Source organism: Juglans microcarpa x Juglans regia, chromosome 4D, assembly GCF_004785595.1.
Source record: "Juglans microcarpa x Juglans regia isolate MS1-56 chromosome 4D, Jm3101_v1.0, whole genome shotgun sequence".
Taxonomy (NCBI): Eukaryota; Viridiplantae; Streptophyta; class Magnoliopsida; order Fagales; family Juglandaceae; genus Juglans; species Juglans microcarpa x Juglans regia.
The window spans coordinates 30,637,189-30,705,650 of NC_054600.1; the positions used below are offsets into that span (position 1 = coordinate 30,637,189).

General features: G+C 35.4%; 11 protein-coding genes across 15 annotated transcripts in view; 8 read left to right on the forward strand and 3 right to left on the reverse strand.

The window, feature by feature from the left end:
• Positions 1–2,589: 2,589 nt before the first annotated feature.
• LOC121261600 (uncharacterized protein At1g28695-like) lies at positions 2,590–5,809 on the forward strand. Its single transcript, XM_041164046.1, has 3 exons — positions 2,590–2,899; positions 3,092–3,496; positions 5,181–5,809. Exons 1-3 carry the CDS (start codon positions 2,747–2,749, stop codon positions 5,685–5,687), a joined length of 1,065 nt encoding a protein of 354 aa, XP_041019980.1. The 5' UTR covers positions 2,590–2,746; the 3' UTR covers positions 5,688–5,809.
• A 957-nt stretch (positions 5,810–6,766) lies between these two features.
• On the forward strand, positions 6,767–8,722 carry LOC121260609 (putative pectinesterase 63). The gene is made up of 4 exons (XM_041162546.1): positions 6,767–7,392; positions 7,512–7,718; positions 7,879–8,117; positions 8,211–8,722. The coding sequence occupies exons 1-4, from the start codon at positions 6,895–6,897 to the stop codon at positions 8,374–8,376; spliced, it is 1,110 nt and encodes a 369-aa protein (XP_041018480.1). The 5' UTR covers positions 6,767–6,894; the 3' UTR covers positions 8,377–8,722.
• A 576-nt stretch (positions 8,723–9,298) lies between these two features.
• LOC121259012 (cell division cycle 20.2, cofactor of APC complex-like) lies at positions 9,299–12,605 on the reverse strand. Its single transcript, XM_041160482.1, has 8 exons — positions 12,389–12,605; positions 12,197–12,298; positions 11,623–11,814; positions 10,994–11,260; positions 10,772–10,874; positions 10,371–10,687; positions 9,980–10,141; positions 9,299–9,651 (listed from the first exon to the last, which is right to left on the reverse strand). Exons 1-8 carry the CDS (start codon positions 12,461–12,463, stop codon positions 9,508–9,510), a joined length of 1,362 nt encoding a protein of 453 aa, XP_041016416.1. The 5' UTR covers positions 12,464–12,605; the 3' UTR covers positions 9,299–9,507.
• Positions 12,606–18,604: 5,999 nt separating this feature from the next.
• Positions 18,605–23,091, forward strand: LOC121260778 (polyadenylate-binding protein 1-like). Of its 2 annotated transcripts, XM_041162793.1 has the most exons (6): positions 18,605–18,902; positions 18,996–19,098; positions 20,354–20,424; positions 21,685–21,876; positions 21,954–22,075; positions 22,755–23,091. In XM_041162793.1, the coding sequence occupies exons 1-6, from the start codon at positions 18,771–18,773 to the stop codon at positions 22,798–22,800; spliced, it is 666 nt and encodes a 221-aa protein (XP_041018727.1). In that variant the 5' UTR covers positions 18,605–18,770; the 3' UTR covers positions 22,801–23,091. The 2 variants fall into 2 exon arrangements, with proteins under 2 accessions (XP_041018727.1, XP_041018728.1); XM_041162794.1 differs by lacking the exons at positions 18,605–18,902; positions 18,996–19,098; positions 20,354–20,424 and adding an exon at positions 21,217–21,620 and having other exon boundaries at positions 21,655–21,876.
• Positions 23,092–23,903: 812 nt separating this feature from the next.
• On the forward strand, positions 23,904–27,159 carry LOC121261556 (mediator of RNA polymerase II transcription subunit 31). The gene is made up of 7 exons (XM_041163981.1): positions 23,904–23,990; positions 24,101–24,164; positions 24,619–24,716; positions 26,012–26,108; positions 26,252–26,330; positions 26,460–26,731; positions 26,897–27,159. Coding segments are annotated over exons 1-7 (624 nt in total). The 5' UTR covers positions 23,904–23,989; the 3' UTR covers positions 26,910–27,159.
• A 3,988-nt stretch (positions 27,160–31,147) lies between these two features.
• On the forward strand, positions 31,148–34,629 carry LOC121258976 (glutamate dehydrogenase A). Its single transcript, XM_041160436.1, has 9 exons — positions 31,148–31,545; positions 31,638–31,751; positions 32,261–32,482; positions 32,564–32,638; positions 32,738–32,854; positions 32,971–33,221; positions 33,867–33,942; positions 34,023–34,109; positions 34,230–34,629. The coding sequence occupies exons 1-9, from the start codon at positions 31,438–31,440 to the stop codon at positions 34,413–34,415; spliced, it is 1,236 nt and encodes a 411-aa protein (XP_041016370.1). The 5' UTR covers positions 31,148–31,437; the 3' UTR covers positions 34,416–34,629.
• A 591-nt stretch (positions 34,630–35,220) lies between these two features.
• LOC121260289 (light-harvesting complex-like protein 3 isotype 1, chloroplastic) lies at positions 35,221–36,386 on the forward strand. Its single transcript, XM_041162115.1, has 3 exons — positions 35,221–35,572; positions 35,881–36,018; positions 36,115–36,386. Exons 1-3 carry the CDS (start codon positions 35,221–35,223, stop codon positions 36,384–36,386), a joined length of 762 nt encoding a protein of 253 aa, XP_041018049.1.
• Positions 36,387–41,689: 5,303 nt separating this feature from the next.
• Positions 41,690–46,690, forward strand: LOC121260367. The gene is made up of 8 exons (XM_041162211.1): positions 41,690–42,174; positions 42,585–42,724; positions 42,861–42,960; positions 43,110–43,208; positions 44,223–44,570; positions 45,654–45,746; positions 45,831–46,037; positions 46,160–46,690. The coding sequence occupies exons 1-8, from the start codon at positions 41,836–41,838 to the stop codon at positions 46,421–46,423; spliced, it is 1,590 nt and encodes a 529-aa protein (XP_041018145.1). The 5' UTR covers positions 41,690–41,835; the 3' UTR covers positions 46,424–46,690.
• A 611-nt stretch (positions 46,691–47,301) lies between these two features.
• LOC121260558 (ATP-dependent DNA helicase SRS2-like protein At4g25120) lies at positions 47,302–63,913 on the reverse strand. 3 transcript variants are annotated; one of them, XM_041162489.1, is made up of 29 exons: positions 63,621–63,909; positions 62,683–63,358; positions 62,514–62,555; positions 62,183–62,346; positions 61,516–61,714; positions 60,691–60,747; positions 60,504–60,609; positions 60,276–60,409; positions 60,063–60,137; positions 59,575–59,700; positions 59,341–59,472; positions 59,167–59,250; positions 57,781–57,894; positions 57,495–57,595; positions 56,214–56,280; positions 55,769–55,819; positions 55,087–55,164; positions 54,780–54,989; positions 54,639–54,677; positions 54,403–54,474; positions 54,223–54,309; positions 53,888–53,944; positions 53,312–53,508; positions 52,967–53,060; positions 50,367–50,417; positions 49,289–49,351; positions 49,037–49,096; positions 48,133–48,195; positions 47,302–47,552 (listed from the first exon to the last, which is right to left on the reverse strand). In XM_041162489.1, the coding sequence occupies exons 1-29, from the start codon at positions 63,791–63,793 to the stop codon at positions 47,463–47,465; spliced, it is 3,462 nt and encodes a 1,153-aa protein (XP_041018423.1). In that variant the 5' UTR covers positions 63,794–63,909; the 3' UTR covers positions 47,302–47,462. The 3 variants fall into 3 exon arrangements, 2 of the variants coding, with proteins under 2 accessions (XP_041018423.1, XP_041018424.1); XM_041162490.1 differs by lacking the exon at positions 50,367–50,417 and having other exon boundaries at positions 63,621–63,911; XR_005939742.1 differs by lacking the exons at positions 47,302–47,552; positions 48,133–48,195; positions 49,037–49,096; positions 49,289–49,351 and having other exon boundaries at positions 52,967–53,233; positions 63,621–63,913.
• Positions 63,914–64,042: 129 nt separating this feature from the next.
• On the forward strand, positions 64,043–66,578 carry LOC121260560 (U6 snRNA phosphodiesterase). The gene is made up of 6 exons (XM_041162491.1): positions 64,043–64,271; positions 64,510–64,602; positions 65,142–65,391; positions 65,487–65,583; positions 65,908–65,973; positions 66,361–66,578. The coding sequence occupies exons 1-6, from the start codon at positions 64,112–64,114 to the stop codon at positions 66,556–66,558; spliced, it is 864 nt and encodes a 287-aa protein (XP_041018425.1). The 5' UTR covers positions 64,043–64,111; the 3' UTR covers positions 66,559–66,578.
• Positions 66,579–67,486: 908 nt separating this feature from the next.
• LOC121260902 (protein ORANGE, chloroplastic-like) overlaps positions 67,487–68,462 on the reverse strand; it is a 6,102-nt gene continuing 5,126 nt past the window's right edge. For both annotated transcript variants that reach the window (XM_041162977.1, XM_041162976.1), the window contains 2 exons: positions 68,294–68,430; positions 67,487–67,911 (listed from right to left, as the gene is read on the reverse strand). In XM_041162977.1, coding sequence (XP_041018911.1) covers positions 67,834–67,911; positions 68,294–68,430 — 215 coding nt within the window. In that variant the 3' untranslated portion in view covers positions 67,487–67,833. The remainder of the gene's footprint in view (positions 67,912–68,293; positions 68,431–68,462) is intronic.

Here is a 68,462-nt window from a genome sequence, read left to right on the forward strand (position 1 = left end):
ACACCCCTAGTACTATATACATGTACAATATTATGCATGTATTAGCTAGGCCCCCCTAAAATAAGAAAGAATAAACAAAAATCTCATGCCTTTTTAGGTAGTGCTAAATCTTTTGCGTAAAGAGCTGGACTACAATGGCAATTGCATAGGGATCCATGCATGCAATCCGCGTATATATTTATGTAATTGTTTAATCAACAATTTGTATGCACTTTAATTAGCATGTGCCACCTTTAGCCTAATGCTACTTCCCAAATCTAGGTTTTAATGGATCGCATTCTTCGACGTCGCTAAAAAATTTTGTTATTAGGTATTCACTTCTGCAATCGATGCTAGCCGTACCGTCAAATGGCATGCACTCAACGAAAAGATCATATGATCAACCATCGAAACGACCAAGCCATTACATCACAACCATTTGTTTTTAGGCAAATGCTAAGAAGTGGTTTTGTTTGGTCAACTCATCTCAATTCATCTCAACTCATCATTATAATTTTTTTAAATTTTAATATAAAATATAATAAATAATTTAATTTTTTCAAATCTTAAAATAATAATAATATTAAAAAATAATATTATAACAATATTTTATTATCTCAACTCAACTCAATTTAACTCAGTTCAACATCTAAACGCAACCTAAAATTACTTTAGTACGTATTAAAGGTAAGTGGATCATTTCCACTGAAAACCTAAAATCGGAGAATGCAACCCATTTTACCAAATCATATGTACTAGAATTTGCATTACCCGATTAAAGTATTCCGTTTTGTGTAGTACTCTTTGAGAATATTAATGACTATGATCTTTGTGGTGATGGGTACGGATTTACAATCGCTTAATGATGCTTGGGGAATGAAATGAGATAAGATTAGAGAGTTGTAAATAGTTGTATTGAAATTGTTTAAGTTATGATGTTGATTTTAGAAAAAGAGAGAAAAATTCGAATAAAAAGATTATAAATTTAAAATATTGTTAAAATATAAATTATAAACTTAGTCATTATCCGCGTGATAAAATATAGGGTACTACTTGAAAGAATGCAATTAATGACCCGCGATATTTTTTTGTGTTTTCTCACGTGGATAATTACTACTTAATTTTGTAAATATCGGGTACTACTTCTCTTCATTAAAGTTGAACTTAAATTAATTTTACATCCTGGCCTCCCCCCACCCAAAATAAAGAAGCTAGGAATCCATTGATGACATGTATCATGTAGTCCATCGTCTATATATTATTCATGAAATTAATATATCGAGTTCTTGATGTTAAAAATCCTCATTCAAAGACAATATTTAATCGGTTCGTTGACTCCAATGATCCAATTTCGAACCAAATTAAATAGAGATCATCAAATGGGTACGTTCCTCGTTTGAGTCTTACCACAATTAGTTAATTTTAATAATTATTAGCCCACATGCATGAGGCATATGTTAACTTTATCCCACAAAGAATGAATATTTGATATATAGCTCTTAATAATATTTTTAATTATCATGATTTATTGGAAAGCCCATGCAGGCTTTGATCATGAACATATCGATCAATCCCCGCCGCTTCCATCCATGGCTCATCGATCTTCATGTTGGTCACACGTACAGATTGCGATATCTGAATGACCCAACTGTCCAGCGTCTAGTTAATTAAGTCATGGTGGATGACAAACCCACGAGATCGAGGCAGCCCACCCCTCACAAAAAAAGAAAAAAAGAAAAAAAAAGAATTATTTAAATGTTTTATTAATATCATTATTTGGCTTGAATCAACAAGCATATATATATATCATGATGTAAGGAATCATTTTTAGTCTATATTTTCAGTCCAGCGCGCCTTGACCAGAGATGAGATACCGATCATCACTTAATTATAATTAGATGACTCTAATTAATCTTAACCTGGCCAACAACTTCGATCGATTTTACAGATCTTACCAGAATGATCAGCTTGATATTAATATTATTTATATGAATATAATTGATCAATGCTTGCTGGCTATATCTAAGTATACCATGCGGTAAACGCCAATTATATATGCTTTTAATTATGAGCTAGCTACATTAAAACGCACGTACGTAGTAGACCAAAGATTTTAGTTTCACATGGTTAATCTAAATCCCATACGCAACAGTACGCAGTACTCTTGATCATAGTTCTAAACTTGGTTTAATTTCTACTTAAGTAAGCAGTTTACATATCAATTGTTAGCAATGACCTTGGCATGACGATTATTGGCCGTCACAGGGCGGCCTGAGGCGGCATGACCGTTCACGGGCAACTATTTTTGAGCCGAGCCGTGATGCAAGGCTAGAGTACGTGGTTGGCCGCTCATGGGTGGCCCAATCTGGGCCATCTATCAGATAATTTGAACTTTCTGTTTTTATTTTAAATAATAATATTTAATTTTAAACTATATATAATATTTAAACAATATTATTTATTTTTATTATTCATTAAATATCTGAAAATCTGATTTTAAAACCTAATTTCAAACTCATCTTACAGTAATTCACAAAACATTTTTTTTTTACAGATTTCTCTGATCTCATCTTACGTCCAAACGTACCTTAGGTGGCTTGCTATAACAAGATAATTAAGAACTGTCTCGCGTGAGGAGATACGGATGATTTCCCACAAAACTCTACAAACGTAAACCCTTGCTTCACTACCACACAAGACCCTGTAGATTTCGGCCAGAGATCATCACTATCAAACCACATCTCTTGATCAGCAACAAGTATATCACATGGATAACTTCAACGATCGACTCTTCCGTACGGTCATATTCTGCCTTTTGTTAATCGGTTTACTCAATATTGTATTCATCGACACCCCCACCGGCTCAAAGCCAGTACTCTTTTCGTTACGATATCGCCTACGTCAACCCTCTCATGAGATAGTGAGCATCATCCTTTTAATTCCTTTGTGTCCCTTTTCTTTTTATAAATTCTTTTCCGAGAACAGCTACCAACATGGTTAATTTCTTTTTTTCATTTATAGATATATATATATATATATATATATATATATAATATGGATTAATTGTAAAGTTAACTTTGTGCGTGGTCTTATATACTTTATACGATGTAAGTGTTACAGTAGGAGTACCAGCCACAGAGATGAACTTGAAGCAGCTTTGTCTAAGGCTTCCATGGGGAAGAAGAGTACTACTGTAATAATCGCAATTGTCAACAAGGGTTACATAGATCAGGGCGAAAAGCCAATGCTTGACATGTTTTTGGATAGCTTTTGGGTCGGGGAAGGCACCAGGGAATTGATAAATCGTCTTTTGCTAGTTGCGGTTGATGAGAGGTCCTTTGAAAGGTGCAAGTTTCTTCGGCTTCATTGCTACAAGCTTGAATTAATATTGGACGAGGGCGCCATGGATTCTAATGGTGAGAAGCTGTACATGTCTAATGATTTTATCAAGATGATGTGGAGGAGAACCCTCTTTCTGGGAGACGTACTCAAGCGGGGTTACAGCTTCATATTCACAGTACGTACGTTAAACTTGATTCTCAAATTTCTTTTCACATTAATTTAATTAGCAATTTACTTCTCTTTCTTTTTTGTTTTTCTAAGCTGCATTAGCGGTACTTTTCGATCCTTATTTGGGTTTAAAGAAATATAACCTTGAACATGAGCTGTACGCTCGTTTGTACATGCGAGAATATGACTTTTTTGTATAGGACATTATGGCCAATAATAATAATAATAATTATTGAAGTTGTATTATTGAGCTATCCTCCACTGCTGCCAACAAAGCTGCTCCTGCCAATGACTCCTCCACCTCAGCTGATTCAAGAAGGACCACCACCACGTCAGATTCTTCACAAACAAATCCTTCTAGAATCACCTAGTGTAGGTTGGTGCCTACCCTCTTGGTATGGTTGCTAATCAGTGTACAGTGTTGTATTGTGGCCAACAACTTTTGTAACAAACTCTGCATTGTATTAATTTGTGTAGTGCACATCAGATGCTCGAGAATATTCCTAGGCAAGTTTACAGAGATAGGGGATGATTTGTGCACGCCAGAGTAGGTAGTTATTGGAACCAAGCTTTACAGAGACAATGTGAGAGAAATTACTAGGTATTTGGAAAGGATTGGGACTGGATATTTCTTTTTCAGAAAGTGGAGTTTCGATAGTCATTTGAGAGGATCAGTAAGGAGAAGAGAGGAGGAAAAAAAAAAAAGGGAAGACGATGCAAGTCAATTTCTTGGCTCTGATACCATGTAGAGAAATGGAGAAGGCAAAGAGAAATTTGAATATATTCACCGTTAATGAAAACCTGAGTACAAGTGTGTATATATATACAAGGCAATCCTAACAAACTTGCCTAGGAATATTCTCGAGCATCTGTTGTGCACTACACAAATGAATACAATGCAGAGTTTGTTACAAAAGTTGTCGGCCACAATACAACACTGTACACTGAATCAGCAGCCATACCTAGAAGGTAGGCACCAACCTACACTAGGTGATTCCAGAAGGATCTGTTTGTGAAGAATCTGACGTGGTGGTGGTCCTTCTTGAATCAGCTGAGGTGGAGGAGTCATTGGCAGGAGCAGCTTTGTTGGCAGCAGTGGAGGATAGCTCAATATGTATTATGTGAAATCACCATTTGCATGTCTCAAAAATTTAAATTGATGATAAAAAATAGATTTTATTATTTATTTTATATCTTAACAATGTCAATCCCTAGTTATCTACTAATTTATTCAAAGAAATGTTATTTTTTAATTTAAATATTATCATTTTCGATCATATTTAATTTAACATATATATCACTTAAATTTTTTATTTTAAAATTAATCTTTGAAGATTGCTTAAAAGATGCCACTCTTGCATGTCAATTAATATGATTAAGATCATAAAATATCGTTATTATGATATTATCTGCGCATCCTACTTCACATGAACCTCTCGGCCCTCTCCGGCCCGTCTTTCTAACTCTTCTAAACGAGGAGTGAATGACCTATCAACCGAACTAAAACAGGAGATAATCAGCTAAAGTACTGAGGGATGCATGACCCGAAAGTAGGGGTAATGCGGTACTATATATATATATATATGTTGGAATTTGACTTTTATTTCGACCCTAATTCATATGCATGCACTAAGTACGTACGTACGATTTCAAATGGCCAAATTAACTGAAAAGAAATTATTTTATTACAGGACACTGATGTAATGTGGCTAAGGAACCCATTTCCAAGGCTGAGCCAAAACGAAAGTATAGATCTTCAAATCAGCACCGATCGATTCAACGGAGATGAACAGTCGGAAGCCAACCAACAAATCAACACTGGCTTCTACATGATCAGATCCAACAACAAGACCATCTCTTTATTTGATGCATGGTACGCCAGGAAAAATAGCTCTGAGGGATTAAAAGAGCAAGATGTTTTATTAAACATGATGCGTGCCGGCGTCTTCAGAGAGCTCGGCCTTGAATTAAGGTTCTTGGACACCAACTATTTCAGTGGGTTCTGTGAAGATAGCAAGGACTTCCGAGCCGTTACCACCGTTCATGCCAATTGCTGCCGTACCATTGTTGCCAAGGTGGCAGATCTGATGGCTGTTGTTCATGATTGGAAAATGTTCAAGAGGTCATCATCTACCAATCAGACTTCGACACCTAGATCATGGACGAATCACAAAGCTTGTAGAGATTCGTGGAAATAAGAGGCAGTACCACTTGCTTGTCATCTCCACATATGTATGTATGTATGTATGGGTGTGTAGGGTTATTTTATATCAGAGAAATGTTATAGTTATAAAGAAAATTATAATGACAAAATTATAAATCAACGTGATTTCACGTATTACATGAAACCACAAACTAATATGGTTATTTTGTAAGTTTGTATATGTTAGATTTACCAAACAATAAAAATAAATTTTTATAATCTAACATAATATATTAAATCACATTAATAATTTGTGAGTTCACTTTTATAAAATCACTAATGATGTGGCTAAAGAATTTCTTTTCATATTAATTTAGAAAGGATTAGAGAAATTATAAAACGGTTATAATTATACTTTAGAACGTATACAGGCCATATATATTGGCTTATAAAATACAAAATTATCCAGCTAAAATAGTAGTAATTATTAAGTTCAAGATCATGCATATATGATGCTCATGATCGATAATTAATGTGAAGAATATTGTTCTGATATGTAAAATGACTTATATTTTACTCTTGAATACCATTAATTAGATATGAAAAAAGACAGCTTAATTTTGGGTTGATCATACTAATTAAGAGATCAGGTGTTGGATAATCTTGCAATTGAATAGGAGGTCTGTGCTTCAAAAAGGTTAAATGATCAGCAGCTTCCTGCTAGATCTACGTACGTGAATTTCCATTCTCTTTTAATTTGCTTGCGGGAACGTGTGTATATATATATATATATATATATATATATGCTAGCTAGCTTCTTGTTTTTAAATATATATTGCAACCAAACTCATGTTAAAGGATAATATATACATGATTCAGGATAAAATTACGACCAAACAGTTATCCCTTAATGATGTGAACTCGAGCATCGCAAGTTTATTTATTTATATGTTGTGATAGCAGGCCGCACGTAGGCTTGTATTCTATTTTCAGAAAGAAATTAGCGGAGGAGAACGAAATATATGATAACCTGATTTCTTAGCCCCATTTTACAAACCACCGACATTTAAGGCCTCCCAATAATAACGGAAACCACAACTGACAAACAAAAAAAGAGCGTGCATGGACTTCTCTACAAGTCTGACGTACATTGTTTCCGGTTCCCTGTCTGTCCCTGCTGCGGCTTAATTATAAATACGCCCTAGGCCTATCTAAACATTCATCCAAAAACCAGTAATATTCAAACACCCAAAAACACCAACATGGTCGGTAAAAGGACATCATGCGTCGCCGTCCATGCGGCTCTAATGACAGTTCTTCTCATTGCTATATCTGTCGTCTCGGATGATGCAACGCCAATACCTGCCGACAAGGCCCAACTAAATACCTGGTTCGACAACAATGTCAAGCCGTACACGCAAAGCAAGGGTACTCTAGATCCCGCACTGGTGAAGGCTGAAGAGGGTGTTCAAGTTATTAAGGTCAGGCGCAAGGGAGGAGCAAATTTCAAGACCATCACCGATGCCATTAACAGCATTCCGGCCGGGAATACCAGACGTGTCATTATTTATATTGGACATGGAGTCTACAAAGAGAAAATTACAATTGATCCGTCTAAGCCGTTTGTTACTTTATATGGTTCACCCAACTCAATGCCAACTTTGACTTATGACGGTACTGCAGCGCAGTATGGAACCGTAGATAGTGCCACCTTGATCGTGCAATCCGATTACTTTGTTGCCGCAAATATTATCATTGCGGTACAGATGCATGTGTCTAAAACATCGTCCACCTTCTATTTTTGGCATGCATACAATCGTTGGACCTTTTTTCTCTCTGTATGTGTGCGCATGATAACATCAATGATTTGTTCTTGCAGAATTCTTCGCCAAGGCCTGATGGGAGACGAAAGGGAGCTCAGGCATCTGCTCTGAGGATTTCTGGAGACAAGGCGGCCTTCCATAACTGCAAAATAAAAGGATTTCAGGACACCATCTGTGACGACAGGGGAAAGCATTTCTTTAAGGACTGCTACATTGAAGGCACAGTTGATTTCATTTTTGGAAGTGGCACATCCCTTTACATGGTACGTACGTCAAAATTAACTGGTCTCTCCGTGTCAAAGAGAGAAACAATGGCAAGGCTTTTGATATCTCCCTGCCATGAATGCCTTTTTTTAGTGAGGATGCTTCTTCTTTTTCTATCTTGAGATAAATAATAATAAATGTCGAATGCTTTTTGTACAGAACACTGCATTAAACGTACTTGGGGATGGTGGTTTCACGGTGATCACAGCACAAGCAAGGGAATCTGCAGACGAAACTGGATACTCGTTTGTACACTGCAGCGTAATTGGCACTGGAATCGGAACATATTTGGGAAGAGCGTGGATGAACAGGCCCAGAGTGATTTACGCCTACACCATCATGAGCGGCGTTGTCAGTCCCGTTGGATGGAGCGACAACTTCCACAAAGAACGTGACGGGTGAGCCTTCTTCTTCTTCTTCCCGTTTCTGTTGATCAATAACATATTTTGGGAATTAATTAAGCTGTGACGATTGACATTGCATGCATGCAGCACCGTTTTCTATGGAGAATACAAGAACTCCGGACCGGGTGCAAGTGTTTCTGGCCGAGCCGAGTATACCAAGCAATTGAATGAAGCTGAAGCCCAACCCTTCATCAGCCTTGGCTTTATTCAGGGTTCCTCATGGTTGCTTCCTCCTCCAAAGGCACTCGTGTGAATATTTCTATAATGGAATCGGAGTAACGAACTTTTGCTCGAAGTGAAAGTTGCAAATCGATCTCTGGAAGCTAGCTAGACTCAAACAAATGCAAATGGAAATTCCAATCACATCCCTCGTGGGTGTCACAGCATGCAGTACTGCACATTTTGTACATAGAATCAGGCCTTCTACTGATCATGAGAGTACTGTTGATTTACAAGAAAGATGTATTATAAATTTTAAATTTGAAGGATGGTTAGTGACGTATTATTATGGTCAAAACTAAATTACTTTTTATTGAACAAGAAAATGCCAACAATTATTTTTATAAAAAATGATTAAAAATGCAATTAGTTTACAACTATTTTATAATTCTATTTAAAATAAAATAAAATTTTATAAAATTAAAATTAATTTCCTTCGAAAGTTCAGATATTTAAACTTCTGCATCTTCCAATACGTGTCTTCCCTTCCAATCTCCAAAGTCCAATCACTTCCAAATGCGTTATCACAACTTTACAATTCTCTCTTCTTTCTTCTTCTTCTTCTTCTTATTTTTTGGATAATATATATATATATATATATATATATATATATATATAATTCTCTTCTTCTTGTGATTTCCATAAAATCTTTCGCTCGGCTCAGAAAAGGGATTGTATTATCGTTATAATCATTTCGTTAATGCTTGTAGACTATGATCGCAGGATATGATCTTAATTTGTAATAGTTACGATTTTTAAAGGTATCGACGTTAACATATATTATTCGGATAAATGATATTTGTAATTTTAGGATGTAGAAATGATAGTTTTTCAATTGAGTAGGATATGAAGAAATAATATAATCCATCCTTTCAATGCCATATAAAGATATGTGCACATTATAAAGAGGTCTGATTTGGGTTATGTTTCAGTATCAGTTACAGTTCAATCCAACAGGTCAAAAATTAGTAATCATCTTATTGCAGAATGACTAGAATAGGTCTAAATTTTTGTGCATCTCCCATCTCATTTACAATACCCAATGAAATTTTTCTGTTCATCTACAAAGGAACTAAAAGATACCTATGCTCTTTTGTACAATAACTTAATGTATATGACAAGGATAAGGAACCAAGCCTGGGAAAACCTGGTATTTCTGTTCCCATCATCTTAGGGGTGATGTCTTCAGAGACAAAAGGCTGTTCAGCTCCGAGATGGGGAAATTTTCATTACTAGGGGGTCCAAAAATCTCCCAAAAGCGAAGAGTCTCGTCTGCCCCAGCTGATACCACAGTCAAACCATCAGGGCTCTGCAACAAATCAATCATATGAACTTAGTTCAAACTCTGAAAGACATACTCTGTAGTCTAGCTGCCAGTTTGGCTGTTCCATGAAATCAAATGACCTCATTTATACCTTTACAACGTCTAATGCACAAATTAGTCAACTTAAATGGGGACATACAAAGAGTTTGGAGTCTTCACTACAATAGATGGACTAGAGTCACCTTAAGGATTTCATTACGTGCGTTGAATTAAACTTTCTAATGTACAAGTTTGGATTTTGAACATTAATGGATGCAAAACTCAAATGGAGCTAATCAAATTAACTTTCAACTTAAGCTGTATAGAGACAAACCTGGGAAAGTTGGAGGACTCTGGATGCATGGCTCTTAATTTCTCCTGCTTTAGTCATGGACGGATACCTCCATAAGCATAGCATGTTCTGATTCTCGCTCCCGCTGAAGCCATGACCACTCATGATCTCTTTGTGATGCCTGTTCCACTCCAGTCCACAAATCTGGATACATAATACCAAGACTGCACGCAATGAGAATACAAAGTAAAGGGGTATATTCGTAAATGCACACTGTTGTTTTATTGAGAGACTGGTTAACCAATGGCAATTAACAAATCTGTACAGTGCATTAGTTTTTACGCAAAATGGATATTTTTTTAACGAGTTAGAAGTATAAGAACTATGGAAACTTGGGAAAAAAAAAAGGGAAGATAAATTCTATATAACTAACCTGGGCTTTGGTATCTATGCTGTTGATGCAGATGCCCCTTTGTATATTCCATATCTTAATACAACCATCTGCTGTGCCTCCTCCGGAGGCAAGTATATCAAACTGATATGGGCACCATGCAAGAGCCTTGACTGCAGCGGTATGGTCATTGAAACGAAACAAGAATTTCGAAGAGCTCATTTTGGAAGATTCCCATATGTATATGAGATTTTCGTTACCGCCACTTGCCAATATATTGCCCGTTCTTGACCATCTCAAACCGCACACTTCTTCGGTGTGTACTTGTATACGTGAGATCATATTATTTGACGCTCGAACTGCCAGAGAAAACATGCATGCCGAAAACAACTATTTATCATCCTCAGAATAGAATGGAAGGCACTGATTTACGATTAAATTACCATCATGATTGATAATGGATTTGTCCCGGCTTCCAGATGTTAGAATGTGACCATTCCATCCAGTGGCTGCTATCCTGCCATTATGACCTTTTAGGCTTCTAATCTGTGGGTTAAACCATAAGTGTAATCCCAAAACCTTCAGTCCAGAACTATTGATTCGTCTTTACAATTTACAAAGGAAAAAAAAAAAAAGCAGAAACACACACAGACACAGAGGTTTACAAGTTTGGAAGTCTCGGCATCCCAGAGTTGAAGTTTGGAATGCATGCACCCAACCGCCACCTTTTTGGCATCCCCAGACCAGGCCACGCTTGTAGGATAGTCACCGGCACCAACTTGCAACAACTTTTGTACACGTCCGTTCTCTGAATTCCACAGAAAAGTTTCTGAGCCCAAAGCTACGGCAAGAATGTTGTTTCTCCCCCAATCCATGATGTTCAGGTAGTAGTCATTTATTATGTTTGGAGCATCCAGAATCCTAGATTCTTTCTGTAGACACAACTAAGTTATAATCTGAGCACTGAACAGCATAAATAATGAATGGAGAAAAGCTCCCCGCCTCTACATACTAGGGAAAGAAAATATACATGAATAAATATGCATTTACGTATTAATTACCAAACTTTGGTTCGCAGCTCAGTTTGTATTCGCAACTTATCTCAACCCATTTCAACTCATCTCAACTCATCTCACTACTATTCATTATTATTCATCAACTTTAACTCACAAATCTCAATACTATTCACAACTCATCTCATTACTATTCACAACCCATCTCAACTCATCTCAACTCATCTTCGAAACAACGAGAGACTTGAAATAAAACTAAAAGAGAACGCTGTGACGAGTACCTTGGGCAAATGCCGAAATTTATTGTCCTTTGTACAATTATCCAATGCCTCTTCCTCCTCCCGTCGCGTCTCGTCAATAAGACGAATCGATTTTCTACTTGATTTTGGGCTTCCTCTAAAAACCAACATTCTGAATGGTCTCCCCTCGGAATCCAGAGTCAGCTTCTCCTCCAATCTCTGTCTGTACAGTTCCTGCCGCAAATAAAAGAACAGAGAGCACAAAGAAGGTTATTATTTCCTTAATTGTAACAAGTTCATCAATTCATAACCAAGAAAATCCGAACTCCCAAGAACTTATATGCCCATTTGAAGCTCTCAATATATGTTTTACACAACAGCCAAATCGTATTATCCATCTATAAATTTTGGGGAAGAAAAAGAAAAAAACACAAGAATCTAATCAGTATTGCCTCAAAGTCAAGACATAGAAATTTCAAATAAAAAGTGAGCATCCGGGAGTGTAAATAAACCATTAACGATTTACAAGAAAATAATGCCCAAGAAACATTTTGGCCCACAACCCCACAAAATTTCGAAAAAAACGATAAAGCAATGAGAAGAATGTCAAGCGTACACTAAAACCGGGATTGTGATAAGCTTTATTAATCCTACTTGTCAACAGACTGCGGGCTTGATCAAGATCCATCAAACTCCTATTCGGTATAAACCGGTCACCCTGACAAAATACCAAACATCAAAACAACAAAACCATCACTAACCAAGCGGCAAAAAAGAAGAAGTTCTTGATGAAGAAAACTAGTCGTACCGGAAAGTCGTACTGGGTGGCGGGGTCGCTGAGGATGCGAGTGGGAGAGTACCGATCTGATGGAAGTTTCAACATTTTTTTATTTCCCTTAACACTTCACTTTGATTTCCCTATTGGGTCTTGGGAGTCCTTCCGAAGTAGAAGAAGTTAAGAAAGTAGAGAGAGAGAAAGAGAAAGGATCAAGGCCGTTCTCATTTGAGTCATTTCTGTCTACACAGTATCTCCCGCCAAATTCATCTTTCGCGTTTTATCAAGGGGATGCCTCCCTGAACCGTTATTACCGTTCGGATAATTTGGACCGGGTCCGATCTGTTGAGAAGTGGGTTTCAAACTTTTCGAATTGGAAAGCCTTTCTTGCAAGCGATTTGCGCCTAAACCGTATACCAATATTAAATATAAGACATTCGTTTAATAAAACAGTATAAATTGAAAATAAAAATAATTTTCATAAGATAGGGAACATTCTTCTTCTCTCAAAATTTTTTCTTTTATTTTTTTCAATAAAAAAAAAACTATGTGAATGTTGATATGCGGTTTGGTACGTCAAATCGCTTATACCTAACAAGCCTCTTTGGAATTTGGCTAATTTGGCTCGGGTTAGAGGTGCTAAGGATGTGTTGATTAGATTTATTTGTATTGCTTGAGGCATACAAGATGAATAAATTTATCTATGAGCAGACTACTTTGCAAACTAGAGTCATGGTTAATCATGCACTATCATTACACATCGAGTATAAATAACTACAAGTTTGGATGCTTCTCATTGTGATAAAACTAAACATATGTGTTGAAAACCACCCCAACAGATTTCTTGAAGCTAAATGTGGGGGCTACTTTTTTTTATCATCGATCAATTGGAGCAGGGGTGATTCTTAGAGATTATAAAGGTGATGTGCTAGTAGCTTTTAGCAAGGTGGAGTGGAAAGTTTCTTCTGCAAAATTTATTAAGGCAACATCTTTGTTAAGGGCACTTTAATTGTGTGCACAATGGGGAGTTCCAAAATTATTGTTAGAAACTAATTGTTTAATTCTTGTTAATGCTTTAAACAATTTATCTGAGTTTCTAACAGATTTTGAATTCCTACTTTAAGATATTCGAAAAATGATGAGACTTTTTCAAGAAATTCAAATCTTGCATATGCATAGACTGGAAAATATGGCTGCACATTAGTTGGCAAGACATGCATGTGATGTTAATGATATAGAGATGTGGTGGGATTTCTGTCTTTCTTTTCTAAGTCAAGCTATTTGGCTTGATAAAAATAATATTTGTAAATACTCTACTTGACTTCAATGAATGAATGTTTGGTTATAAAATTAAATTAAAAAAAAAAGTTAGTTCAAAATTTTTGAATTTTGAATTTTTAATCTATACATGTTAGTAATTTTTAATTTTTAATGATTTCTAAGTTTCCGCTCTGGTCTTAATACTTTTCTGCTAAATTAGTTTCCAATGGAAGTTTTGCAATTATATATGCAAATTAAATATGTCTAAATAGAAATATTTGTTTCACAAAAATATCTCATAAAAATAAATCTTTAAATAGAATAACATAATATGGTTGAAGTTGATATCAATGTCTTGTAATCAAATGATATATATAATAAATTATATTTGCAATCATCACGTGTGTACTCCATTTAAAAAAATGTATAAATCTAGAATATGCCTAATAAAAATTAATTTTTTAATAATATACTTTACTTTTTTTCTAAAAAAATCAGTTTCAAGATTTATATATTCTAAAACTATATATCTAGCATTACTATATATATATATATATGAACAACCACTAGTATATATATTTTTTTTTCTTGAAGGTAAGATAGTTGTATTGTCTTAAACTAAACAAAGAGAATTCCTGTTAGACAAAGCTACCTTAGAAGATTACTAAGATTAGTCCCCAACCGCTATCTTCAATTCTTTTAATAATTTATAGCTTGGTCGTACGTTTCGGGAATCAATGGAAGTTCGTCCAGGGCAGAAGGCAATACTATAATGTTGATTTCCACGGGAAATTCCCTTCCATCTTTGAATTTTGAGGACATGCATTTTTCGTCGATTGTAGTGGCTATGGGCCCACGGGTACTGCATGCAGCATTGGAACTAATTATTATAATTATGTATTCTGATGGGTTGATCATTTAATTAGGATCACCAAGTTTTCTGTGATAATTGATCTAATCAGTGCTAATCATGTTTAATTAGGATCATGTTTTTTTCTTGTACCATGGTATATATGTGTATATATATTGAGGTGAAAAATCCAAATCATCTTATTTGATAAGGAAAATGATACTTTCATATCACTTGTTCTTACCGCTCAGTATTATAATTAGAATTTTTAAATTTTTTTACTTAATAATTAAGGAATTATTTTTTAATAATATTGTGATTTTTTATTTTTTAAAAAAATATTAAAAAATACATATAAATAAAAAAATAAAAGATCAATTGTGCCTAGGTACATAGCTCTGCCACCTAGGCTTTTTTTTTTTTTTTTGCTTTTTTCTTTTCACATTTTTTTAATATATTTAAATATTTAAAAAAAACTAATACACTTAAAATTATTTTCTTAATTATTAAGTAAAAAATAATAATAATAAAAAATTTAACCAGCGACGAACTAGAGGATCAATATGAGTGAGCAAAGAAGTTTTTTCCCAACTGTAATTAAGATATCATCAGTTTGACAGGGATGATGGCTTTGGAAGATATATCGTCAATGCTTTAAAAGCTGATATATAGAAATCAACCGAAAGTGACTAAACATCTCCCAACTCTCCCATTACTCTTTTACCTTTATTTACAAAACATTGATTTGAACAAATTGTCTCGTTTGCTTACACAGATATAAAATCATATCATTTTATTTTATTATGATAATTTTTTTAAAATTTTTATATAAAATATAATAAATAATTTAAAATTTTTAAATTATAAAATAAAAATAATATTTTATTCAACTTTTAATTTTTATCTCGTCCTATCTCATTTTATCTGTGTAACTAAACAAGACTTAATGTGCTTTGCTTTTTTCTTTAAAAAAATAAAAGGAAAAAATAATTCCCTTTATCCAGTCTCTGTGCCGTGGAATTCGCCAATGTTCTAGTTAATTTATATTTTTCATTAATTCATGGGATGCACTTCCTCTCTAGGCCGGGTTTTATTTTTGTTTCATATATTAGCTTTAATTTGTGATGCAAATGGGGTTAGGATTAACCAAATAGGGTTTGCTTTTTCCCACCTCAAGTTCAACAAATATAGTGAAATGCAATTAAAGAAGTAAAAAAGCTAATTAAAGTAATTACTATAATATATCACTATATATTGAGACCTCTCGAAGGCCATAAATTTGGTCACTGATGCAGAAAACCCTAACTATCTAGCAAGCAATAATAAACGGCATTAAGAATTTCAGGCAAGAAGAGGAAGGAGTAGTGCTATATAATATGTTTATAGCTTCACTCACTTGCTCTCTCTTTAATTTCCTTCGTATCAGGAGAGATCGCTTTGTGAATGATAGCAGTACTCTCTGATATCGATCGGAAGGACTAGCTCCGATATTCCGATAATACTTGCAAGATTAATGAGTGCTGCATGCAAAACAATGTGGAGGCCGGCCAGGGCCAGCTAGGACTTGACATTTCGAAGAAGAGAACGGCCCAGCATGAGAAAGAAGAGACTGCTAGATTAGCCAAGGAGATTGCCTAGGAACCATACAAGAGCTTCTAGCTACAGCTAGGCTGCAAAAATACATGACTCGATCGATCGTCAATATGGTTGGTTGCATGAAGAAGAAGCCTCTTGGAGGTGCAGGCAAGTCATCCTTGGCTACCAAACAAAACTCTTATCCTCAGGCTAGATCTCTCTTCTCTCATATGATTTTGCTTCCTTATCCGAAAGCTGGATGATGGTGAGAAATACTACGTTTTGGAGTCTCTATTTATAGGCCTAGCTAGGGCTGGGAATGAGAAAAAAAGAATCGTATTTGGACCGCTACACATGTAATCTTACGTCCCTTCTCTAACCAAATTGCATGCCCAGTCCTTGTCTTGCATTTTCCTTTCCATTTGTCAACTGCATCAATTAGACGACCATATATGATAGAATATATTCAATATTACAATAAAAAAGAAAAAAGGAAAGCTCGTGAATCGGCTTCAACCTTGCACTTAATTCGGTTGGACAACTTGCACCAAATCAATTTGCTTGCATCTTTATTAATTTGAGAGGAAAAGTTGAAAGTTGAATAAAATATTGTTATAATATTATTTTTTAATATTATTATTATTTTAAAATTTAAAAAATTAAAATTATTTATTATATTTTATGTTAGAATTTAAAAAAATTATAATAATTAAAGAAAATAAATTGAGAAAACTTAAGATACAAACTGGCCCAAGACTGTTTCTAAGACTGTTTCTGAATCTTGGGCCTCATTTTGTTGGAATTCGCCCCCTTTAAAGTCCAAGTTAGTTTAATTGGATGTGATAATGAAGTCAGTCAATTTTGAAAGCATTAATATGCATGCCATGAGATAGAAAAACAGCTAGGGAAAATAAAATGGTTTTTATGTGCCCAGATTTCTTTGCTTTGCACAACAGACTTCCTGTACATAGCTTTTCTCCGGTTGAGATGTCCTCATACGGAATGCAACAACTAGCTTCGTCACGATATATCACTATAAGAAATTATTTATTTGTAATTAGATATTTCTAACGAAATAATTATTTTTTATTAAAATAAATTTATTTTCACCTCAAATAATCATTTTCGTCGTAAATAATTGATCGCAAATACTATTTTTTTTTTTAGGGTATATGAAATTGACCTACCGCACACATATGAGAAGCCATGCTTTTATGAAAAATATTGGGTAAATGTAATGTCTCGACTTTGTTCGATCACCACTTTTTCTTCAGCTAGTTTCTCATGCGTTGAAGCGACGGGGTGGGTATCTCTCAACGTGTACTTGGTCCTGATCCCAGCTTGATGCAGGATATTTCTATCTCATGGGATGGTAGCTAGGCCTGTTGTCACAAAACCAACACCATGCTAGCTGGATAATTTGCTTCTCTCTCTCTTTTTTTTCTTTTTTAGTCGGATAGGGTAATTCCATATATAGTCAAATTGCATTTCTTTTGTCCTCTTCTGAGCTCACAGTCAAAATAATGCATGATGATAAGTTGTAGTTGCGACATCAACGTCTTATACTTCAACATACACTACTTCAGTGCTGGAAAGTATCCTGATGGTACGTTTCTTTAATGTACTTCAACAACGACTAGATTAATTTTCAGAAGATAAATCTTATTTGCAAGTTAGCGCGGAGAACATACCCTTCACACAACTAACATGACACAACTTAATTTGTACGAGAAATTTAAAAATCAAATTTCTTACGATTCTAAGGAGATGTTTGGATATAGAAATAAGACATAGAATTATTGAAATTTTAATAAATTCTCATAATTTCGTTCTCAAATATTATTTAACTACAAAACACTTTTCAATTTCAAATATTCAACTTTTTTATTTAATAATTATTTAATCATTACAATTTTTACAAACTTTTTAAAAAAAACGTAAAAATTAATACAACTTTTACAAATTTTAAAAAAATAATAATATTAAAAAATTTATATTCAAATAATTTTCTAACTTTATCATATTTTTATTCAATTTTTCTCTCTTATTTTTTAAAATCTAATAAAACATCTTAACTCAAATCGTTTCATTACTTATTTATAGAATTTAGAGATATTCCAACTATCCAGACATAACTCTATCATGTCAGCTATGTAAATGATATCCTTTTCATGTCAACTTGCAAGTATAAGTATTATTTAAAATTAATAATAAAATTATAATTATTTTATAAAAATTGTTGATTGGATTCAGGTCTATATTCGGGAAAAAATTAATACACATAATGAGCAATGGCAATCGGAAATTCAGATATGTTAATAACAAAAGAATGTTATTTACAAGTACTAAATGTATAAATTTTGTATTATTTCTTTGTAAAAATGTGGGCATTATTAAAAAAAAAAAGAAACTTTTTCTATTTTTTCATGAAAAGATTAACTTTTTTATAAAGAATTGGCGTCATATTTTTGTATTTGAAATTTATATACGTCATTTCTCTGATAATAATCGAACCGTCAGCAGTAGGATGTAGTAGAATCCCATATATACCCCTATCTAATCACAAAATTTCTAGTTTCAGCTTTGGCCCCAAATCCACAAACAATGTCCATCGGCCGCCCGATCCCAAACTCAGACCCATTGAAATACGGAGGATTGGAGCTGGAAGCCATCTCATATTGGTAAATTGAACTGAGACTGGGAGCGAGAGTAGAGTAGAGAGAGAGGGAGATGGATCGGCAGCACGAAGAGCAAGAGCACGAAGTGTATGGAGGAGAGATCCCGGACGAGGGTGAGATGGAGGCTGACGTTGAGATGTCCTCTAGAGCTGACGACGAGGAGCTTCAAGATCCTAACTCCAAGGTTTCCTTCCCCTTCCCTACAATCAGTCTCTCGCGTTCTCTCTCTGTCGCTGTCAGTCAATATTTTATATGAGTAACTTTGCTTTCGTGATAGGACTTGGAGGACATGAAGAAGAGGCTTAAGGAGATCGAAGAAGAAGCCGGCGCTCTTCGCGAAATGCAGGCCAAGGTCGAGAAGGAGATGGGCGCTGTTCAAGGTCTCTCTCTCTGTCTCTCGTGTGTGTGTGTGTGTGTGTGTATATTTGGGTGTGTGTGATTCCTCGAAACTGCATTTAGTATTGTCGGGGTGCTCTAGGTTCTGTTTGGTTTTCAGTAAATGGTTGGGTAAAGTAAAAAAACCGTGTAGCCACTTGTTTCTGTATGGGACATCTAATATAGTCGTTGGTGAGATTTGTTCTTTCTTGTTTATATTTAAAGCTTGTTCCTAGTGAATCAGTTAGGGGAAAGAAATTGAAATATTATCCCGTTCTGGGACGGGTGTCGAACAGCAGTGTTGGGTTATGTGGAGCCTAGTGAGCTGAGAAGACGTCAAACCGAGAGTTCGCTTGACTCTTGCTTGACATGGCACTCAAGTGAAGCGCAGGTAGAGAGTTTGCTAGAGTAGCGCCCGACATTGGGCTCGAAGGTCAACTTGAGAGTTTGCTTGAGGTTCACTCGATGGTTGGCTCGAGCGAACGTTGGATAGAGAGTTCACTCGAGCCGCACTTGACACTCTGCTCGAGCAAATAACCCAAAAGTTGTTGCCTTATGGTTTCTCACATCGTTTGCTATATATATATATATATCTTATTAAATAGAATGGAAAGGGACAATATTGACCATATTGAATCCAAAGAGGAGAGTAACAGCGTTTGAGCTTTCTAGAGAGAGAGAGTCGAGATTGTGAGGAGAGAGAAGCTCTTGTAACTCACTGTGTGTTGTAAATCTCCTCTGAATAAAATCCCCTGCAACTCCGTGGACGTAAGCACGTTGTAGAACCATGTAAATTTTATGTCGTGTGATTGATTCTTGTGTTTCCGTATTTATCGTTTCATTGTCTTTCTCGTTATCGTTGTTTGTGGGTGTGGTGATGATTCCCCAACAAACAGTGCAAATTTTTAGTTAATGATTGCAGACTTTCATTGCGTCTGGATTGTGCTATATAATCTGGCATTGCTACATATTTTTTGGATAACGTAATATCCATTGATAAGCACAGACAAAAGGTTGCAACTCTTGTATGCATGATGTATATGAGAGAAACACATCTCAGTCAATCAAAGAAGTAATAGTAAAGCAATCAGTGGTAGCTGGGTTCAGTCATTTTGAACCATATGTGGCTTGTATGCTATACTGCACGTTTCCTCTCATTTTCTGGTGCTCAATTTAGTTTTTGTTTGAAGGTTTGACTCTTTAACTAATGATACATAGGATTTGGTTCATTAGTAATGTTATTTTTGAATATGTATGAAGATTCATCCAGTGCTACTGCAACTCAGGCTGAAAAAGAGGAGGTGGATGCTCGATCCATATATGTTGGTAATGTGAGGTTCTAACCATCCATTTCTTGCTCCATCTCCGTTTCTTTTCTTTCAAATGATATTATACACTGAACTTACTATTATATATGTTTTTGCATATTCTTATCCATTATTTAAAGTTTGTACAGGCTATCCTTTGTATGGGAAAATTTCAATCGTGAATGATGACTGATAGTTTTTTTTTTTTGTGCTGTACCAAGTTGAAAGAAGGAATTATTGATTGAGAATTTTTTTAATGAGTGCTTATTGATTGAGAATATTATTTTCTTTTAACCAAGCATATATATATAGATATAGATATATATCAACTATCCATTTCTCGTTCCTAACCTGTAACTAGGTGTTATCCATGTATAGTTTCTGGGTACTTGGGCTTTGCCTATTTACTTGGTTAATAAAATCCTATTTTACCTATTAAAAAAAAAAAATTCTGGTTCATTTTGTTCTCTTTTGAGTGATTGGAAGTGAATACTTGCCCAACAAAGCTCCCAGGCCGATGCACTTTGCTTGCCAAAAGCAAAGCACATTTATAAAAGTGTGTTCTATGATCAGTAAAAAAGTGATAATAAAAGGAAACTGAGTGGAAGAGGAAGAGGATGAGGATGAGAGGGTTGGAGGAGTTTGGGAACTCAGCCGAATCATTGAAGTAATTTGCAGGCTGGTTTGTTTGGCTCTGATGAAAGACCTTTTTCCTTTGAGTGGCTGTTTGTGCGGGATTTTATCTAGGAGGGAATAAAGGAGGTCGAAAGGCTTATTGGGTAAGTTTCTTGTGATTTAATCCTAACTGTACATGGAAGCAGCAAGCCAAAAAACTCGAACACCCTGACCAATTATACTCAAATGAAAACTCTGTTAATTAACAGTTCAAGGGTTTATTGTCATCATTTACTCAAGTCATCTATCAATTTAAGTTGTTGCATGCATAGAGACTCTTCTTCAGTGACCAATGCAATTTGTCTTCCCAAGTTTTCAGTTGTGGTTTGGACCCAAAGTGAAATTTTGGGTTGCATGCAAGTGTTTGAAAGAAACCACATATCAGGGATTGGCACCATGTACATCTGTACTTCCTCTGGTGCATATTTAATTTGTTTAGGAATGCTTTGGACTTCAGTAAATACTTGAGGAATAGTTCCACTTCTAAATTTTATGATGCTGCATGCATGTGAAGCCCTTGGAAAATTATGAGACTTAGAGTTCTCATAATTTTGATCTTGTATTTTTTTTCTATAAGTAATAATTTTGATCTTGTATTATCAATCTCAGGTTGACTATGCATGTACTCCTGAAGAGGTCCAGCAGCACTTTCAATCTTGTGGAACAGTAAACAGAGTGACAATTTTGACAGACAAGTTTGGGCAACCAAAAGGATTTGCTTATGTTGAGTTTGTTGAAGTTGACGCTATTCAGAATGCTCTTCTGTTAAATGAATCCGAATTGCATGGTCGTCAATTGAAGGTATTGAAAATCTATTTGTGTCATTAATTACTTTTTGAACTTAATTAATTACAGGAGCGGGCTTGGGCTTTTTATAGGTCTCTGCCAAGCGAACAAACATTCCTGGAATGAAACAATATAGAGGAAGGCGACCTAACCCATATTTAGGTTTTCCACCCCGAAGGCCCTTCATGCCTGTTTATCCTCCATATGGTTATGGGTAAGTGTTAGAATTTTTACTCAATTTGGTTGCTAGAAGGGAAAGAAAAGAAATGAACTTGGGAACTGGACATTTTCTCTGAAATCAGCCTTTACTTCACTATCTTTTAGATTGCAATGTGTTTGAAGTTTTAGATACCTTACAGGATATAAGGGATTCATTGTATGTTTTCCTAGTTCATTTATTTCATTTGTGTGTGTGGCGGGGGGTGGATAAAGGGGTTGTTAAGCTTCGGGCCAATCTAATTTCTGTTCAAGCTGTTACTGGATTAACTGTCATGGATAATGATCATTTTCATGAGTTGTGGTCCATCCATCATTTATATATATATATATATATATATATATATGTATATATATATTTTCAAGAAAGTACTCGACAATTAAATTGGTTTTAACTAGATGCCAGCAAGCACGCACATAGAGATATAATCATTTAAATTTCTTTTACAATGTTTTATCCTAGTCTGTACCTTGGTTTTCGATATGTTTTTGAATCTAAGTACTCATGTTTTCTCAGCCTCAAATTCCAAACTTACGGTCGAGACATTATGTATATATTTAATGTCTGTTGTTGCATTGTTGGAATGACTACCTTTGCAAATACTCTGTTCCAATCTTGTCTTCACGCACACCACCTTACCCTATTGCTCAGACTATTCATTTGTCCTTAAATGCAGAAGGGTTCCAAGGTTCAGAAGACCAATGAGGTACAGGCCATACTAATGGTTAAATTGTGGACGTGAATTTTTCCCCCCAAGTTGGAGCTTGTAGTTGTATTACGTTTATCATATTATGCATTTACCTGCTTTGGAGGAGACGACAAAAGGGGGCGAGTATGCAGATGTTAGTTGTGTAGTAATAACTATTAATTATCTTTAGGCCTCTATAAGTTCCTCCTCCAGATTGGTAATTTTCAATTCAGTTTGGGTAAGCTCAGACATTGTAGAATTCAAATTGATCCAGTATTTGCATTGATTTTGTACGCTAATTGTGAATTATGGATAACTATTTTGCTAGTTTCAATATTGTCGTGAGATTATTTAGGTGGAGAATGTCCCATGAGACATTGAGATTGGTGTTTAATATTATCAGAACAGATTTGATTTTTGTTAAAAGTAGGATTAACATAGATAGTCCCTCTGTTTCTAATACTTTAGGTTGCGTTTGAATGTTGAACTGAGTTTAGTTAAGTTGAGATGAAAGTTGAAAGTTGAATAAAATATTATTAGAATATTATTTTTTAATAATATTATTATTATTTTGAGATTTGAAAAAGTTGAATTATTTATTATATTTTGTGTTAAAATTTGATAAAGTTGTAATGATTAATTGAGATGAGTTTGAGATTCAAACTGGCCATTGGTGTGAGTATAATTTAGCCTCAGGTCTCGGGTGCAGAAAATCTTGCAAAAATAAAATTCTCAAATCTTACAAATCACATAAGTCTGGATATAAATTTACAACATCTCTTTGTAAATCAAATATATATTAAAAACTAAACCTATAACTTTCAAACACAACCTTTGGAAGTACGCATGTCATAATGTGAGCAAGAAGATGGTACATCACTACATCATCCAACAAAATTAATCCTATGAAGTCATTATTTTTTATCACATGGAAAATGAAATACAACTATTTGTACAAAGGACAGAAATAAAATTAGAAAATAATCATCAATATTCCAATCATCAAATGTTTCCCGTTCCAAAAAGAAAACAAGCTATTTCTTTATATGTTTTGGATCTGGTAATACCATTATGGGCTTTTCCTGGTCCTGGGCCTGGGCCTGGGCCTGGGCCTGTCTGGCCCCTTTTGCATAGATTGGTTATGCCATGAAGACACGGGGTAGCGCTCTCTCTCTCTCTCTCCTTCTCTGACTAATTGTTCACTTTTTCTTGCTGCAGTTCCAAGTAAGGATCTCTTCCTCCCACGCATGTATATATATATATATATATTTTTTTTTTTTTTCGCAAGTTTTTATTGCAAAGAAATTTGTTTATTGATTCGTGTTTCCCTTTAGTGGAGGAGGGTTCAATGGCCTCTATTGAAGAAGAAGTCGACGATGTAGCCAGTACTCCTTCCTCGTAAGCACCCAACGCTTTCTTCTTCTCGATTTTAAGTTACATGATTCCGACCATTATATCTCTTTCTGTACTCCATATTTGATTTCTGGGAAATTCGAGGAAAGGATGGGAAGGATGAAGGGGGGCGGGGGGGAGGGGGTGAGGCTCAGTCTTTTTCTGTTTTTGGACGAGTCTTCGAAGAAGTAGATAAACAAAATCATCCAAGTCTTAATAGTTGCGTTAGTCTTAGTTTAGTGGGCTCTTTTACTGTCTCAGGCAGATAAAAGATTATCTTCAAAATTCTTTTGACTTTTTTTTGTTCTAAAACTGTTCTCGCCATGTAAAAATAGGGTATTCTCTCAATTACGTAACTTTGGTTTTATTTTTGTCCTTGTGATTGCAGTGATATGTTAAGGAATATAGGATTCAAGGTTCTTTCCCTTTGTTGAGTGACTTCTCTCTTTTTTTTTTCCAGGCCAGAGAACACATATAAAGATCCGGATGATGGAAGGCAACGGTTTTTGCTTGAATTGGAATTTGTACAATGTCTAGCTAATCCCACCTACATCCACTGTAGGTTTCAAAATTTCAGTTTCCTTCTTGGCAATCAAATGGAGAATTTGTTATTATGATGCAACTATGTTTGTTTGGGGGGGGGGGGGGGGGGGGGGGGGGGGGGGGGGGTGGTGGCGGCGTGGGTGGTGGGGAGGGAGAAGAAAGCCCCCAATTCCACTAAAGCTGCCTAATGGGTCTCTTGTTAGATTTTTTTTGGTAGATTCTTAGTTTCATAAAACTCGAGGTTTTTTTATTTATTTATCATATATTCATCCATGGTTATTCAATGCTTCCGTTAGTGTTACAGAACATATTTGAAATGTAAGGATTAGGTCTGGTTGTGTTTGCGTGAATGATTTGTAGGTGGAAAAAATTGGAAATATCCACTGATACATTTCTAATTTTGTGCTTTCAACATCTTGAATGCTGGTGACTCCTTTAATTCTGATTGCATTGCAGTTGCCTCGTGCCCAGTTGACTAAGCTTTTGTTTTGTGGAATATTTTTTTATTGGCACCGGGTGTCCGGAAACAACGTCCCAACTAATCCTGGGGTAATTCAAGCAGATTTCCCGCAAGTGCACCTCGGGTAATTCAAGGGATCCCCCAATCTGATGGTCCCTAGAGATTGTTTGCACTCAAGGGATTTGAACCTTAGACTGGGGGGAGCATACCTCAAGCCCAAGGCCTTTACCACTTGAGCCAACCCCTAGGGTTTTTGGAATATATAATTACCATATCAGTGGTTCTTGAGCTCCCATGGTAAATATGCTGGGAATTAGAATAGGTCATTAAGGTTCATTTTAACATTCAAACCATCATTTTTGTTTTTGTTTTTGTTTTTTCCCTCAGTCAATGGTATGAATCCAACCGTTGGTCCCAACCCCACCGTTTTATGTCACCCATAGAAAATTTTCCTCCTTTTTACAAGGCTTTCCTGAATAAAATTGAGGAGCAATGCTTTGAGAGTGTCGACTTAGAGGGAGGGAGGGAGGGATCAGAAGGATGAGGTTGCGAGCAGCAGTTCCATGTGAAATATTAGGGTTATGAAAGTTATTGAAGCTTCACCAAATTAGCATCAATGTTTTTAACAAATGAACTAATCTCAAATGTGCACAAAGACATCCTAGAGGATGTTAGCAGTGGCAATGATCACTTCTGTTAACATTGGATATGTTTTCTTTGTTGGTCTTTATTTTTCTGAAGTGTCTAGAGATCTAAGGATTGGATGCTAGTGTCTCCAGTGTGTGAGCTTATGTGTGCTTTCGTGTGTTGTTTTATTCCTAATACTTGGTTCCTTAATCTCTAATGGCAGATTTGGCTCAGAATCGCTATCTTGAAGATGAAGCTTTCATTGGCTACCTTAAGTACCTTCAATATTGGCAACAGCCTGAGTACATAAAATATATAATGTGAGCTAATCTCTCAGTATCATGCCATGACTTTGCCTCTGGTCTTTTTTCTGGATGGGGGTGAGAGTGGGAACTGAGTTTAGCTTTTCTTTAGGGTTTGATGTTCTGCCATTTTCTATCATTTTTTCCTCACATAATTGCAGGTATCCTCATTGCTTATTTTTTCTTGAACTTCTCCAAAACGCAAATTTCCGCAACGCCATGGCACATCCTGGCAACAAGGTCAAAATCTTTTATTCTTATATTTCTCTTGAGCAAAATCATGTATTTCTCCATTAAAATTTCCTTGATGCCTCAAAAATCTATTTGAGAACAGTAACATGATCAGTTTAAACTTCTTGGACTTTGCAGGAACTGGCGCACAGGCAGCAATTTTACTTTTGGAAGAATTATAGGAATAATCGGTTGAAACATATTTTACCAAGACAGCTTCCTGAGCCCATTGCTCCACTCCCTGCTCCTGTTCCATCCCAGCCACCTGTTCCACCTGTTCCAGCTACATCTATTGCTGTTACAGCACCCTCTGCTCCAGCTCTTTCTCCAATGCAGTATGCTATTCCCCATGGATCTGCTCTTGGAAAAAATGATATGCGGACCAGTGGGGTTGATCGAAGAAAAAGAAAGTATGTAAAATTTTGTCTAGTATGGAAGTTAGGAAAATTATAGATTTTTTTTTTTAATTTTTTTTTTTCAGTTCAAATGTATGTATTATCTAGAACATCAGTTTATTGCCCAAAAGACCTTGCTAGACCAAGATTCTGATAAGTATATATATTTGATTATTTCAGGAAAGAAGGATAGACCCTCTGTTATAAAAGGAAAGAGAATACTGGGGCGGGATGCCTGCTAAGGTAGTTAATGTTTTCTTGTCCTCCTGGTTTATGAGATTGAAGAGGGATTGACACCAATTCTCTACTAAAAAATGTTGACACTATGATTACCACCTTTGTAACAACATAGAGCCTTGATGTTTCCTAGGTTACAATTAATTGCTTAATCTAGATTTAGCATCTTGACATTTCCTTAATATGAACACATTTACTTCATCGTTCTTATGCTTTTTGAATGATGATCTGAGTACTTCATGAAAGTCGTTCTGCTCCAAGCACTTCCCCGTATGTCAATGAATTGCAGTGTCGAAGGTCCTTAAAGAGTTATGTATCCACGCTTTGGGTAAAACCAGAATTCAGGATTCCAAACAATTACATTTTTTAGATTCAAACAATGATAGCCAGCTTTCTCCCTGTAAATTTCAACCTACAGCAATTCCATCCTGATGTTGTGTAATAGGCATCACCTACTTGATAGGTTACAGATGGAGGAAAATCTTGAATTTGTCACATCGTTGCATGCCCTTTTGCCCTCCCTCCCTCGGTTCATTGAAGTGCGTACCAAGTATTCTTCTTTTTCATTTACTTGAGAAAATAGGTCTCTCTTAAGTTGTCGTTTGGATTCGAAGATGAGTTGAAATGAATTGAGATGAGTTGTGAATAGTAGTGAGATGGGTTATGAATAGTAGTGAGATTTGTGAGTTAAAATTGCTGAATAGTAGTGAGATGAGTTGAGATGAATTGAGATGGATTGTGAATACAAACCGGGCCTAATGGATACTATACATTCCATGTGAAATGGGGATCTGTTGGAGGTGACCACCAGAAGCTCTTTTTCTCTGCTAGATTGGACTTACCAGGATGTAATGTCTCCAATTACGTGTTAAAAATTAAAAGAAAAATGTTAAATGTATTTAAAAAAAATTTACAAAAAACTTACATCTCCACATGTCAGTAATTGATATGTTGAAAATCATGAAATTTGAACTTCAAAAGAAAACGAACAAAATAAGTCTTACAAGTAAAATTGTGTAGCACTACTCAAATTAAAAATGCATACCTCTCTACTTAACTATAGCTCAATACATGCATTTAGTGGCGAAAAACAAACTTTCATCATGTTGTGGATTCCTATCAAACTTGCACGCTAACAACATGCTCTCCACACACCCCTTCTGCGTGGTCGTCTGTCTTGTATTCTTACCCTTCGATATTTTAGATTTATTTTATGAATTTCAGTCTATATTCTGTACCTATAAAAGTTAAAATGTTAGGCTATATTATGCGATTTAAAACCGCGTGTTATTAATAAAAATGAATTGATTTCTATGAGATATCAATAACGTGTTGAAATTCAGCTTAGTACCTCTAAAATAACACCCTTTTCTGCTATGATTCTTCTGATATTCAGTTTTCAAAACCCTTGCAAGAAATTATCCGTATCATCTAGTAGAATATTTAGTAAAATATATTTGAAATTTGGATACATATTTTAAATAGACAGAGATAGACGTGCCCACAAAATCCACCCAAATGATCCCTACCATAACAGTCGACACCCAAATCAATAAGACAAGTGTCAGGCGTGTACCACTTGGTTAGAACTTCTTTTGGAGGGCGATTTGAAATATTTTAATCAGATATATATATACACACACACAATAATTGTGATATTTATTTCTCCAAGAAGATCGTCAACACGAATGCACGACCGTGCCATTTTTCCAAGGATTGAATGCCTGTAGCCAAAAAGAAAAAAGAAAAAACAAAACAAAATTGAGTCAATCTAAGTGGGCTGGCCGTGTACGAAGCTGGATATAGTTCAATGTCTCGTCCGAAGCATTTCGCCTTAATTTGATAATGGATTGTCATGTTGCCCACGTTTATTGGATGTCATTCATCCTAGTAGTTCATCTTCTTCTTCTTCAGAAATTGATATATTTCTTTAGGCTCTATTTTGCGTGTTGCAATGTGATATATTTTCTGTTAGGGTAGCACTTAGAGCAGGTCGGGTGGGAAGTAAATTTTTACACCAGCCAATCGAAGGCTATCACATAAGTGTCTCTACATATTTCTATTTGCACCCTAACACAAGTGATAAAAACAGTTTATTTGAATCATTCTCCATCTATTGACCTACTCTCTTCACTCTCCTCCCATCTCTCTCTCTCTCTCTCTCTCTATACAATACGATCTGGTTTCCAAAGATTTGTAGAGCTCTCTATTTGGTTTTCAAGATTTGTGAAGCTCACGTGTCTGGTAAAACTTTCTAAAAGGTAAAACTTTTCAAGTTGATCCATCAAAACAAACAGTAAACAAACACACGATATATATATATATAAGAGTTTATATCCAAGGTGCACAATTTTATATTCAACCGACCTTGAGTTTTTCTCATTTACAAACTTGCTGTAAAAATCAAAAGTCAAAAGCCACAACCATAAGGTCATCCTCATCATATAAAAGACAACAACCACAACAAAATATGCACACAATTGTAACATTAAAGTCTGGACCCACCTTGATGTTATTCAACACACACATATATATATATATATATAAGACCATTTGACCTCGTATATTTTATATCAATGAACTTCACGAGAGAGGGAGGGGGTGAGAAAATTGACTGTATGAGATGAGTTGATCTCTTTGAAATCATGTTGGATGACGAATGAAAGGGGGTTGGAAAGGGAAGAAGGCTAAGAAATGTGGCTGGGGCTGCAAATGGAATGGGAGAGAAATGATTCTAAATGGTTGGGTGTAGGTGTTTGGAGGCTATACCTCCTACGTGGTCAATAGTTATTGATTGATGTGAAAATGAATTTTATACCCAACGACCTTGAGTTTTTACCTTTGTGTTATTGGCATGGAGTTTAGCTCATTTACACGACAAGTGTAAGGTACATTACGACCCAAAAAAATATGTCTAGAAGGTGGGAGCCACGTCGTAGTTTTTATGTTTCTTAGACTTAAAGTAGTAACGTTCTTGCTTTTTCCTCTGGGTAGTAACCGTTCTTTTTATATTGTCAAAGAGAAATTTTAGGTTTACAAAAATCTTAAATTCATAATATGATATAAATTAATTTGATATGTCATATATATTTTATAAAAAAAATATTTTACAATTTAATATACTATATCAAACTACATTAACTTTTAATTTATTTTTATAAAATTTATTTATAAATCATAGAGAAATTCTTTTTATCCGAATACGTGTTTATTTTAATATGAATACTCCTATTGGACTATTTAAAACTTACCAGTTAGATGACCATTTTGTTGAGACACATGTTACATGGTTTACTAAAAAAATATAATAAAAAAATCAAATAAAAAACATCTAGAAATACAAAAACAGGAAGATTAATTTTTTTATTTTTTTTACCTTTATATGTTTATATTTTTAATTTTTATAACAAATCACCTAACATCATCACGTGATGATACCACGTGAAGGGAATCAATCATCGCAACGGTAATTTTTGGCCAAATACCATTATTCTGTCCAAAAAACAGTCGAAAAGTCCCTTAACTCTGGCTATAGATAAGAACGTAAGACCCAACGTGGCGATACGAGGCATGCGGCATGCCACCTACTTTCTTGGTTGTCTGTGTTTATTTTATTTTCTGGTGTTTTTACTGGTTGGTCCGACTAAGCTGGCAAACTTATCTAAATGTCCACGTCATCAAACGCGGCGAAACAACGAAGACCCTGAGAGTGCCCAGGAGCGCCTCGTCACGACCAAGCTGTGTTTAGGACTTGTTTGAACTAAAAAGGTTTAGGCCGACCACGTGGAATGAGTTAATTGGGAACAGTTAGGAAGATCAAGACCTTTCCAGGTTGCCTTTCCGGGTTTTGAACGGTCGAGAACTTCCCAAGTACGTGGGAATTGACAGTACTTCTCGAAACCATGCACCGTCCCACATCTCGATGGATTTGATATATCTTCGATGGATTTGATATATCTTCAAAAAAATAAGAGAAGTTGGTTTTTAGAGAGAGAGAGAGAGAGAGAGGGAGAGGATGTTATAGAATGGGTAATGATATACAGCACTTTTCATAACATTTTTTACAATACATAACATAAAATAATATTATTTTTATATGATATTTTATAATAATATCATTATTTTAAAATATTATTGTAAAATATATTGATTTTTATCATTTTTATTATGGAATTATCCCATCTTAATTAGTTTTGACACGTTGAGCTTCCCAATCCGACTCTGCCCTTGAAAACCTTAAAGAAGGAAAATCTACCAACTCAATGCACAACCAAAAGTGTATAGCCCATTCCTCTCTCTAAATGACTATATATATTGTGCTACCCATCGACCCTAAACCGCCATTCACTCGTTTCTTGTTCTCTGCCATATTTCCTTAACTCAAACCAACATTCTTTCTTTCCTGGGTTTTCCAAATTTTTCCTTCCCTTTCTTTTCAATCCAGTTTCTTTTTCCATCCTATCAAACTATCCAGCCGTCTTACCATGAATGCTCTCGCCGCAACGAACCGTAATTTCCGCCATGCGGCACGTTTACTCGGGTTGGACTCAAAGATAGAAAAGAGCCTCTTGATTCCCTTCAGGGAGATCAAGGTTGGGAAATTCTTAATTTTTCGGTTCATGGATGTTTTTAGAACATTTTTTCCTGGAAAATCTGATCTGTGGTGGTGTTGTTGTTTGGTTAGGTGGAGTGCACGATTCCCAAGGATGACGGCAGTCTGGTATCGTACATCGGGTTCAGAGTACAACATGACAATGCACGTGGGCCCATGAAGGGTGGCATCAGATATCATCCTGAGGTGTGGGTTGCCTTTTTCGGTTCCTTAGAAGCTTGAAAATTGTCATTTTGTCTCAGTTCTAAAGTTTTGTTTGTTTCCCTGGAAATTGCAGTTGGATTTCCTTTTTTTGTGCCGTCAGAACATTTTGTTTTAGAAAAAAGAAATTTAGCGGTCCTTAAAATATACCAATTAATGAGGATAATAGGATTTTATATAGAAAAAGTACCAGTACAATCTTAAATAAAAAAAAGAGCGTCTTTGGATGCACTTTGCAATATCGTGCTGTAGTGGAGAGGGGAGTTATTTTAGAATTTTATGTTCAGAAGGAATGCGCGCACTGATCTTGTGGATTTACATGAACACCAGGAGGATAAAAAAATGCCAGGGATAAGACCCCGCTTTATGCGAACATTCCACATATCGTTCAATGTGGATTTCCACTTGCAAACAGTTTGCCTGCTATCTATCTTGATGAAAACTTGAACGTATTTTTTTTTTCTGTGGATTTATGATATGTTTGTTTTGAAAAGGTTGACCCTGATGAGGTGAATGCTCTGGCTCAACTAATGACTTGGAAGACGGCTGTCGCAGACATTCCATATGGAGGAGCAAAGGGTGGGATAGGATGCAATCCAAAGGACTTGAGTAAGAGCGAGTTGGAGCGTCTCACTCGCGTCTTTACCCAGAAAATCCATGATCTTATTGGAATTCATACTGATGTTCCTGCACCAGACATGGGCACTAATGCTCAGGTTTTTTGCCCCCCTCTAATTATTTTTCTTTATGAATCCAGAATTACCCTTCTCTTACACGTCTAAAAACTATTTGGACAGACTATGGCATGGATTTTGGATGAGTACTCAAAATTTCATGGTCACTCACCAGCTATTGTGACAGGAAAGCCCATAGTAAGTACTTGAGACTATAAAACTATAAAACATCAAGAATATCTTTGTTGGATTCTCTCACTTTCTCTATATCACATGTGGTTATACTTCCGGTTTTAGGATCTTGGTGGATCACTCGGTAGGGATGCTGCTACTGGGCGGGGTGTTGTATATGGAACAGAGGCTTTACTTGCTGAGCATGGGAAGTCAATTAAGGATCTGACATTTATTGTTCAGGTAGATTTGTAATTTGGTGTGTTGATTATTGATCCACATAATAATGAAAATCTCCTTTGTATTAAAAAATCCTTCACCATCTTCTAAACTTGTACTTTTTTGAATAAATTCTCTAGGGATTTGGAAACGTGGGTTCTTGGGCAGCTAGGCTAATTCATGAGAGAGGCGGTAGAATCGTTGCAGTGAGTGACATCACTGGTGCTGTTAAGAACCCAAAAGGAATTGATATAACAGAATTGCTTAATCATAAAGAAAGCACTGGAAGTTTAAAAGATTTCCATGGTGGAGAGACAATGGATCCAAATCAACTGCTTGTTCATGAATGTGACGTTCTCATCCCATGTGCTTTAGGTGGAGTTCTGAACAGGTTTGAACATTTGTCAATAAATTTTCTCCCCCACCTTTTAATTTCCAGAGTGCTTGCTAATTGTTTTTTAAGGCGATCCTATTACTCTCACGATCTTTTCCTTCTCCATTCAGTTCTTTTTTTGGTCACTGCAGTTATGTATTTTCTTGTAGTTAATAACACCTAACATGGTTCCATTCAGCTTTAGCCTAGTGGTAATTCTTGTAAATGTAGCCTGAGGTTCAATGTGGGTACACAAGAATTTCTGAATTAAGGGTTCTTGTGTTTGTGAAAAACTTGTGCTCAGAACCATATCCATTTGCAACTCAGATTTCTTATATGCCATGAGGCATGTGGTGCCAAACCAGATTTTGTATTATGTGAAATGGAAATTATATTGTCTTCCTATTTTAGTTGAAGAAACAGAAGATTAGTAGAGCGATATACCTGATCAGTTATCATATTCTCCATCAGAAATTATTTTATAGTTGAGATTGTTTCGTGGGTTGAAAACTTGTAGCTGGTTAGACTGATCGATATTAGCTTTTGCCATCTGTGTGCGGAAAAGTAAACAAAGATAAGTTGTGTTAGCTGAATTTTCCCAAAGTATCACACGATTCACACCCTAGCTCATTTGGTCTAAATTCCTTCATTTCTGCTGTGAAGGGAAAATGCTGCAGATGTGAAAGCCAAATTTATAATTGAGGCAGCAAACCATCCTACTGATCCTGAAGCAGATGAGGTATAGTTGTCATTCCATTTTTTTTACATTTATATGTGATTAAAAGTTAGATTCTGATATATGATATTATATTGATGCAGATCCTATCAAAGAAAGGAGTTATAATACTCCCCGATATATATGCCAATGCCGGAGGTGTGACCGTTAGCTACTTTGAGTGGGTTCAGGTAACAGAGCAAATGTGTTCTCTGTAAAACTTCTGATATAGGAGTGGTCATATGCACAAATAGATTCATCATATTTTAAGGAGAATGCTGTTAATTGTGGCAATTTGATTGAATTTGCAGAATATTCAAGGTTTTATGTGGGATGAAGAGAAGGTAAATAAGGAGCTTAGGAGGTACATGACTCGAGCTTTTCAAAACGTGAAGAACATGTGCAAGTCACATGACTGCAATCTCCGAATGGGTGCCTTCACACTAGGAGTAAACCGGGTTGCGCGTGCCACCCTCCTAAGGGGTTGGGAAGCGTAAATAGCTTCCTTTTCAGTCTTCTGATTCCATTTTTACTGCTTAAATGTTGGGGGAGGGATTTGTTTTTATCAAGCAACTGATATTTCTTACTAGCAATTTGTTTGGAAGAGTCAGTCTTCGTTATTCTTGTTACTACTTTCATTCATGTTTAAGATAAATTCCATCTTTCATGTACTTCTGGAATCAATGAGAACATTTAAGCTTCGGTCTTCAAGTTCAGCCACTATTCATGGTCCTCAGTTTCCCAAAAGAATCTCAATCAGCATCTTATGGTGGATATTATGTGTTTTCATTAAATCGATTGTCAAGCTTTCTATTTGATGGATTGATTGAATCAATTGGCTTATATTTTCAGAGTAATGCGATTCAAACTGAACTTGTCCTCAATTTTCAATGATCTGAAATCCATCCGAGTTCCTTGTTCAAAGATGTTGCACCAAAATTGTAGCCAGTTTGTGTAACTAGTAACAGTAAGCAAGGAAATATTAAGAGTAACTCCACAATCAAAGATCAGCCTGGCCAGGGAAGTTGTATGCTTAAAGTGAGGAGGCAGCTTTAATTGGCATCTCTACTGACAATGCCAATTCTGTAGAGATATAAGTTTAATACTTGCCCATAACTTTACTGACAAAAGCAGGGGAGCAAAGACAAGTTTTTCTATTTTAAAGCATGGGCTTCTTCCCTACTTTCTATCCATAAGACCATTTAGACTCTAAAGAGCAATAAAATAGAAAGGAAAGATACCAGGAAAGAAGACAAAGGCCGAAACAAGAGCGAGAGGAAGAGCTACTTTCTTAGTACAGCCATGGCTTCCATTACCATTATTGGCCCATTCAATATAACTTGCAGTTCACATCATGTCACCAAGAAACAGCAGCCTCAATCAGCACGGGCGCGCTCTTTGGGGCCAAAGCATGCGACTTATGTTGTTACTCCGGATCTTGAGGGCCAAAAAGGTTTTAACATGGCAGAACAGCATTTGAAGTCTCCTTTGCACATTGATAAATCAAAGAATGCGAAAGATGAAGTGGAGAATGGAATAGAACTAGAACATTCTGCACCGAGATTTACAGATGAGCGATGGAAGCATCGGACATGGGATCTAAACATGTTTGTTAAGGATGGGAAGATGGACTGGGGTGAAGTGATTGTTGCAGGTAACTCGCTCTCTCTCTCTCTCTCTCTCTCTCGGAGACCTTTTCTATTGTTCCCTTAGTTAGTCTTAGCTCTAAAAGGTACAGTAGCCTAAAAAAAGTATTTTGTGTAACTATAGGGACCCGTGGATAAAATCAAAGAAGTACCTGCATCGATTTGGAATCCTGTCAAATTACCATATTATTGTACGTTTAGGCTTTAGAGTGTGAAACAATATGTTTCAAAGCAAATTACCACAGGCTAGCTTCTAGCTTCTCATCTCTAAACATTCCATATATCCTTTAATGTTCCAAATATGTTGGCATTGCAGAAGCAAGGAGAAGGAAGTTTCTTGAATTGTATCCAGAAGCATCAACAAACGAAGAACCAGTGCTATTCCGGACTTCTATCATTCCTTGGTGGGCATGGCTGAGTAGATCTCATCTCCCAGAATCCGAGCTCCTCAATGGTTATAACCAAAACCTTTAGGCTTTAGCACTTCACATTCCCATTATTCAAGTCTCTGAAATTGCAATATTGCCACTCACTCGCATCCTTGTTGTAGGTCGAGCTGCAATGGTAGGGTTCTTCATTGCATACTTAGTAGATGCATTGACAGGGCTCGATGTAGTAGGCCAAACGGAAAATTTCATATGCAAGGCCGGACTCTTAGTGACGGTCATCGGCGTGATGCTCTTCAGGCGAACCCAAGACTTTGAGAATCTGAAAAGGCTAGCCGATGAGGCCACCTTCTATGACAAGCAATGGCCAGCATCGTGGCAAGACAACAAAAGTGCAGCCACCGGTGCTTCGAAGCAAACTGGAAAGAACTCTTAGATTGCCTTCCCAAGTATGAAACTGTTCATTTGTTGTTAGAGATGAAAACAGGCGTCGGATTTTGTATGTGAAAGACAGACATGAGATAAACTGGGCTCAATTTTGTTATATTCTGTATGCATAGCTAGGTCTGTTTTAAGTTTTATTTTTCTTTCATAAGCAAATCTTTCTTTTTGAGCAAAAGGTCTCGATGACGGCTAGAAGGCATTTGAGTGAAGAGAGCGATCACGCAGAGTCGTTGGATATTTTTCCCCTACGGAACGGAACCGCCATGTGTGGAAGCGCCATCGAGCTTTCCTTTTCATCGTTTTCATCATCTTCATGATCTCTGCACGCAAACACAAGGAACTAATTAGCAACTCTCTCTTGTACATGACATTGCCTTTATTATCTGTAGCGCTGTCCCCGGCCATCATCAGCATCTTGTAACAAATATCCACAAATATCCTAATTAATTTACCGTTTCTTCTGCTGAGAGTGCATATTTATCACCTGCAATTTAAAAGCTATTGGAGATCAGAAATGTGGAGGAACTCCCAGCTAATTAGCTACTAGTTAGATTACGTACGGAAGATGAGTAGCTAGGAGCTAGCATGTGGTTTATATATATAAATTTAAATAAAATGGATTCAAGAAGGTAGACAGTATTTAATATGAATAATGATATACATACAACATATTTTTACATCATATTTTATAATAATATTATAAAAGGAGAGTATTTTTATAAAATAATGTTACTTTTATAAAATATTTTACAAAATTATCCTTCATTTAAAAAATAATTATATAAAATATTGTGAAAAATATCTTGTATAAATCATTTTCAATTTAATATTTAAACAGCCAAGTCAACTGATAAAAAAGGACAAAATCATCACTTGGTGATTTTAATAAAAAATAATAAAGATAAGTAACTTTTTACAACACTTGATATAATAATATTTTAAAAGAAATAATATTTTTATAGAATATTTTATAAAATGTATTTTATTTATATCATTACTCCATTTTAGAGACGGAAAATGCTAGATCTACTGTTGAGGTCTAGCAAGTATATTTTTATGTGTATTTTTTATATAAATTTTTTTAATAATTTTAAATATTTAAAAAAATAAAAAAATCATAATATTATTAAAAAATATTTTTTAATCACGAAGTATTTTTTAATCATTAAGAAAGTATTTTTTAATATTTTTTTTACTTTTTGATTAAAAAATTATTTTTTTAATGATATTCTAAATTTATTTTATTTTTTAAAAAATAACATTAAAAAATACATGTAAAATAATACAACACCCCAACGGGGGCCGTAGCATTGTCCTTTGGAGAGTAAGATAAATCGTGAGGGCTCCTTGGCAAAGGCAACGACGCCATGTACCCGGATCTTCCAAATATGATTTGGATGTGACGCTCTTCAAATGTACAATGCTAGAGTATTGGCAATGGCCATTGCCAAGTCTAAATTTTAGCTAGAATTTTAAGTTTTAGCTATAATATTAACATTTGGCTAGGTGAATTCATATTAGACTAGTTATTTTAAAGTCAAAATAATAATATAATATCATATATTTTAATAATATTTTACAAATTTTTTTTTTTTTATATTTTGCAAATACACTTTATATATTAATTAATAATTTATATTTTACTTAAAATTATTATTTTCTAACTATTTGTTTCCTCAACCTAATATTAACATTTTATACTAATATTAACCGAGGTATTTAACCATATCCATTAGAATACTATAATGCTAATATACAAACAGATGCATGGCTGAACCACCCATATTACTATATAATATCACTTCTAATAAAATTGTAAGTGTAATCAAATCTCACAATGAATCATGCAGATATGGACATCAAAATTGTGTGAGAGAAAGATAGAGACCTGAGCATAAAGAACAAATCAGAAACTATATTCTCATTCATGAAAAGGAATAAAAAATACAAATGTTATCTTCTACCTAGCACTCGACTGTACTGTCCACTACACTAAAAATCAGACCTACTAAAAATACTAAGAAGGACACTAACAAAAATTTATTTACAAGAAACAAGCCAAAACAGAGTGGTCCTTTGGTAAGGAATGATCTCTGCTGCATCATGCATTCCCTGGTGGTTGTTGTGCATCACTTGGTGGCTGCACCTTCATGTCAGGATCATTGAGAGCCTCAACCTGATGGTGAGCATGATCATCATGCTTCAATATATATAGAGGGTTAACAAGAACAATAGAAAAGTGCTTGTTAACAAGGCCTAGTTGTTAAACCTTTGAAAGAACTTTCTTAATCAAGACAAGAAGCTCAAATGAGAAGTTGGCGGGTAAATATTTAATAGAATGAGAAGGTGGTTATGGATTAGTACAGTGGCAGTGGAGGATTATGGAGGGATATAGAGTATACTTCAGAATGGAAGCAATACCATGTCTTTGATTTTTTTAAATGGGTAATAGATAATTTATTAAAGCTGTGGCCACTGTACACAGGTGGCAAATCTACAAGTAGTAAGCTAAGGTTATCATATGCCACTGTCCAAACATAGAGAGACTAAAGCATAATGGAATCATTCACCACACAGCTAGGCAACAGAGATTACTACTTTTCCTTTTAGCTCCACCCTTCCCAACGGCATAACCCAAACTATCCCAAGACATTTGAAAATTCTGACCAAAGTGTTCTGGCAATGAATTAATTAGAAATATGAAAACGACAACGACATAACAGTGGCTGAAAGCTATCAAGAATCAATAGAATCAATTTGCTTTACCTCGCTCATCCTTGGGGGGCTTTAGCCTAAAGGAATTCTATCTGTTTTGTTTTGTTTTGTTTTGTTGATCTAGTATGCAAAGAAATAAAAGTCATCACAAAAAAGTCATCCAAAAAAAAAAACCATATGCAGATGCCAGCAACAAAATTCAGACCTACTAAAAATACTAAGAAGGACACTATAATAGAAATTTATTTACAAACAACAAGCCAAAACTGAGTCCACAGTCCACAATCCACAAACCATATATATATATATATATATATATATATATATATAGACCAAATCAGACCAGACCATATATTCATTAATGACTTTCAAGACACAGACCATATATATATAGAGACCAAATCAGTATCATTTTATATGCAAGTCCACTTGGACTTTATTCACATGTTCATTAATGACTTTATTCACATGAAAGTCCACGAGTTTGGTACTGGAGTTCCATTATCCTTTACATGCATTCTAAAACATCTTTTCACAAAATGTTGACTCAAGATAATGAATTATTATAAATAGAATACCTTTCACACAAAACTCCCACCATTGGCTGATGTATTTAGTAAAATTGTTCAGACAGGGGAGGCTCTAGTGGTGCTTTCACTAGTGGTTGGAACAAGGGAACCGTATCAACAAATGAAGCTGGTGGAAGTAGGGGAAATAATTGGGGATCAACAGATGCTTCTGGTGGGAACCAGTGGGGAAAATTGACCATAACCACGGAAATTAAAGAAACTAATCAGCAAGGGGAACTGTATGGGTACTACAAAAATTAAAGAAACTAATCAACAAATTGACCATAACCAATGTGAGAAATACGAGAAAGAAACCAACTTTAATTTCTGGTGTATCGGTACTACTTTAATAGGAAAACTGTATCGGTACTACTTTCTGGTGTACACGGGAAGGTTCTAAGTGAACTGTATGGAAGGTTCTAGTTTACCCGTCCCCAAAGACACCAATTTTGCACCAACAATCACAACCCATAAATCCAATATCTCAAAAATCAATCAAAATTTACACCAATACGAGCATGAATGCAGACATGGGTCAATTGAAATTGCACAAACAAACATACAAATGGTTAGGTTAGGATACTTGTAGATAGATGAGAAATACGAGAAAGAAAGAAAGAGAAAGTGAACCGAAGACAAACGGAGAGAGAGAGAGAGAGAGAAGCATACAAATACCGAATCGTTGGAGTTGTGGGATGGGTTGAAGAAGATGCAGGTAGTGCTGTGGGCTTTCGGGAAATTGTATGGAAAGAACGAGGGAAACGTTTGGGATGAAGAAAGAGAAAAGAACGAGGGAAAGAGAGAGGGAGGTGGATGAAATAATAAAATATATTTAGCCAGTATGAAAGTAACTCGCTAAGTTTGGAGAGCATCTAAGAATTACTGTAGATAAAATCTTAAACTTTGGACAATTGGCTAGTCCGATGTGAAAACTTTTTCTCACATCTAGCTAAAGTTTGAACTTACATTGACATTTAGCTAGTCCATTACCAATGCTCTAAATGGCAAACTCATGAATGTTAGTTGTCTAGGAATGTTATATATTAGTTATTATTTATTTTTGTATTTTATATTTATAATATATTTTTTTTATAAAATGTAAATATTTTTTGTAAAATATGAGATATAAGATAGTAAATAGTAATTGATGAGAATAATTTTTCAAGTTATCCCGAATATGATCTTTATCAATAATGATTTTTCATACAATTGTTTTTATTTAATGATTAAAGAAATATTTTTAATAATATTATACAAATTTTTTAAATGTTTAAAAATATAAAAAATATATATAAAAACAAAGATCACGATAATTTGTCGGACTACGTCGGTGGATGTAGCACGACTCCAAAGTCCAGACACGATTGGAGTACTAGGTTCTGGTCATTTGATTGATTGAAGACGTACATATGGCAACAGTTATTTTATTTTATTTTTTGGGGTCAATTCAACCTCCACGATTGTTTTATTTTTAATAATTTCATTTAAACAAATTCTATTAGACCACGTCTAATAAAGTAATTAAATATTATAAATTAATTTTAAATATATATTTAAAAATTTTGAATTTTATTAATTAAATTTTATGAATGGTGTATTTTACACATATCAACGAATAGAATATATCTTTAATTTATATACTACTTAATTAGACACCATTTAAATATATATTTTAAATATAATTAAAAATAATAAAATCTAGAATCCATTACACTGATAGCTCTTTTTTTTAATGGATATTAAGGTTTGTAGCTGCATGTATTTAAGCCACGCTCGATTTAGCTAGTAAAAATTTTTATTTTATCTCATTATATTATTATAGTTTTTTAAATTTTTATATAAAATATAATAAATAATTTAATTTTTATAAATTTATAAATAATAATAATATTAAAAAATAATATTTTATTGAACTTGGCGTCCAATCATCGCTCATTCGGTGAAAGAACAAACGCTAGGTGTAGCAGAAGGTCCTCTTTTAGAGCCTTCCCTCTCTCCTGCGAGAAAAAACAAAATCAAATGAAAAGCCCCTCTCTCTCTCTCTCTCTCTCTCTCTCTCTCTCTGAGTCAGTGCTGAATAAAAAATAAAATAAATAACGAGTGTACTACAAAAGAAACCAACCTGTGTTTCTTCTTCTCTCTCTCTCTCGGACCAAAATGGCATCTGCGTCTCCGCCATCGCCACCTCTGCAGGATAACGTTGACGCAGAACGCCGGCTCCGGGAGGCTGAGGACCGCCTCCGTGAGGCTATCGAGGAGCTCCAGCGCCGCCAGCGCAAGGCCGGGGCCGCGCGTGGTGCCCACCAGCACCAGCACCATCAGCATTGCCCTCCCTGCGACCACGCCGTAGACGAGCCGTCGTGCGTGGCTAACGCCATCGGCAACCTATGCCAGAGCTTCCTCCTCTCCTACGGCGTACGCGTCGGCATCGGGATCCTCCTCCGCGCTTTCAAGCTTGCCCGTCGCCAGTCGTACTCCTCCCTCCTCGATCTCAAGGTCAGAGCTCCCGCTTTGAATCTTCCGTAATCATCGGCATTCTCTGCGTCATTTCGTTATTGTTGTTGTGTACTGGATTGGCTGCTAGTGATTCGTGATGAAGTTGATTTCAATTAGGGATTTGAAAACATAGCCAAAACACGTTCAAAGTTTGAAATCAAGACGTTGATCGTTTTGTTTTCTGTAAAAAAAAGAAAACATAAAATCTAGTTAATGCTTTTTACAGTGTTTTCTTCAAGTATTTGGGACTGCGTGATGAAATACATATTATAACTTGTCTTCTTATTCATTGATTTGTTAAAAAATTACGCAATAGAAGCGCAATCAATAAATAATTAATGTGTATCGGTGAGGGTATTCGTTGAGAATGTTCTCAAGGACGATTTGTGATAATGCTATTTTGTTTGCAGCAACTTGTCTCAGAAAAAGATCTAATAGTAAGAGAGGAAGCTTGCCGTATCGGATTATTTTTTGGTGGATTCACTGGATCTTATCATGCCCTTAGATGTTTGTTGAGAAAGTTGAGAAAGAAAGAGACGCCATTCCATGCGTAAGTTTGCACATTCAATCCCGCTATTTGATTATTTCCATCTTGAGTCACTCTTGATACTTCTTTTGTTTTACTTTGTGATGCCTTGAAGTCATATTCCTTATTTATGACTTTGTTTAAGGTGATGATGGAGCAGCATTTTAGCAGGTTCAGTTGCTGGCCTGTCTATTTTAGCCCTAGAGGATTCTAACCGGAGGCGTACACTTGCTTTATATCTTCTGGCTAGGGTAGCTCAGGCATGTGAATAAATGCCATGTAACCTAATTAATTTCCATTTGTTATCTGAAGCAATCATTATTATTTTTGTTTTGATTTGCTTTTATGCTTGCTTGTGCTTGTGTGGATGCAAGCCTGTCTAATGATTTTTTTTCCCTTATCTTGTCAGTGTGCTTATAATTCTGCAAAGTCTAAGAACAAGTTTCACCTTTGGGGAAGCCATTGGAGGCATGGAGATTCTTTGCTGTTTGCTTTGGCTTGTGCACAGGTACCATAAAGTTCATTTTGACTTGTAAAGCTGTAATTAACTTGAGAAAATTTTTAAAACCGGTTTCATGTTCTCAATATACAATGGCTAGTGAAATGGCTTCCAAATAGAAGTATGGAAGTAGTTATGATTGATGACCAAGTCCTGCTGGATAGTCACCGTCGTTGTTGCTTTGAGTGTAATGTACCTAAGTGGTATAGGATTGATGTTTCCCTTTGAAGTAGATTGAAGTAGTTTGCAATGGGTGAAATACTCTAATGCTGTGTGATCAACCACACTATCATACTGGAGGGCTAATTTAATAGACAGGTATTCGTTTGGCCATGCTGTCATGGAATCACTTGTTGGGTGGCTTAGCTGAAACTTGTCTCTGAGTTAAGCCTAAGTTGTATGCAAATGTTACTTGTCAAAAAAAAAAAGTTGTATGCAAACGTTACTTGTCAAAAAAAAAAGTTGTATGCAAATGTTACTTATAAAAAAAAAGTTGTATGCAAATGTTGAGACTTGAGATAAGTTATAAACTGAGGAAGTGCAAAGTTAGTTCATATATTGTATTCTTCTGAAGTTGGGGGCATCAAGAAGTTGGTGAAGATTTTCCATCTGAGTGAGAAGTATGGTAACTATTCCAGAAAGAACTTCAGACTCCTGTTATGATGCAAACTAGTAAATTCTTTCTTCAAAATCTGTTCTCTCTCTCTCTCCATTCTTGATTGATTAGCTACATACGTGCATAGTGGCTCTTGAATTCATAACTATTTCTGGCACGATATTCTTGTGGGTAGGAGATACCATTTGAGCTACAGCTCATTGGCTAGCTCAATTGACTTGTTCTATTGTATTTTTTACTCACTTTTAAGTTGGTGCATGTCGGCAAGCTCATTCACCTTTGTAAACATATTGCAATTCTGCTTCTTTTGACATGCTAACACAATGATAATATGATTTGAATTTCTTAACTCTTCTATGCTCCTCTCAAAATTTATTTTCATGAGTTGCCTTTCTTTTGCATATCAGGTTATGTATGTCTTTGTAATGCGTCCTGAGAGTTTGCCAAAAGCATATCAAGACTTCATCCAGAAGACCGGTCCTGTTGCGCAGCCTGTATACAAGGCAGTGAGGGACAGCTGTAGAGGTTACCCTGTGGATGTGGTCTCACTTTCTGCATACTTATCTGACAGAAGGAATTCCAACTGTGTAAAGTTGGAAGAGTTTCCCTCCATTGTTCCTTGTTCTGTTATTCACCCAGACACAAACTCCTGTTTAGCTCACAATGCAAATGCAACATCAGCCACGTTCAGGAAAACATTTCCACTTTACTTCTCTTTGACCTTTGTACCATTTGTTGTTTTGCATCTACAAAAGGTACATTCTTCACTCCCAAGTTTATTTTACCTCTACTTTCAATCTCTAGTAGCACAACCACAATCTGTTTTTTCATTGACAGCCCTATTGCTGCCATCTCCTCCTTAGGGATTTTGCCACTTCCTGTCAATACTTCAATTGACAGTACCATCTTCTCTGCCTTCTCCATCTTCATCAACACTACCAGTCTCTTACTTTTGCTCATAACTATGTTCGTAGACATTATTGGTCTATAAGTAAAACTTCACCACAGCTATCTCCATTCATTTCAAGTTGTACTGCTAGTGATAAAGATACTTTTATGTTACATGGACAAAGATCATTCTTATGTTTTGTTCTTTCCGAACACACTGATATAGAGCAATTCACCTTTCTCTATGTAATAATTGAAATGAGATTTATCCTGACTGCTGGAATCTTAGTTTGTGCACTGCTGCTGCATGATTTTTTTTTTTTCTGTTTTTATAAGTAAGAATCTTTATTGATCGAATGGAACTAGACGAAAAAATGTTGCTATTAGTGATGTCGTTTGAAATGTAATTGGAAAAAATGAAGTCCTGTATTCTCAATCTTATTTGGAATTGGCATATTTCCTAGACCTTAGAACTTCTCATTCAAAGGAAAAGGGGGAAAAGAAAAGAGAATAACTCCCCATTCCTAATTTTCTACTGTTATTCCATACATCTGCTGTGCGAGGCTTGGCATTTCCTTTCCCAAGCTCATGCACAAGTGAATATGCATGCACTTTGTTGTCCAAGTACAGTAAAATGATTCTCATTGTGATATCATCTCTGAGAATAGAAACACAGCAATTCTGATAGTCTTGCTAATGTGAACTTCCCTGTTCCTTATGTTTAATTCGTTTTGCACATGTTATGTGGCATGATCTACTGGTAACTGATTTAGATGTACTAGATTTCAATGATTGGAACCAGGACAAAGTAAAACATCATTTCAAGGCAATGAACATAAACATTTTGCCTTTTCTTGAAATTGAGACGGATTTTTCTTTATTTATACTAGCCATGGATGACAGATTATGTCTCTGGAAATATCATTCATATTTGCCTAATGCCTTTGTAGTTCTTGGATGCTCCTGCTCGTACCTGCGGGCTTGCTGTTAAGGGGGCTGTTCGCTCAACAGCATTCCTTTCAGCTTTTGTTGGAATTTTTCAGGTACCTGTCTCTTAATCTTTCTCCACATGTCGATTAAATCTGCTTGACCATGTTTTAAATCATGTGATGCTTGGGCAATGCAAGGGAGTTATATGTATGCATAGAAAAGTCTCATCAAAAGACCACAAGCTTGTATATTGGATCGCAGGTGGTATGGCTGCTCTTTCCGTACTGTTGGAGAAAAAAGCTAGACGGAGTGAACTTGCTTTATATGTTCTTCCCCGAGCTGGAGCCTCATTGTGGTATATCTTAGTGAACCGCCACCTGCTTCCAGATATTAGGAATGCTGAGGTATTGCCTCTTTTCTTGCGTAACCAAAACATATTGCCATCCAAGACTTCTGTGACTGAAACCTTTTGTTTTCTTTCATACCAGGCACTTACTTAACGTTGACACGTTTTCAACTGTGACAGGTGTTTTTATTTTGTATCTGTATGGGAGGAATTATGTACTATTTGGAATATGAACCAGACACCATGGCTCCATTCCTGAGGGGCTTGATTCGCCGATTCCTTGCCAGCAGAATTAGCAGTCCTGGCATTGCATCAAATCGTAATGCTTCCTACACATATTTGGAAACTCTTGATGCCATGAAAAAGCCAAAATTGCAAGATGGTCGGCCAGATGAAGCTTCCCCTTCTCAAAAATACAATCTTGAATCCATTCCAGGACTATAGGAGGGGGGGGACTCACGTTGGTGGTGGAAAGTACCCTGATTTTTTGAAAAAAAAAATAAAAAAATCGAACGGTTAATTCAAAACTGTCGTAGTGAGTAATATTCAATTACTCTCAGTTCCATAGCAATTTTTTATTTTTTAAAAACTATGAAGGACGATTCCTGTCTGTCTCTATTGAGCTATTGGAATCTTTAATGGTTTGAAATAAAAGAAAGAATTTACAGCAAACACAATGATGGAAGACAGCTGTTGAAATTTTGATTGTCATATTTCAGAATTTATCAAATTATAGGACGCGTGTATCCTGTTCAAAATTCTGAGAACCGATAAGCCATCTGTTCAAAATTCTCAGAAATGAACCTACGCCCAACCCACTTTACCCGGGATCCTTAGGCCTTTTCTGTTTTTACAGTTCATTTCAACTCATTTTTATCTAATCTAAATATTATAATTTTTTTAAATAATAAAACAAAAATATTATTAAAAATATATATTTTAATAATATTTTATTCAATTTTTATATCAGTTTAATTTTTAAAAAAACAAACGAGGACTTAAGAGGTGCAGGAGCCATTGGTACAAGAGATAGTAACAAAATGCCCAACCTCTCTGCTTCCTCTCAATCTTCCTATCAAACCCCATTAACCAGCCTCAAAGCATCTCTTAATACCCATTGCAGATCGAGGAAGGCTCCACTTAATTATATTTACATCAGTTTTACCTTTTATGGTAGGAGTTCCAGTCAAGGGTGTAAGACATCTGTGGAAGCTAGAGGTGCTTCTGATTTTGGATACCTTTTCCAGGTCATATCATTACCAGTATGACTCCATTTTTACTCTTACTAGTGCGTCCGCCATCCGATAGGATTGGGCACAAGGTACGAAACAATTTTATAAATATTAAAAGCAGCCAATAATCAAAACCAAGTACAATCCATCATATACAAGTAAACACAGCATCATCAACCTCAGTTTAGAAACGTTTACAAATATGGTGATGACCTTAACCAGGCACGGCAAGAATTATAATGAACCAATAATCACAATGATTTGTACTGCTCAATCAAATGAGAAGCATGGAGACGTGACGTAGGGGTGATAGTGCATCCCAAATTTTGCAAATAAGAGATCTGCCATTGACAACGTAACAAAAGAACGATGAATTTCACGGCCATAGACAATCACACAGGACGATATTTAGGCTAGGAATTTTACAGCCTTACGGTCCGAGCCTAAACTTTACTAGAATGGGAACCAAAACTAAATGGTATCATATGAACGCAAGACACTTCTCGAAGTGCTAAAAACAAAGGACTTATTTGGAAAATAAGATCATCTCATCTTATCCCCCATTTCAAAATTTCTTATAATTTTAAATTTTCTTTCTAAATATCATTCAAACACAAATACTTCGCAATTTCAAATCATTTTTTCATCTAATCATTACAACTTTTCTGAACAAAACACAAAAAAAATATAACTTTTTCAGATTTCAAAAAATAAATATTATATTTTAACAATATTTTAATTCAACTTTCTCTCTATTTTCACAAAACCCAATAAAACATCTTAACTCATTATTTCATTACTATTCACAAATCATTTCACTACTTAGAATTCTCATCTCATCTCATTATCCAAACATCCCCAATCATGATTATTTCAATCTTTTGCACAACTTAAAAATAAGAAAAAATTAGTTACTGATACCTGTTTACATGTTGGTGCGGACGTACCCATCGACTTCTCAATCCTTAGTTTTTGGAAGTGCTCCTGAAAGGGAAAAATATATATATTTCATAGATTGATAACGACGACAGGTACATAATGGATTTTAAACATAGTTCTTTAATGGTTTTTAGTACAAGATGGTTTATCTGTAACACACCTCAAGTTACTTAGGAATAAAATATATTGAAATTACTCACTTCGAGAGGAGCACCTCCATAGAAAGAAAATGAAGAAGAAGATAAGAGAAGGAAAGTAGAATTTTCACTAAGTTTTTGGATCATGAATCCTAGAGCCCTTGGCTTGTACATAAAGGAAATGACCCCTACATGGGCCCAGACTAACACACTAAAAGCATACTAAAAAATAAAACCAAGGCTCAAGGCCCACTAGCTATATTGTAGTCCAAATAACAAGTAGCATCAAAGTAGATGAAATTAAATTGACTCAAGGCCCATGTATTCCATTCGTGGACCGTGACAAACCATCCCCCATAGAAGCACCTTAGTGCTAGTTTCCTTGCCCACAACTGTCCCACCACCTAGGTCAAAAACAAGAATTTTCTTCGTACCAACAGCCACTTCATGTATCATAATAGTAACACCATGAAGGAATGTTGCTGCATACACCAGTCTCATAGTTCCGTTAGCTTTATCGAAGCTAAACTAAATCAGCCTGAACTAAATCAGATATGATGAGGAGCCCTAAATAGGCAGTCTATCCTGTAGAAAATATGCTAAAAGATTCTGGATCACTTTTTAGAATCATTGACTAAATCAGACAGTTAATTGAGTGAGAAAAAGGAAAAAAAACCAAAACCAAACAAAAAAAGTGACTTTGCAGCCAAAGGTGGAGAATACAGCAGATTATAAGTGAAATATCAAACCTGCTTTTCCCTCATTAAATGGGCACGTTTATCAGCAGGGATTTGCTCCCATCTCAAAACCTAATGAAAAAAGAACCAAGCCTACATATATTAACAATATATAAAACTTTAACAAGAAGGGCAATTAAAGCATTCTTTTTCAGTTCAACAAGTGCTGCTATGAATAGTGAACATTGTATATGTTGAAGCCTCCCATTATTATCCTAAATTATAGGCCACAGCATACTTCTGAGAACCAGCAAATGTACTTACATATTCTGCATATTGAAATGCTTCATCACAGCTCAGGCACAATTTCAGCGCACTCAGAACATCCTGACATATACATACATATATATACATAATATAAGTAACAAGAACTACCAAAGGTGCAATCCAAGTACACATGATGTATATAAGAAAAACACCTATCTAAAAATGTTCTAACAAAGAAAACAGGATGAAAATACTTAATAAACTCTTAACTGAATTCTACCCCGATAGAACTTAATAAACAGGATGTAAAAAGAAATGGGAACCATAATCGACATAAATATATATGAAAAGAATACTCTCATAGAACTTAAACATTGAAAAATGTCAACATTGCAGCAGGATAAGGCCAACAAAGGTTTGTTGTAAACAGAAGGATCACCCTGATAGAGTTAGTCATGACTTTTACTGGTTCCTAATTAAAGCTTTAGTTTCCAAATCATGCTGCACATAAAAAATATGTCACAGCATTAAAGTCAATTCAGTCACTCCAAAGGACAGCACAAAAGATAAAGAGCAAAGTGAAATTTCTTGAAAACCTTAGGACCAATTTGACAGCGAAGTTTTCCAGCCACGAACATAATTGCGTATTTTTTCAAAGAAGAAATATTTACTTCAGCCAAACTTAATTATACATTGCAAATATGCCAATTTATTGCTCAAGTATAAACATGATGTATTTAAATAGGCTTCTCTAGCCCTGCTCTTCAATTGTTCATCCGTAAAATGGCCTATAGCAAACACTTTGTATAGTTTCATAACTTAAAACAAATAAAAAACATTGCAAGATTTAGACATTTCAGTTATCTCCTTAAATACAGTGTTCAGTCTTATGCTACTAGAAAATAATTTTAGAGAAAATGCGGTTAGCGTAGCTAGGGTTGAGCCATTCAGGTAAGTAAAGAAATTGTAGCGCTATATTTTCCCATGAATGGTATGTGTAAACTAAAAGTGCAGAACGCAATGCAAGATTCTTATTGCATAGAAGGGGAGCATAGTAAAGAACAGACAAATAATAACTTGTATTAAAATATAATTGGGCAGCTGAGAAAAAATATAATCAGAGAAACTATATGACCTTGTGTTTGTTTTTCTTGGCTCTTAGGCGTTCATCAATTACAAAGCCCACCTATAAATACCACAAAGTGACATAAGTCAGTAGTCACACTTCCATTTTGTATGCATTTCAATGATCACTGATTGAAATTATGAATTTTAGAAGTGCCAAGCACATGCTCGTTTCCTAGCTAACTAATACAAACATTATCAACCACTTATATTAAAACTAGAACAATAAATCAAACTAGTGTGTTGAATTCGGATGGGAAGAAATAATAGATATGTAGAAGACCATGAGTGGATGATGAAAGGGATTAAAACTTTCCTCTTTCAATACTCCTTCTTTGGACAGCTGTTATAGATTTTAATAGACTGAGGGCTCACTAGGACACTTAGGGGATGCTTGGGTAATGAGATGAGAATTCTGTAAATAGTAGTAAAATGATTTGTGAATTATAGTGAAATGGTTGGAGTTGAGATATTTTATTTGGTTTTGGGAAATGATAAAGAAAAAGTAGAATAAAGTTAAAAATTTGTTTGAATATAATTTTTTAATATTATTTTTGTTTTGAAATTTGAAAATGTTATATTATCTTTTGTGTTTTGTTTGGGAGTATGAGAAAGTTGTAATAATTAGATAATGATTAGATGAAAAAGTTGAAGGTTTGAAATTGAAAAGTGTGTGAGTTTTCATGAGTTCCTTGCATCTTTTTTTTTTTTTTTTTTTAATTTCTGATTAGGTGTTCCTCTTGTATGTGTCTTGTGTACTTGGGCTATGCATTTTAATAAATTATTTGGTTACTTGCAAAAAAAGTAACACTAGAACAAAAATAAGCAGAAGTCAACGTTATACCCAAAATTCATCTACTTATCAGTATTATGCATGAGACTCCATACTCCTATAGATATAGATAATTTTACAAATCAGACCATATCTCTTCTAATTCACAGTGACAACCAATCTCTACAAATTTATAAATTTAACTAAAAGTCAAGAACATCTTCATCTGGAACGACAATACCATCATCATATACCTTCAGCATTAGTATCAAACATCCTATGTTACCTTAACCACCATCAAAACTACTTGATTCCATGCATATCAATCTTCCTAACTACATCACTGAAACCTGTTAATAACATGCCAATCTAAAGGACTTATATAATTATGTTATTTAAATGAATTAATATGGCATGATAGAGAAAAAGGTGTAAATAAATGGTCAAGTTTCTTCCTATATTGAGCTCGTTATTAAGAGCATGTTATCTAACCTACCTACGTACTTCTTTTCATTATTCCCAATCCCAGATGCTGTGGCTAAGAGGATGGAAAGAAGTTTCCGTGCTTTCTTGTGGGGCGGATTGGGGGACGAGAAAAAATTCCACTTGATTAAATGGGACAAGATTTGAACTGCTCTAGCTTGTGGAGGTCTGTGGATTAGAAAGCTAAGTATTTTCAATAAGACCTTACTTGGGAAATGGTTGTGGCAGTACCATCAAGAAAGCGAGGCTTTATGGAGGACCGTGGTTGATGCCAAATTTGGAAGTACTTGAGGAGGCTGGATTTCTAATGAAGGGCGAGGATCGTATGGTGTAGGTGTATGGAAATTTATTAGGAAGGGCTGGGAGGATTTCATTCGTAATTTTAGATTTGTGGTGGGACGTGGAAATAGAGTTAGATTCTGGGTTGATGTTTGGTGTGGTGATGCTGCTTTAAAGGAGGTTTTTCCTTCTCTTTTCAGAATTGCATTGCATAAGGAAGCCTCTATTGCTGAATTACATGGAGGACAAACTGCTGTGGACAAGAAATTCTCAGTTAGTTCTTTATATAAGGCTATGTATACCCACTCTTCTCAGAATTTCTCTTGGAAGCGCATTTGGAAGAGCAAAGTGCCCCTAAAAGTTGCTTTCTTTGGTTGGCTGGCCCCTCATGGTAAAATTCTGACCATAGACAAGTTGAGGAAGTGTGGTTTCTTCATAATGGATTCGTGCTTCATGTGCAAAAGGAATGACGAATCGACGGACCATCTTTTTCTCCATTACGATGTGTCAAAGGCTCTATGGGATGAAGTCTTCTCAAGGCTGGACATTGCTTGGGTGACGCCCAAAAAGGTGGTGGACCGATTGGCTTGTTGGAGCGAAACACAGGGAAATTGTCAAGTAGCGGATGTTTGGAAGATCGTGCCCTTATGTTTTATGTGGTGTATATGGAATGAGAGGAATGGAAGATGTTTTGAAAATAGTGAACATTCATTGGAGGGGATTAGAGACTCATTTTTCCAAACTGTGTTACTTTGGGCTAAGACTATCTTATTAGATGGGGGTAATTTTAGTGACTTGTATGTGTCTTTTTTTTTTTGTTCGTAGACTATAATTAGGCATTTCTCTCTTGTATACCACCTGTATACTCGGGCTATGCCTAATTTTGAAGATCAATAAACTTTATTAATTATAAAAATAAAAATAAATAAATAAAAAATTTGGACACAAAATGACAAAAAGAATGACTGAATTTTTTGATTTAGATGTATATTTTACTTCAGATACCATATAAAACAAAATTTACTACACTACCCAGTACTTGCAAAACAAAATTCGAGAAACAAGAAGTCAGTCACCTTGTCAAGCAACCTCTTGGGATTCTGAAATGCTTGCTTCTTGGCCCATTGATGGAATAAGTGGGAAATAACTGATCTGTCCTCCACACTGAATCTGAAACGGTAACAACAAATCAAGTTCAGTTACAAAATACTTTTTTTTATTGGTACCGGGTGTTTGAGAACAAAGTCTCGACTAATCCTGGGAATACACAGGCCCTCAGCAAGGAGTATCCTGAAAGTGCACTTCGGATAATTCAAGGGAAAGTTCCCCCAGTCTGATGGCCCCTAGAAATTATTTGCCCCTTAGAGGATTTGAAAACTTTAAAACAATGTTAAATAACCCATCATAAATGGTAGGAGAACCTTCGTAAGAAACTGCTTCCATTGCTTGCCTCAACTGTTTCATTTAAATCCTCATGAAGACAAGTATTTAGCAAATCATTTGGCACCATGTCCACTTCAGAAATTTCCTTTTCTCTTGGCATATTAACAGAAAATTGTGTAGTTCCATTTGGAATGTGTTCCTGTTTTGTTTGTAAATCTTGCACTCTGAGTTCAGCCTGGGTAAACAAGTCATCCATCAAGAACAATGCAAAGAAAGTACTACTGCAGTTGATTCATATATGATGTGAATAGCCAATGTGAACAAACCAAATTCCAAAGTGTTTCTCCTTATATCTAGGATTCAAAAAATAAATAAGTTACATGGTTCATTATAAGAAAATTTTGCTTAATCATAAGACATCATAATTAACAGCCAATCATCCATCTCAACACAACACATGTTCCCAGATCAACTTCTTTTGAAACAATATAAATGAAATGCCGGAAGACATCATAACCATGAAATTCTTTATATGGTAATACTATTATGAGGTGAAAACCTTTCTATTATTGCTACAAAAACAATAACTTATGAGCAGGATCAGCATGACAAACCTGAACCTCACAGAGATGATCTGGAATTTCTTTGAGAAATCTTGATGGTTGAATCATCTAAAAAAAGAAGACTTTATTACTCAAATGGAAAGCAATATTAACATACTAAAAATCATAAGAAACACATATCAATATTTTCAACATTAAATATGACTACGAGTTAAATTTTTTTTCCAGCAAGTTTCAAAATTTTACCAATTACTGACTTAAAGAAATAATCATTGTTTGAAATGGTATAAAGTCAGCTTCTTGAAATTTTAAAAACTAGCGAGTAGTAAGTTCCAGAAATGTTGAAAATTTGAGGATCAACTCTGTAGATGTTTCATGCCAAAAACCTGCCAATTGGAATTCATCATAACATAGAGGATGAAGAGTTTTTTCCGAGCACGAGTCATTGCAACATATAATAGCCGCCTTTCCTCCTAAAAATACAAAAAACAAGCGTACTTGACTACCCCACTAAAAAAATATACATAAAAGAAAAAAACAAATCAATGTTGCAAGAACAAATTTACCTCAATTGAGGTGCCATTTTCCTTTGCCATACCATTAAATTCGTGCAACAAAGGAATTTCTGATTCATTTGCCTGCGCTATTGGTTTGAGCATTAATGCAAGGGGAAATGGCGTCAACTATATTATAATATCTTCATGGGTTAGGAAGGAAAAATAACCAGTCACAATAAGATAAATCATGATGTACAAGGAATCCATTTGTTAAAAGAAGCTAGTAAATCAATGAAGTCAAGTACCTTAACTATGAAAACAACATCCCATTCTAAGCCTTTTGACTACACAAGAAAGAAGAGATGGATTAAAAACAGGTTGAGCCAAGGATATTGTCAAACTCCACAATAAGACCAACAGAACAGTACTAGCAAATAAGAATAGACCTGATGAATGGTAGTCAATGTGATAGAATTTTTATTATCTTGTCTCCGGGATTGAAAATTTTCTTGCTCACGCTCAGATATGAACTCAATAAAAGCTTTGAGCACACTAACACAACCTTTCTCTTTTGATACAATTTTGCTATCCCCTTCTACAGCAACAAATTTAGTTGATATAAATTCAGAGACATCATCCAGTAAGTAATGAAGAACCTGCAGGGACATGTGACCAAATTCCAACTGCATATATGAACAACATTAACTGAGGACAAATTAATTTGAAACTTCAAGATGAAAACTCCATACTTACCGATCTTATGTCATTGTCTTCATTCAGCAATTTCCCCCCATCAACATCAATAATTGCTCGTTGCTCAAGCAGGTATTTCTTGAAAATGAAAGCATGACAAATAGATAAAACATTGATGCAAGTACAGTGTCAAAACAATGGTGTCAAATGTTTGAATATAAAAGGCATGCCTATTGTTAAAAGTTTCATTCAGATGCTAAGTACCACTCATAAAAAGAACAAGAATAGTAGAAAGTAATTCGTTGAAGCTCACAAGAAGATTACTCAGCAAACATATTCATGTAAATAGAATACTCATAACATTCTCCACATTAAAATAGAACTGTTTTTTGTAAACACATCAAAATATAATAGTTGCAGCTAACATTAAATATCTAAGGGTAAGAAAAATGTGAAAGATGGTAAAAGATGCTATAATGCCAGGAATAAAAGAAAAGCGGATAAGGAAGACCAAGAAAATTTGACCTCCACATCCTTTATTAAAAAATCAGCTCATAAAATCCAATATAAGGGAAGACCACTGGTAACAACCAATTTGAAGGTTAGATACTTTTATGGGAAAAGCAAATGTAGTTTAAAGTAACACATAAAAATGAAAAAAAAAAAATAACACATAATAAAACAAATAAAATGTTTCTACTTCATAGAAAAATGGGTTAAAGACTTAAAAGGGAGGACAAACCTGGGGTACCATGTTCGCTACTGAGGTTACAACAGCTGAAATTGATTGTTCCTGTAAGCATTGATATGCGGCGTTAATTTACTTGAAATTAAGTAAAACAAATTGACTGCTAGAATGGAACTATACCGATAACAGGCCAGATTACACCATTATAAAGCGAAAAATATCGCAAGCATCAAACCTTATCTTTAAAGAAGGAGATGGATCCTTGGAGATTCTTTACAAATTAAGGAAAGAAAAAGTAAAGGAGAAAAAAACTTGGAAAATTTAAGAATTGTCTATTAACCGCACAAGATTGAAATAATATGATAGTTAAACAACTATTGGATTAGAATTAACTAAAAAATTAGTTTATTTCATTTATTGCCACCAAATAAAAAACACTACTCATAACTGATAATAAAAATCAAGTCAAGGATTCTGCAGTGAAGCCAAGTCTATTTACCCTGTGAACAAGTTTTGATAACATCTCGAGTGTTGACAACACCTTGCGTCCTTGGGTAAGCTGACTCCTATAATCAATTGCACTCATCTTTCAGGATATATAAAGAGGATGTACATGGTATATAGTCAAACAACATAGACACAAAAAGCTGATACACGTGTTTATGAGAGAGAGAAAGAGAGATCCTGCAGTTTAAGAGAGTTGTGGAACTTCCGGATTAACTACCATGCTTCTCAAAAGAGGCACACTGCTATGGTAACATTCTGGTGCATGCAACAACTGGCATAGAAATTTCTTCAAATCATGGAAACCTAGAGTAAAAGTTCAAATCCTGGAAGATTTAGGGCTCGTTTGGACACAGAGATAAGACACAAAATTATCAAAACTTCTCATAATTTTATTCCCAAACATCACTCAAACACCAAACACTTTTCAATTTCAAATCTATAACTTTTTCATCTAATCATTACCAAATCATTATCCAAACACAAAAACCAATACAACTTTTACAAAACTTTCAAATCAAAACACAAAAACCAATACAATATTTACAAAACTTGAAAACAAAACACAAAAATTAATACAACTTTTACAAACTTCAAAACAAAAATAATATTCAAACAATTTTTTAACTTTATAATATTTTTATTCAACTTTTTCTCTCTCCTTTTTCAATACCCAATAAAATAGGAAAATACTACTTTCCCCCTCCAAGTGGCCCCCCACTTTGCCCCAAGTGCAAAAGTGTTTTTTTTTTTTTGGAAAATGCTATTCCCCCCCCCCCCCCAAAAAAAAAAGTGTCCCCACTTTGAAGTGTGTTTCTTTTTTTGTTTTATTATTTACAAAAAAAAAAAAAAAAAAAAAAAAAAAAAATTGCACCAAGGGGCAAAGTGGGGGCAGAGTAGCACCACCCAATAAAATACCTTAATTCAAATCATTTCACTATTATTCACAAAATTTTCCAAGTGTCCAAACAAGCCCTTATTAATTTTAATATCATCACAAGCAAGGAAAACGACCTTATACATCAAAATAGACTAGCAATGGGCAAGGATTTTTAGGTTTGGATCAGGCCATTCACCTCCCTTGCCCACTGTTATTGTAAATGCCAATTTCCATAAACGGTAACCATATTCAACTACATAGAAATTTTCTAATAGTGAATCTTCAAGCAGCAGACAGCATCAATGACGCTTATAATAATCTGCACACACATCCATAATAAAAACAATGAGCTACCATCTAAGGTAAGAAAATTGAGAGAAATTTGTTTAACATAACCTCTTGAAGGTACCAGAAATCTTTGCACTGAAAATGTCAGTGGCAGCTGATATAAAGCTGCACTTTCTAATAGTTGATATTTTGTCAATATGGTCGATTACCTGCAGGAAAGAAAGACAAGACTCGGATATTTCAGCCCCATGGACAACGAACACATCTACGACAAGAAAGAAAGACAAATAGCACGCATACTGCACACACAGTCACAAGAGTTAAGAGAAAATCTAATGTATAATATTTAATCCGAAATAATATCCACTCATGGATGATAAAACAAAACATGTACCCTCTTCTTTTCCTCTTTCTCAAAAGGAAGTAAAGCCTTGAAGACCCGACGATATGGGCCATCATCACATGCGGGCAACGTTGTTCTAAGCATAGAAATAATGGCTCTGACTACCTATCACAAGACGAGCTAAATCAACAACCAAATTACAATAGTAAATCTGTTGGCCCGCATGTCAGAACAATGATGAGATAATGGTAATGATTTCTACAGATCAGATAAATAAAACGACACGAGCATATGGAACATAATCATTAGCACCTAAAAAGGCAGGAAAGCTGTACAAAGAGACCAAGAATTAGGTCCCACGTACACTAAATGTACAGGTGTTAAAAACTCGAAGTAAGCAAACTTGATGACAAACCAGAGGCTTGTTTCCTAGAAAAAATAATGGAAGTAAATCACATTATAGAGTTCCCATAAAACGCAAGTCGATATTTTCGGTCAAACATTAACAAGAAACAGTCAGTGTCAAGTATTCACACATATGCACACAATTTTTTGTATATATGTGTCAGTATATATATGTATGTCAAGACTTCTTTCAACTGTACAGGAGCCTAGCTGTAATTTCTAGTCTTAAACCACTCGAGATCACTGCAATATAGTTGATGGTTACCAACAGAAACTAATCACATCCAATCTATAAGTAAAATAACAAAATGATTTCTCAGAGGCTTAAAAATTTATATAACATTTCTTTAAATTTTCAGTGTATGGATAGATCTGCTCTTTTCTTTTTATTAGCAGTAAAAAATTAATAAAAGACAAATTAAAACCATATAAGAAAATAATTAATCCAGCTTATTCAATATCCTATGAAAGCTAAGAACATATTTTCTCCCATCAGATTAAGGAGCCTCCTGGGCAGGGATAGTATCATGGCATCATACAACTATTAGATATCATGCCTTTAAATAGTTGTGCATGTTTTAAGCCCCCTTAAAAATTCAAAATTAGTGCGATACATATTATATGTGGGAGTTTTCTTCATTTTCACATTTTGACAGCTTCCATGGGGGTAATGACAATACCTAAATATAGATCAACATAACAACATGAAAACATTTCTGACAGCGATTTCCAGTACATGCATCACATCTTTGTAACCCAGGAAGGTATCCATGTGAAAGAAATTAAACTTCCAAATCTTATTTCCCATAACCTAGTCATTATGGAAGCTAAAGAAATTACAAAAGGTAAGAATGCCTCCTCAAGACATGTAACGGCACCAAGCATCACACAACAATAGAGATTATATCAATACAATTAACAAACATCATAGTAGAGAAAACACTAGACCCCACATGCATAACATCCTCAGTATAATCAACCAGAATAAATGATACAGAAGAAAACCTTTGTGAACTAAAAAAATGTCAAAACCTTTTTCCTATAGAATGCGACGCCATGAATATTAAAAGGTATTTTCCTCTCACGGAAAGCCATTTGGAAGACTTTTCCTGATACCTGTAGCATAAAACATTAGAACATAATCAGTCAGTGGATATCAAAATGTTCTGTATCATGAAAACTTTTACTGTGGCAGCTAAGTGTTACCTGCCTCCGGTAAAGGATTGCAATGTTTTCATAAGAGCAGTTAGAAGCAGAACCATTGGAAGCAGTTTCCAAGATTTTGTCAACAACAAATGAACATTGTGCATCTTCAGTGTGACATTCTTTGATAGTTATCTGTGCATTATGGGCCACATAATTAAACAACCAGCTACAAAATAAATACCAAATTGCATCAAAAATATTTTTCTGATATGATGAATAAAACAAATAAATTACCTTAGATCCAGAAGAATTATCAGTAAGAACGTCTTTTAGCTGGCATCGCTTCCTATTATTCCGTATAAGAGACGAGGCAGCCTCAATGATACACCGTGTGGATCGATAGTTTTTATTAAGTCTGACCTGAATTATAATGGTATAACAAAGTTTAAAAATAATAATCAACCACCGCCTTTAATCTCCTTCTTAAAAATCCAACTCTAGTTTTTTTTATATAATTAAAAATATTATATATATATATATCAAAATGAGTAACCAAGTACACTGAATGTATACAAGAGAACACCTTGCCCATAATAGAAAATCCCTAATAACCCAAAAAAGCTCGTGAAAAACAACCCAAAATACACCAAGCCCGACCCCAACCCCTTGCTTCCCGTAGAACTAAAACTCTACCCAAAAACCCATCCCAACTCTAGTTATACAAACTTTCAGAGATGTCAATACAATCAAGGAATAAGCATGAGTGAAAGAACAAGGCAAACCTCTTTGTAGTTTGGAAAATCTTTGCGATAGGAGTCAAATCCAGAAATGTCAGCTCCATTAAAACTAAAAATGGACTGCAGTAGGACAGGTTTTATTGCACTTTAGAACTAATAAGAAATAAAGAAATAAAATCAATTAGCAAACAAACAACAAACCAGAACAGAAGTAACACATAACAAAAACTTCGGTTGTAAAAGAAATAGCACGCACACCTGATCATCATCACCAACAATGGTTATGTGGTTATGAGATGCAAGAAGCTGTAGAAGATTGTATTGCATGGAACTCGTATCTTGAAACTCATCTATTACAATGGCTTTCCAGGAGTCCTGACACTCCTTGAAAACTTATGATTGGAAAAAAAGAGCAAGCCATCATCAAAACATAAGTAACTTCTGAAGTTGCAGACGTTGGTTAAATTTGGTTCAGATAATATCAACCTTGGGGAAAATTGGTAAGCAGCTTTACAGAGCAGCTGATAAGGTCATGGTAATCTAGAGCATTACAAGACCTTAGAATGTCGTTGTAGTTCCCAAGAATTGCAGCCTGAATTGAATCCAGAGCTTAGAAACACAAAACTGTAAGCATAAGTACAAAAAAAACCACAACGGTCATCTGACAGCTTACTCCTATTTCATCACCCATTTCACGGCATTGTTCAGGAGTCTTTCCAGAAGCTTTAGCCTGAAATTGGAGTAAATTAAATGCATTGTAACACCCACTCACGCCACACACACACACACACACACAATATATATATATATATATATAGAGAGAGAGAGAGAGAGAGAGAGAGAGAGCTTCCAGTGGATGTCAATTTTGACCCACTCCCACAGACTTCCTCTCCTAGCCCTTTTTAGCTGTTTGTTGGCAGTTTTGTTGCAAAATACCTTGGTCGAAAATTGCATATACAAATTTCCAAATGTTGATCTAATTATTAAAAAAATAAATAAAGCAATAAAGGAAAAAGGAACAGCTAGTTACATAAAAACCTTGGTCAAATGTTGCATATACAAATTTCCGTGCAAAATATTTCATACCCACCCCCAAATGAAAAAGGAACAGCTAGTTACATAAAAACAGAAGAAGCATTTGAACCTCTAAGGGCATTGGTTTTGACAAGATAATTAAATGGAAGGAAAGGAAAAAAAGAGTTAACAAATTTGGCAATAATAATAGCAATCAAGGCCACATTTGTTTTCACAACTCCTCTCAATTCATCTTATCTCATATCATATAAACATTACAACTTTCCCAAATTCCCATACAAAATAAAATAAATAATTCAACTTTTTCAAATCTCAAAACAAAAATAATATTAAAAAATATATTCTAACAATATTTTATTCAACTTTTAACTTTAATATCAACTCATCTCATATGCAAAAACAAACGAGGCCTAAATTGAAAAACATAGCCACGCCTTATGAATAACATTGATTGAACAACAACCTTAGTCACGAACTTCAGCCATGTCTTTGACTTATCCTTAAAATATTGTGGAGATGTTATACCGCTAGACTCTTCACCAAGTATGCAGGCATTATGGCTTTGTCTACTCTTCTCATTTTCTGATAATCTCAAAGCCTCAATAATTGCTCTTCTTTGTTGCCCATGTCCATATATTAGGAATTCTGGTGTGCGCCCTAACCTATAACATCAGCAACATCTTAGTCCTCAGACAGTCTCAATGACCACATAAAAAGGGGGCGAAAGGGAGGGAAAGAAACAATGGATGCCAAACAAGTTCATGGATTGGCATTTTAGAGTTAAAATAGAAGGACGATTAGAATCATGATGCAAACAAGCCATTATACATCAAAAGCGAGAAATATATATGGTACTTCGTGTGAGTCAAACCACACTTTCAATTATGCCTTTTCCCTTTCCTAATTTTTTTAAAACAAAATGGATACGTCCAATGTATATCATTATAGAGTGTTCAATAGAAAAAGATTCTGGTGATGGTGATTATCCATATTCATTTGCATGCTATGTAGCAAAGATTTAATATAGAATATGGCTTTAATGTAGAGAACCTTGGATAACAAAATGGGAGGTTTACTGAGCCAGCTGCTCAATTTTGAATAAATTTCATTTAGGCTAAGAGTGTGCATACTTCTCCGCATGTGATCGACAAAGTTGCAAGGAAAATGAGTGGAACGTGCTGATTGTAAGCTCCTTAGCTGTTGCCTTTCCAGCCACTGCTCCTATGCGATCTCTCATCTCAGAAGCTGCTGCTGTAGTAAAAGTCATTGCCAGAATGTTTGACGGACTAATTCCCTAGACGTAGTTTTTAATGCATAAGAAATTAAAGCAAAAGAGGGTAATCAATTCGATTAGAATACTAATTTAGAAGGACAGAGAGAATAGAAAAGAAAAAAAAAATCCCAAGTTAAGGAGACAAAGAACACAGAAACAGATGTATCAGAGAAGAAAATAGGCTATACCTCATTAATCAGCATTAACACACGCCCAACTATTGTGGAAGTCTGAAATTAAAAGCAAGAAATTCATCTCAAACAATGGAAGAAACATTATGGTATTAATGAAGTATACCAAATATATCAAGAAAAGCATTGTGCTATGTTGGAGAAAGACAGAGAGATGGGGAGGAACCTTTCCACTTCCTGGACCAGCAACGATCATCAGAGGGATTGAAATATCACTACAAGCTGCTTCTCGTTGCCTGTCATTCAGAGACTGCAAATATTTCCCGCACTCCTCGGGCATGTCCCCAGTCCGTGTAGGCTGAGAAGTATCTGAATCATTTTCTCTAGGGTCCAAACCGCTCCCAGAGACTGGTGTGCCTTCCTTTACAACACCGTCATGTACAGTGGTAGAATCCAAACTGGCGCCCGGATCACGAGTACGATTACTGTTATGCTGCGTACCTGCAAGAATGTCACCACTTGGAACTGACCTTTCAACTTTTGCTGCAAATTTCTGCACGCAGAAACCGTCTATTTCTTCCAAAATGGACTCATCAAATTCATCATCTTGAATGCAATCCATCCTATTTGAACATTCTGGTTGTTCCATAGGAGTTTTACAAGAGTCTAACACGACGTCATTCTCTAGAAGAGCAGAAGTTGTCCTTGAATCGGAACTATGATCAATCGATTCCCTCCTATTGATAGTTAAGCCCCCGGAACATGAACTGCTGCTATTTCCACAACCTGTTGATTTGAACCCCATCACAAGAGAGGGGGACGGTGTGTTTGTTGATATCTCTGCGAGAGGAATTCTGTTGATGCTGTCAACACAAGCCGGAGTTGCAATTCCATTTATATCCCTGATTCAGATATTGAAAAGATCAGCATTATCAGAAATATCGCATTTAATCAATTAATTTTCTCACAATGAACAAACAAGAGAAGATATATCAACTAATAGAATCGCTAATTAACATATGCGTCTTCATCCTAAAACTCCGTAGATCCCTCAGACCCGATGGTTTTGAAGCTTGGGACTTGATCGGATGCCTAGCGCTAACTTCCGGAAACCAACAGGAAATGTGAAAAGAAAAGGAAAGGTTGTCGTAGAAAAGCGTTTACTTATGAGGAGAAGATAGATGAGGGAAAAGAGCGGTAGCGTCGAGGCGAGGCCGTTTGCTAGCAAGCAGTGCCTTTGCGGCTCTGAAATTCCGAGCTATTCGAGCTCTCTGTTCATTGGAGATTTCTCCACAAGTCGATTGAGGCACGGTAGGATGAGCATTTTCCTTATACATCAATAAAAGTTTCTCAAAAGCTGAACCCTAACGGTGGTGGAGGAGGAGGAACTTTTGTTTGGTTTCTTGAATCTTTCCTGTTTTTGTTGCTTTTCCCCCTTCTTGTTAAATTCAAATTAAGAGGGCTTTCGCTGTGAGCAACTTAAATGGGCTTTGGAGATCAAATATTAAAAAAAAACCTTAAATGGGCTTTGGTTAGGAAAATATATAGTGGGCTTTGAAAAGCGTACGCGTCACGCTTTGTTTTTTTTTTTTTTTTGTTAAAAGTGGAAAGGAGAATAATGTAAGGGGCAGAGGGAGAGAAAGAGAGAGAGGGTGATGGAGGCACTTGCCGCACTGCAAGCCTCATATGGAGGAGACGCTTCCTCCGATTCGGACACTGATGACGCAACTCCAGTCCCTACCAACTCCAAGGAATCCCCAAGCCCTTTGCCCCCACCTCCTCTCTTCCTTAACCCTTCCAATTCCACTCCCGTCGGTAACTTACCCACCAATGTTCTCTATTTTCTCGATTTCATTGTTTGTTACTGAGGGAACCCCACAAAAGTAGAAACCCTTTTTTTTCTTTCTTGAAGCCCTTCATTTAAAAAAAAAAAAGAGCAAACGTTTTTATCAGCAGCCAAACAGAGCTGAAGAAGATTCTTGATGGTTTTATAATTTATGAAATTATTATAAAACTTTGCTCACTAAGCGTTTGATATTTTGATTGTTATAAGGGACAATGGACTGCCTGCAAGCTGGACAGGCCGCTAGAGTTAGGAGCTTTCCCCATGTAGAAGGGAACTACGCTTTACATGTGTACATTCCTGGTAATTCAGTTTCTTAATTCTAGTTAGCACGCTACTTTCTTGGCTTTTATTTATAAAAAAATATATCAATCTTCCTGTCAATATCACTAATCTTGAGAAAGTGGAACTTCTTCTTTGGGTTGCTTTCTTTATGCAAACTGAAAAATGGACAACCTTTGTCTGCATGTTGATAACTAAATGTGGTTTCTGATGTTGACGCTATCTCGTGCTGCCAGTCTTTGAATTCGACTGTCCGGTACTTGAAAGGGAAAAGGTTGTACAGACTATGTTAGTTTTTTTCCAGATCCAGTTTATGAGTTTTTTCCTGACTGAAGGCTCAGCTGAAAGGTTGATGCCTCTCTAGATTCTTTTTGGCTATGACTAGTTCTTGAGTGCATTAGTGACAAATATTTGTGATCTTTGTCATCATTCTGCCCTTGTTATCAGTAAGGGGGAACATACAAGTGCACTTATTTCTTACCGTGTTCTTTTTATTTCTGATTGGCTTGAAAATGTCCATTAGACTTTTGTGAGCTTATATTCTGTTTAATGTGCTTCAGTTTACATACCATCTGTACCAAAGAAGGAGCTGACCTTGTTTTTGAAGAAGCTAGCATCTCTTGTACCTGGCCTTCATGTTGTTGATGTTGATGTTCCCCTTAACAGTCTCTATAAGGATGATCACAAGCTTGAACAAGTTGCCCTAGGAAGGGAATTCCACATTAGTTTGGGAAGAACTGTTCCCATTCGGGCGCACCAGATTGATTCAGTGGTGGCAATGCTTCGGCAGAAGCTTCAATTCCAGAAGCGGTCAGATTGTATTTTCTAGCATGTGAATTTTAGTTTAATTCTAGAGCATGATATTATGTGCTTTCACATCAATGCATAATTTTCTTGTGAAACAGGTATTGGATTGATTTTAGTAAGTGGCAAGTTTTTGTTAACGATGATCATACACGTACCTTTTTATCAATGGAAGTTATTACAGGAGGATTAGCTGAGGTATCCTGCGCATTCTTTTATTTTCTTTTTCCTTTTCCCTCTCTCATTACTTTCGCGTTTTCTTTCTTTTTTTGTTGTTAAAGTAGAACTTCCAAGTTTGAATTTGTCATTGAGATGCTGATTTGCTGCCTTCTTTCTTCTTATTCCCCTCCCTGCAAGTCTTTGGTCTAGCTTTGTCATATTTTTCTCTGCACTGTAGTCCATACCTACTAGGGGTCTGGTTTTGTTGTTGTATATTCTGCAGTTATTGTTTCTTAAGAAGCATGCTTGTTTCCTATAATACTAAATAGATGTGGTATTCATTTCGGCTTCAATTTGGTTCAGATAAGAAAGCAAATTCACTCTGTTAATGAAGTTTATAAGCTTCACAACCTTCCTGAGTTCTATAAGGTAGGTGTATTTACCCCTCTTGTTTATGGTTATTTAATTATCAAAGTTTTAGGCTCCGTTTGGATTCAGAAAGTGTTTCATCTCATCATTACAATTTTTTCAAATTTTCAGACAAAATATAATAAACAATTCAACTTTTTCAAATCTCAATTTAACTTTTTCAAATCTCAAAATAATAATAATATTAAAAAATAATATTCTAACAATATTTTTTTCAACTTTCATCTTTTATCTAAAATCATCTCATCTCATCTCATCTCATCTCATCTCATCTCTGAATCCAAACCAGTCCTAACTGGCACTTTCTTGAATTTACGGCAGAGAGATAACTAGGAAGATTTTCTTGCAGCAAATGATTATGGTTGCCAATGTTGGTTTTGATAACAGGATCCGCGGCCACATATATCCTTAACTTGGGCATTGGGTGACATCAGCGATTCCCTAGAGAGGGTGGTTGAAGAAGAAATTAGGAGATTCAATGTTGGGAGCTCATTACATAAACGCATTTTTACCAGTAAGTTTGGTGGTATCGAGTGTAAGATTGGTAATAAAACATATAAGATATGTAAATTTCAAGATGAATAACTAAGCCTCGTGATTGAATAGTGTCTATGCTGAAGAATTTCACTTCTGATGGTGTATTTGACGATCGACGTTGCTTACTCCCACATCCACATTATGAATTTTATGATAGAAGCTGGACGGGTAAAGGATCAGGCTAAAACGTATCCAAAAAATAACAGATTATTGCCCAGCGTGAAATTCCGCTGGCTTTTCAACAAAAAATATGGCTTCTGTCTCATATGATAAACACTCATTTCCTTTATTTTGTAGAGTTAAGTCTGTAGAGGTTATTTTATTGAATAACAATACTTCAGAGTGCATTATCTAAGCCGAGGAAAAGGCTGAAATAAATTGTGGTGATCACCGATTGCCCATCAGCACCTCTTTTTTGCACCGGCTTACGTTGCACTGACGCTATCAGAGATTCAGACACATTAAATTTTTTTTTTTTTCTCCAATAGATATTTTATTTAAACAAAATGGAAGAGGGTAAAACATTATATTTAAAAATTACGGCTATACTAATGAATAACATTATTTTTACTTATTTTATTTTACCGTAAAATGTAGTAAACTGGGTAATTTTCAGAAGGCTCAAAATGATAGTGAAACTGTAATACGTTTGAAGGATATTGTCGTTTACGGTTTCTTATTCTTCTTTGTTTACGAATGAAAATATGATATAAGATAGACTTGGCATTAGGAAGTTATACCTAATGCATTAAGATAGACTTGTAGATTTGTGATACACATGTAAATGCAGATTTTAAGATATATGGTATTCACGACATTGATCCAGACTTAAAGGGAACATTGCCTCTAATATATATCATTACCCATCTCTCAACGTGTTGAAAAGCTCTATCGTTTGCTAATGATAATAAAAATAAAAGGTAGAACACTGGTGTTGTTTGATATAAGGGAAGCAGAAAAGAAGAAACAACGAAAGAGTACAAATCTATTTTATAATTATTATTATTATTATTTTGATAAACTAACAATGAGAAATACAAATCTATTATTTGTTGCGGGTTGAAAAAAGTTTTCCTCTCCTTTCGTTTACGTATACTTTCACAGAGAAGAAAATGCTAAACACCTCCGCTGTTTGTATCTACAAAAATAGACGTGTTATCAACAAATACAGTTACGGTAATGCTTCTGAACATCAATTGGAGACTACAATTCGTTGCTACACAGATGTTCATGTGTTCCTTACGCTGTTTGTATATACAGAAATATTTACGATGTGTTGTATGGTACAAGAGAGGCAGCCCATGACGATGCAGGCTGCAGTTCTTAGTCAAAGGGATCAATCCGAGGGTCATGTTCACTAGCCATAGCCATTCCGGTACAAAGGCACGTGGGGCACATAACCTGACGAATTAAAAACAAGTGCTAAAATGGAAATGGTGGTTTGAAACTTGCATCTGTTCTCTAGATTTAAAGCTTAAAACAGAGGAAAAACTGGGGAATGTAGAAACTTCCAACTTCTAAGTCGTTTGATTCCGTTCATTAGTGGGGCCATCTAACGAGGTTTCTTTTATGCTAAATGCCCAGCATCATAAACTTGATACCTATACAAAATATAGTGCTGAAATTCTACGTCTTGAATTCAAGAAGGAGCTGTTCCCCCCATATGCATATGAGCCATGAACACTGAAGTGTTAGGGAGAAATGACAATCAAATATCCACGTATATTGAATTTCTCATTCAATAGACGCCAAAAATATTAGAACCAGTTGTTAGATGTCCAACCTTTCCAGATCCTGAACAATTCGAGCATCTTTCTGTTTTAGATGGTGATACAGGCTGATCTCCACCATTGGTTGTTGATATTGGTTCGATAAGAACTAGTGCTCCACTGCTTAAACAGCGAGCACAAGAAAGATATCCTGCATCCACCAATTAGAAAAGATCAAAAGCA

Bases quoted from the DNA above. Each gene is read 5' to 3' on its own strand.
- LOC121261600 (XM_041164046.1), top strand. From the start codon at position 2,747: ATGGATAACTTCAACGATCGACTCTTCCGTACGGTCATATTCTGCCTT. The intron at 2,900-3,091 runs GTGAGCATCATC...ATACGATGTAAG, and splicing joins GTCAACCCTCTCATGAGATA to TGTTACAGTAGGAGTACCAG. The intron at 3,497-5,180 runs GTACGTACGTTA...ATTTTATTACAG, and splicing joins GTTACAGCTTCATATTCACA to GACACTGATGTAATGTGGCT.
- LOC121260609 (XM_041162546.1), top strand. From the start codon at position 6,895: ATGGTCGGTAAAAGGACATCATGCGTCGCCGTCCATGCGGCTCTAATG. The intron at 7,393-7,511 runs GTACAGATGCAT...TTGTTCTTGCAG, and splicing joins CCGCAAATATTATCATTGCG to AATTCTTCGCCAAGGCCTGA. The intron at 8,118-8,210 runs GTGAGCCTTCTT...GCATGCATGCAG, and splicing joins TTCCACAAAGAACGTGACGG to CACCGTTTTCTATGGAGAAT.
- LOC121259012 (XM_041160482.1), bottom strand. From the start codon at position 12,463: ATGTTGAAACTTCCATCAGATCGGTACTCTCCCACTCGCATCCTCAGC. The intron at 10,688-10,771 runs GTAATTTAATCG...TTTCTCTGGCAG, and splicing joins ATCCATTATCAATCATGATG to TTCGAGCGTCAAATAATATG. The intron at 10,142-10,370 runs GTTAGTTATATA...TTATGTATCCAG, and splicing joins GCATAGATACCAAAGCCCAG to ATTTGTGGACTGGAGTGGAA.
- LOC121260778 (XM_041162793.1), top strand. From the start codon at position 18,771: ATGGATCGGCAGCACGAAGAGCAAGAGCACGAAGTGTATGGAGGAGAG. The intron at 19,099-20,353 runs GTCTCTCTCTCT...ATATGTATGAAG, and splicing joins GGAGATGGGCGCTGTTCAAG to ATTCATCCAGTGCTACTGCA. The intron at 20,425-21,684 runs GTGAGGTTCTAA...TATCAATCTCAG, and splicing joins GATCCATATATGTTGGTAAT to GTTGACTATGCATGTACTCC.
- LOC121261556 (XM_041163981.1), top strand. The intron at 24,165-24,618 runs GTAAGCACCCAA...TTTTTTTTCCAG, and splicing joins GTAGCCAGTACTCCTTCCTC to GCCAGAGAACACATATAAAG. The intron at 26,109-26,251 runs GTGAGCTAATCT...ACATAATTGCAG, and splicing joins GAGTACATAAAATATATAAT to GTATCCTCATTGCTTATTTT.
- LOC121258976 (XM_041160436.1), top strand. From the start codon at position 31,438: ATGAATGCTCTCGCCGCAACGAACCGTAATTTCCGCCATGCGGCACGT. The intron at 32,483-32,563 runs GTTTTTTGCCCC...CTATTTGGACAG, and splicing joins ACATGGGCACTAATGCTCAG to ACTATGGCATGGATTTTGGA. The intron at 32,639-32,737 runs GTAAGTACTTGA...TTCCGGTTTTAG, and splicing joins TTGTGACAGGAAAGCCCATA to GATCTTGGTGGATCACTCGG.
- LOC121260289 (XM_041162115.1), top strand. From the start codon at position 35,221: ATGGCTTCCATTACCATTATTGGCCCATTCAATATAACTTGCAGTTCA. The intron at 35,573-35,880 runs GTAACTCGCTCT...TTGGCATTGCAG, and splicing joins GGGTGAAGTGATTGTTGCAG to AAGCAAGGAGAAGGAAGTTT. The intron at 36,019-36,114 runs GTTATAACCAAA...TCCTTGTTGTAG, and splicing joins AGAATCCGAGCTCCTCAATG to GTCGAGCTGCAATGGTAGGG.
- LOC121260367 (XM_041162211.1), top strand. From the start codon at position 41,836: ATGGCATCTGCGTCTCCGCCATCGCCACCTCTGCAGGATAACGTTGAC. The intron at 42,725-42,860 runs GTAAGTTTGCAC...ATGATGGAGCAG, and splicing joins AAAGAGACGCCATTCCATGC to CATTTTAGCAGGTTCAGTTG. The intron at 44,571-45,653 runs GTACATTCTTCA...ATGCCTTTGTAG, and splicing joins TTGTTTTGCATCTACAAAAG to TTCTTGGATGCTCCTGCTCG.
- LOC121260558 (XM_041162489.1), bottom strand. From the start codon at position 63,793: ATGTATAAGGAAAATGCTCATCCTACCGTGCCTCAATCGACTTGTGGA. The intron at 57,596-57,780 runs GTACATGTTTTG...TCTTTCCTGCAG, and splicing joins AGAAAGAGGAAAAGAAGAGG to GTAATCGACCATATTGACAA. The intron at 53,061-53,311 runs GTTCTCCTACCA...TTACCGTTTCAG, and splicing joins GGAAGCAGTTTCTTACGAAG to ATTCAGTGTGGAGGACAGAT.
- LOC121260560 (XM_041162491.1), top strand. From the start codon at position 64,112: ATGGAGGCACTTGCCGCACTGCAAGCCTCATATGGAGGAGACGCTTCC. The intron at 64,272-64,509 runs GTAACTTACCCA...GATTGTTATAAG, and splicing joins TTCCAATTCCACTCCCGTCG to GGACAATGGACTGCCTGCAA. The intron at 64,603-65,141 runs GTAATTCAGTTT...AATGTGCTTCAG, and splicing joins TTTACATGTGTACATTCCTG to TTTACATACCATCTGTACCA.